This window comes from Musca domestica, unplaced genomic scaffold (genome assembly GCF_030504385.1).
Source record: "Musca domestica strain aabys unplaced genomic scaffold, Musca_domestica.polishedcontigs.V.1.1 43, whole genome shotgun sequence".
Classification (NCBI taxonomy): domain Eukaryota; kingdom Metazoa; phylum Arthropoda; class Insecta; order Diptera; family Muscidae; genus Musca; species Musca domestica.
Genome location: NW_026712332.1, coordinates 6744355 through 6800223, shown reverse-complemented (window position 1 = coordinate 6800223; position 55869 = coordinate 6744355). Strand labels below are relative to the sequence as shown.

Sequence of the window (55869 nt, the reverse complement as noted above, 5' to 3'; positions counted from 1 at the left end):
GTAGCTCGATTAATAAATTAACCATTCGTTTATTCGAATAACAATTTCTCTTTCTTTTTCTTTGCATATCGTTGCAAACGGTTAATTCCAACTCTTTGGATTGGAATGTTCAATACATTCCTGATTTCAGTTGGATAAGTCTCTCGTTGGATTTTTTATTGATTTTGTTCAATTGCTTTGAAGCTTTTGCAATAACTAGAGAGTTTAGATTTAGTTTGGACAATCTATTCCGCTATTTGAGTAAATTATCTTAACATTTCGGTAATTATTAACCTTTTCTTTGACTTAATGCTAGGAACACAATTGGAGCGAACGACGAATTTTTTCGCGGCGTATGTTCGTCGTCAAAAATAAAAACCATATGTGTATATGGAAGTGCACACAATCACGGCGCCGGCGAAAATTTCGTCGGTCGCCGCGAACTCAATTAGCTTTATTTCTATTTCATACGCCGAGCGAACGGCGACAAACAGTACAAGGTGGCCATACTTGTACGAATTTTATGTGTTTTAGTAAATAAAGTTACTTTTTACTTAAAAATTTGTTATGGTCACTCTACTATCTGTTATTCGTATAAAAAAAACATAAATAATTTGTTTATTTATTTGTGCACTTGCGCCTGAGTGAAGATGGATATCAGTGAATTTATAATAGAAAGATGGACAACTGAAATTATAAGAATTATGAGTTCTTGTATAATTTTCATTGTAGTCAACAAATGAGCAAAAAGTAAACACTTCATCAGCTGTTTTATAATTTCGTCGGTATTGTGTTCCATACGACGAATTTTCGCGGCTCATTTTGTCGCCGCGTAGGGCGAAATTCGTCGTTCGCTCCAATTGTGTTCCTAGCATAAGGCAGTTTTATTTTAACGGTTTGCACTTTTTGAAAATATTCATTTGTTTCATATATTTATTTTGATTTGAGTTTTGTTAAAAAACTTTGGATTGATTTTATTTGGCTTTCACTTCTATTGAAAAATTCCTGAGATCTTCCAACTCTATGGTGAGCAATATTTCTAGAAGTCCCACAATTCCTTGCATTTTTTAAATGGGAGAGTCACAACATATCTTGCATTTTTGTTCCGTATTGTTGTGTCAATGAAATCGTTTCGTTTCTTCTGACCATAAAACTTTTTTAGGGCGTTCCTTCCACCTCCCAAAAACGTGTAAGTACTTTCTCAATGGATGAGAATGGGAACAATTCGACACATTTTTAACGAACAAATTCCAAACAATGGAGGCCGTTGGAAATATAAGCCAACGACTTCGAAATTTTGTCAGCAGAAACAACCCATCTACCACAAACCCAGATTTTTCGAATACATTACAAACAATGTCACAAATATACGAATAATTTGGGAGGAAGGCCATAATTCTGAACAGCATCAACAACAGAACCGTACACACAAAAAAACACAAAATGCCCAAACATGCCAATTGTGCAAGGCTAATCACTTTGTAAGAGATTGCACGGAGTTTTAAGAAAAAATTTAAATGATGGAATTCATAACGTGAAAACATCTCATTTATGCTATAACTGCTTGTCAGCGCACCATGGTGTAAAGGATTGTAAAAGTCGATTTGGATGTCGAACTTGCACAATGAGACATCATACTTTGTTACATAAGGGAACGGAAACCCAATCTGCAAATACATACCTTGCTAGAGTGGAGACAAGACCTAGAACATGTGTCGCCTCTCAAACAACAGAAATACAGTCCACACCTAGAATCAACTACAGTTACAACTTTGACTCTTTAAGATAAGCAAATTAGTCAGCAACAGTCTAGAGGTGCAGTACTCTTTACAGCCATGGTGCAGATAGAAACCAGAAGACAACATTGAGATGCCAGAGCGCTCATAGACTCTGGATCACAATCAACATTTATTTCGGAAAAATCTTCTGAAACTGTCAAAAAGGGACAGTTTAATTTATGTTACTGGCTTAAGTCAATTCATTTCAGAAACATCAACGAAATCTTGTCTGTTTACCTAACTTACCATCCCAACTTACCGGCACGCGTGCTGACAATATTGGGGAAGCAGAATCCCAATCTCTGCACGGACGGCTGGCGCTTGCTTGGCTCAAGTACGGAGGGAGGGGGCCTGGTCATAAAGGTTTCTGTTGATACTGCTGGCCAGGAATACCTTCAAGCTCGTGGAGGGAAACTGCACTTCGGCACAGGATGGATTCGGTTCCGTCTAACGCCGCTGTCGCAGTAGGAGGAACGAAGCCACAGCTGCTTAGCATTGTGCAGATTAACCTGCATCACTGCAAGGCAGCTGGGGCTGAGCTTCTCCTATCCCTCTCCAAGCTTGAAGTTGACATAGCCCTGGTCCAGGAACCTTACATTTTTTAAGAATAAGGTAACTGGGCTAGGGAGTGAGCGGTACATCACCTATGCCACCTCCAATGGGGAAAAGGTTAGAACGTGTATCCTCGCTAAGAAAAACTTAAACTTAATCTTCCTCAACAATTTCAGCGGAGGAGACGTCACGGCGGTCAGATTGGAGACTAGGACGGGCAAAACACTATTCCTCGTCTCCCTGTACCTTCCCTTCGAGCACCCCGACCCACCAGGCCAAGTGGTAGAGGAGCTGGCCTCAGTACTGGGTGGAAAAGGCGGCCTCATCATTGGATGTGATGCAAACGCTCACCACTCTCAATGGGGCAGTAGTAACACCAATGCCAGAGGTGAGTACATTTTTGATTTTATTTTATCTCATAATCTCAAAATCTGTAACCGGGGAAAGGAGGCGACTTTTTGCATTAAGAATAGAGAGGAGGTCATAGATCTCACTCTCACTCTCACTAACATGGATGAATCACTTATACTGAACTGGAAAGTTTCGACTGAGTGTTCCTTCTCGGACCACCGGAAAATAACATTCCAAATTTCGGTAGAGGGATTGAATCAAAAACCGCATAGGAACCCGAGAAGGGCTCGATGGAATCAATTTGCGGAGCATACCGCACGGATGCTTAAGTCCACTGGTGATTTTCCAGTGGCCTCGGCATCGGATGTGGACGACTCCGTCAAGTTGCTAACAAAGATCCTGATCGGCAGCTATGAAAGAGCCTGTCCGCTAACCTTCCCGGGTAAAAGGCACCAGCCTGTCTGGTGGTCGAAAGACCTAGCTCAGCTCAGGAAGACTAGCAGACGACTATACAATAAGGCTAACAAGACCAAACTGGGTACGGACTGGGAAGCTTATAAACTAGCCTTCAATAAGTACAACAGTGAGATCAAGAAGGCCAAGAGACGGTCTTGGTGTGTTTTACCGAGTCCATAGATGATGTCAACGCAGCCTCCAGATTCCGTAGAGTACTTTCAAAGGACCCAAAATCCATTGGAAGCATAAAGCGGGCTGATGGTAGCTGGACTGACTCAGGTTTAGAGACTCTCAATCTATTAGCCAGTACTCACTTTCCGAACTGCTCTGATGCGGTATATGACCGATTGGCAACACGGTCTAGTCAGCATAGTGGAACGGAAGATGTGAATCTGACTAATAGTATTGTTAACACCCCCAAGATTTTGTGGGCCATTAACTCATTCAAACCTTTTAAGTCACCGATAATACCAGTCCTGGAGGTGATATTTAAGGCTTGTTTGCGTCTTTCTCACATCCCACTACTGTGGAGGGAAGTTACAGTCACTTACATTCCCAAAGCTGGGAAGCCAAGCCATGTTCTTCCAAAAGACTACAGGCCTATTAGTCTCTCGTCTTTTCTATTGAAATCGCTAGAGAGACTAATAGACATAGAGATCAGATCTCTAATACCCCTGACCTCTGTAAGCACTGCTCAGCACGCCTATATGAAAGGCAAATCTGTTGAGTCAGCGCAGCACGACGTCGTGGGTTATATAGAGAAGAACCTGAACAGCTCATGTTTCACGTTGGCGGCCTTCCTCGATATCGAGGGGCCTTCAATAATGTTACATTAGAGGCAATTCACAGTTCTCTCGAACGACTTAGTGTGCCACCACTTCTCGTCGACTGGATTGATGTTATGCTTAGCAGCAGAATCATCAACTCAAGCATCGGGGAGTGTTCTGTTAGGAAAACGGTCACTAGGGGTACTCCACAAGGAGGCGTTTTGTCACCACTGCTTTGGCTTCTGGTGATAAATAACATTCTACTTGATCTGGAACACAGCGGAACAAAGGTCGTGGCTTACGCCGACGATGTGGTCCTGCTGATTGCTGGGAGATTTGCGCAAACTATAACGGATCTTATGCAGGGAGCTCTGGTTAAACTCTCCAGATGGGCGCGCTGCAATGGTTTAGGCGTGAACCCATCTAAAACTGAACTCGTACTTTTTACAAGGAGGCGGAAAATACCCGTCCTCTCTCTCCCAATGCTGGATGGTGTAACTCTAAGCCTTTCTTCGGAAGCAAAATATCTCGGGACCATTCTAGACCAGAAGTTTAGCTGGAAAAGGAATATCGAGGAGCGAGCGAAAAAGGGCTTAAATGCACTTTATTCCTGCAAGAACTCCATAGGAAAGAGTTGGGGGCTTAAACCCCATATTATCCGATGGATATATGAGTCAGTCGTCCGACCAATCCTAACCTATGGCGGACTTGTGTGGTGGCATTCCTTACGGAAACCACCTTCAGCAAGAATATTGACAAAGTACAAAGAGTCGCATCGCTACTAATTACAGGAGCGGTCAGGAGCACGCCACAATCCGCTCTAGACACCCTACTCAACTTAAAGCCTCTAGGCTTATTTGTAGAGGAACTAGCTGCTAGGTGTGCCCTGCGACTCAACGAATTGGGACAATGGCGGAGTCAACCCTTCGGGCACTCTGTCATTCTTAAGTATGTGGAAAACGTAAGTAATCAGGCTATAGCTAGTGACTATATACCCCCTAGGCACAGCTTTGATCTACTTGACATCCGCATACCAAACAGGGATATCTGGTCCCGTGGCACTCCACCTTTCGACGGTATAGCTGTCTATACTGATGGTTCAAAGATGGAAAGTGAAACGGGTGCTGGAGTCTACTGTGAAAGCCTAAGTATCCGAAGATCCTTCAGGCTAAACAGCGATTGCAGCGTTTTTCAGGCAGAAATATTTGCTGTCAGAATGGCCATAGAACTGCTGAATAATAGAATTAACGAACGGGATGGACCGGTGACTATATATGTCGATAGTCAAGCGGCCCTAAAAGCTCTAAATTCTTTCACAATCAAGTCTATGGCTGTTCTGGAGTGCAAGTATGCCCTGGAAAAGTTTAAGTCAGTTGTCAAGCTCTGTTGGGTCCCTGGACACTGCAACATATCTGGCAATGAATCTGCCGATGAATTGGCCAGATGCGGATCTGAGTCAGTAGATCTAGAGATCGAGAGCTCAGTGAAGCCACCTTTATGCCACTTCTTTCAAGTACTGCATAAACACTACCTTGGAAGATTTCAACAGAACTGGCTATCTGGAAGGGGATGCATCATCTCCAAAAAGATTTGGCCGGTGAACTCCGAACGGAGATCACGGTCACTCTTGTCCATGACGAAGTTGGACTTGAAGCTTGTGGTGGGTCTAATTACAGGTCATTGCAACATAAAGCCCATGACTTCAAAATGGGGGGTGACGACACTGAATACTGCAGGCTATGTCAGGACGAGGAAGAAACAGAAACGGTGGAACACTTACTCTGTCATTGTCCTACCCTTATCGGAGTAAGACATAGGCTTCTGGGTAAGCACTTACTGCCTGACCTGTCATGCCTCTCCGAAACAGAACCAGCAGTCATTCTTCAATTAGCCAGAAGACTAAAATGGCTAAGGACGACACGCTGATTACACCGTGGACGCAAACCCACTAGCTCTTCTAATTCTTCTAAATCTTATATTCTACACTAATTATCTTTCTTACCTCACTTCCACTTTTTTTTTCTAAACTAGGATGATCACAATGGGCCAGTAGGTCTCCGAGTGGAGTGGTTGTTGTTTTTTACACAGCCACACATCCTTTAACCTAACCATCAAATCTACCTCCACAATGAGACATCATACTTTGTTACATAAGGGAACGGAAACCCAATCTGCAAATACATACCTTGCTAGAGTGGAGACAAAACCTAGAACATATGTCGCCTCTCAAACAACAGAAATACAGTCCACACCTAGAATCAACTACAGTTACAACTTTGACTCTTTAAGATAAGCAAATTAGTCAGCAACAGTCTAGAGGTGCAGTACTCTTTACAGCCATGGTGCAGATAGAAACCAGAGGACAACATTGAGATGCCAGAGCGCTCATAGACTCTGGATCACAATCAACATTTATTTCGGAAAAATCTTCTGAAACTGCCAAAAAGGGACAGTTTAATTCATGTTACTGGCTTAAGTCAATTCATTTCAGAAACATCAACGAAATCTTGTCTGTTTACCTAACTTACCATCAAATCTACCTCCACAAAACCTACACAAGTCACAACATAGAGATTTAACATTATTGGAACTTGCTGATCCGAAATTCTACATTAGTCGACCAATTGATTTACTCATCGGTATGGATATAGGACGTTTGATATTAACGCTTGGGATTCCGATGAAAACTTATGGATCAATTTTAACTCAAAGTACAAAATTTTGATTGATTGTTGGAGGACCCATTCCTGAAAATGCTATCCAACGAAAACAAATTGCATTGTTAAACACAACATCCATTGAGAAAGTACTTACACGTTTTTGGGAGGTGGAAGGAACGCCTAAAAAAGTTTTATGGTCAGAAGAAACGAAACGAATTTCATTGACACAACAATACGGAACAAAAATGCAAGATATGTTGTGACTCTCCCATTTAAAAAATGCAAGGAATTGTGGGACTTCTAGAAATATTGCTTTAGCTCAATTCTATTGAATGGAGAGGAAACTTATGAAAACAGCAGATATCAAGGAATAGCAGATTTGAGGAAAATTAACCCAAATGAAATTAACGATATGCCCAATTATTACCTGCCACATCACGCAGTTATAAAACCAGACAGTATTTCAACAAAGTTAAGAGTCGTATTCTACGCTTCATGCCCTTCATCGAATAAAAACAAGTTTAAACGACATACTATTTCCTGGATCCATATTACAAGAGGACTTGGTACTACAAATTTTGAAATGGAGATCTTTCAATACGCATTAAACGCCGCAATTACAGAGATGTATCGGCAAATACTTTTAGACGCAAGTCAAACAAATATCAAAGGATATTATCCAGGAATTCACCATCAACCCTATAGAGGATTACGAATTACTAACAGTGACCTTTGGAGTAAATTGTGCGCCGTTTTTGGTATTGAGAACTCTCATCAAGTTAGCAGAAGATGTTAAAGATTCGCAACCTAAAGCAGCGGATATAATATTGAATAATTTATATGTTTATGATGTACTGGCTGGGGCCATACATTAGAGGAATCAATCATGGCCAGAAAGGAATTAGTAGCTGCTTTGGATTCATCTGCATTTACTCTGATGGAATGGGCCTCAAATGAACACAATGTAATCAAAGATATTCCGGTAGAAAATTTACTGCCACTGAATTGGTTAGATATTTCTGAGGATGCTTCGACAAAAACATTGGGGATTTGATGGAATATTTCCGGAAATTTTTCTCTTTTACGCCATCACAAATGGAAAATCAAGAAAGACATACAAAAAGAGAAATTCTATCAACAATAACCAAATTGTTTGACCCTTGTGGATGGCTGACGCCAGTGGTGGTTGTAGCAAAACTTATAATGCAGCAAATCTGGCTTTACAAAATTGATTGGGACGTTGAAGCCTTTGACCCCAATAAACTGGAATAATTTCGTGATAATAGCCAAAATATAGAAAAACTTAAGTTCCACGATGGATTCAATGCACCTCAGACAGTACGGTGGAAATTCATGGCTTTTGTGATGCTTCGAAAAACGCATATGGAGCAGCAATATACATTCGAGTCGGAAATACTGACAAAAGCGCACATACATTCTTGTTAGCCAAATATATAGAAAAACTTAAAGTACCACGATGGATTCAATACATCTCAGATAGTACGGTGGAAATTTAATAGCTTTTGTGATGCTTCGGGAAACGCATATGGAGCAGCAATATACATTCGAGTCATTACATACATTCTTGTTAGCTGCAAAGACACGTGTAGCTCCGATCAAAAAACTCTCTATTCATAGACTCGAATTATGTGGCGCAGTTCTGTTGTCCAAACTGGCAGTATCTATAACGATTAACCTACATATTTTCTCACTATACCACCCAATTTTGGACAGACTCCACGATTGTGTTGGCTTGGTTAAAAAAGCCACCTTGTCATTGGAGCACATTTGTGGGAAACACAGTTTCGGAGATTTCTGAGGGCGTGGGTCAAGAGAAGTGGAGGCACATTGACTCTGAACACAATCCAGCTGATATAGCCAGCCGAGGATGTTCACCTCTCGAATTCCATAATCAACAACTCTGGTGGGATGCTTTACGACCAAGGCAATACATTTAGAGCCTGCAAGCGACATTTCAACTCATGCATTTCTTGCCGCGTTTTCAAGATTCGTTAGCCGCCCAGGGTTTTCGTCTTGTATTTATTCCGACAATGGAACCAATTTCATTGGTGCTGTCGATTTAATAAATAGAGATAGAATTGCGCTTATCAAAAGACTCCAAACAAACACGATTGACAGCAATTTTTACCAAAATCTTAGTTGGAAATGCATTTCACCTTGTGCGCCGCACATGGTTGGCTTGTGGGAAGCAGGAGTTGAGTCATTTAAACTTCATTTAAATAAAAGTCTACCAAAAATGAACTTCACGCTTGAGGAATTTACACCAATTTTAGCCCGAATAGAAGCTTGCCTCAATTCGCGACCATTAAGTCCATCTAGCTACGACCCTAATGATTTGTCACCCTTGACTTCCGGTCATTTTCTTATAGGGACATCAATGCTTCTTCCAGCCCGATGTTTCATAGTCATACATTTTGTAAATAGGTGGAAACGACTCAGAGTGATTTCAAAATATTTTGTAACAGATGGAAGTTAGAATATTTGCATGAACTTCATCGAAGAACCAAATGGAAATACCAAAAAGAAAACGTTAAAGAGGGAGATTTAGTAGTGATTAAGAATGACAGACTAGCTCCAAACTAGTGGAAGTTGGGTCGCGTTCAAAAATCTTATTAGGGCACGGATCAAAATACCCGGATAGTGGATATACGGACTTCTGGTGGCAATATAAGCAGACCCATTACCAAAATTGTTAAACTAATCTCCGACAGACTAGCCGGATATTTCCTGATAAAAGAACTTAGTACTCGCTTCTTGTTTTTTACAAATATGGCTGCTTATCTACCGAATCAGGACTGGCGCCTGGAAGACCACAGCCGCAGCCCAAGTAACTCTGCCCGGCAGGCACCATACGACCCTGCACTGGGCATCGCAGCTGGATGAGGTGCCTCTGAATATGGAAGCAATAAACGCACCGGCCTTTGCATGGGATTTGGTATTGGTGCCCACTTAATGATCAGGTTAATGGATGGAAGAGTTCGTGATGGTGCGGGTACTGATGAGCCAGTCGGCAACTATGACCACCATTTCATATGCGGCATATAGGCAGTTTGGCCTGCAGAACCGCATATAAAAGGGCCGCATATATTAATAGAAATTAAAAAAAAAGTAAAGTCACGATTAATTTTTATTTTAAATGTCCATTAAAATATGGAAACAAAAAATAAGAACATGTTACTATGAATGCCGGGGGGAACAGCGTTGTTTGGTTTCAAATGGAAACATGCCATAGAGATTTAAAGAGGTCTGTCTGTGCGTTTGTTCTTGGTCTGCATTTTAATATAAGTCCGCTATTTAGAATATTTCGATTCCCAAAAAAATGGTAGCCACTGATGGTAACCACTGATTTCACAATTATATTTTTTTATTGAAATATTTTGTAAAAATATATTAAGGTGAGATTAAATTAATCGCATTTTTTACTGGCTTAAGTCATCGTCTAGTTTCTTCGTAGAGAAACAAAGGAGTTTAAGGTTGACTTAGTTCGATTTTGTACCTAAACTCCTTTGTTCTTTTCCGAAAACGCCAGCCGACGTCTTTAGCCAGCCAAAAAAGCATTTTATGTATTCTCGCCTTTAGATTGCAAAAAAGGTCATAACTACATTTTGACGACTGCCCTGATAAATATTCCCTCCCAGAATTTTATACGAAGAAAACTCTTGAAAAGAGGATATCCATATAAAATATTATAAGTCTGTTATATATTTGGTATGTTCCACGGCATAATTACAGAAGGTAGAACAAGCTACACCCTAAATAATTTTTTTCTTTTTGTGCCCACATTCTGTCGAAACATTTACCTACACATTTTGTGTATGTGTGTTTTGAATAAAAAATACACAAATATTAAATTGTTTCAAAATTGATTACAAAATAAATGCAAATTTTGACGAAATGGGTAACAAATTGTTCAATTTTGGTACGGTATTGTTCCACTATTTTAGATACGATCTTGTGGAATAACCTCGAAATTCCATTCTTGTGTCGCAAGTTTTTCCCAATATAAGAATTTTGTTAAAAAAAAAATCAAAGCCAACGGTTGAATATTAAAAAGTCTATTTGACACTATAAGACTCCAGCACAGAGTTGCAATTTAAAGTTTCTATGAAGTTGAGCAACCTTTCTCTTTGAGCCATAGTCTGTACCGGAACAAGAATGTAAAAGTTTTTGCTATGGTAACTGTTTAAGTTAGAATCGTTGTTATAAATGGTTGAACAGTCAACCTTTAATTTGAAATGAAATAGCCGTTAAAATCTGTCTACTCCTAATTACTACATCCTTGTTGTATTAGGATATACAGATTTATGCTAGGAACACAATTGGAGCGAACGACGAATTTCGCCCTACGCGGCGACAAAATGAGCCGCGAAAATTCGTCGTATGGAACACAATACCGACGAAATTATAAAACAGCTGATGAAGTTGTTTACTTTTTGCTCATTTGTTGACTACAATGAATTATACAAGAACACATAATTCTTTACGTTCTCTATTATAATTTCACTTATGTCCATCTTCTCTATTATAAATTCACTGATATCCATCTTCACTCAGGCGCAAGTACACAAATAAATAAACAAATTAATTATGTTTTTTTTATACGAGTAACAGATAGTAGAGTGACCATAACAAATTTTAAAGTAAAAAGTAACTTTATTTACTAAAACACATAAAATTCGTACAAGTATTGTACTGTTTTGTTCGCCGGTCGCCGGCGTATGAAATAGAAATAAAGCTAATTGAGTTCGCGGCGACCGACGAAATTTTCGCCGGTGCCGTGATTGTGTGCACTTCCATATACACATATGTGTTTTATTTTTGACGACGAACATACGCCGCGAAAAAATTCGTCGTTCGCTCCAATTGTGTTCCTAGCATTAAACGAGCGTTTGTCATAGAATTGACATGCCGCCAACCCTTTAGGCATCGAATGTCAACAAACAAAAACTTCGAGTTTGTATCAAGGCTTGAATCGCAATTAATTACACCCGCGCTTAGATTGTAAGCTACGTGCATATTGTTGTACTTGAATAAGGTAATATCTTTTACCACCAATAAACACACGGCAATTGGCAAAACCTTTTATTAAAACTATTGTGTTTTCCTTATTTTCATTTTATTTAACCCCCATACCTTTGGACGGTCACACGTACGTACTGGCTTTATTGGGAGAGCTTCGGCGGCACTTGTTCCCCGAGTTCCCATAGTGCGGACTTAACAATTGTCCTTCGAGCCGGATACAGATCAGGCCCACATTAACATTGATCCTAACGATGGAGATATTGCAGCACTTCGGCTTATTACTGGAATACCTTTGTAATCTTTAGTACAGTCCACAAAGGCATCACCGCTTAATTTATTTACATAAATTTACATGGGTACGTATAGTTGGCAATACTATAATAACAAGTGTTTCGTCATAACAAAACGTCGCGTATTCCCTTTTTATCGTTAGATCAAAGTCCATTTCAGGACAGACATACGGGAATAAGAACTCAAAATAAAAATAATATTTTTCCCCTGAACTCGTTGCGTCAGTCAATCAGTCAATTGCATGCGACAAGCATACACACGCATCCGCACAAAAATATTTTGTTTGGGCAATGCTCTTTTGTGTTGTGTCCGTTTTTATTGCAAAGTCTCCCGCCATTGTATTATTACACAGTGTCTGGTAGGTAAATTAGTACTGATACAAGCAATTATATATTTTATTGTAAATATATAAAAAAAATTAAAATAATTTTGGACATTTCGGATTATAGTGCACCCTACACCCGGTTAATTGAGCTTTTTAGTTGTGTAGGGCGCTTCTTTGGCATATAGTTGCAAATTATATAAATTGGTCAATTTTAAAAAAGTCTTTTGATTTCAGATAATTTACAGTTCTGCTTTTCCTTTTTGGTACGCTACAATCGGTAGCTCGATTAATAAATTTAACCATTCGTTTATTCGAATAACAATGTTCTTTCTTTTTCTTTGCATATCGTTGCAAACGGTTAATTCCAACTCTTTGGATTGGAATGTTCAATACATTCCTGATTTCAGTTTGATAAGTCTCTCGTTGGATTTTTTATTGATTTTTGTTCAATTGCTTTGAAGCTTTTGCAATAACTAGAGAGTTTAGATTTAGTTTGGACAATCTATTCCGCTATTTGAGTAAATTATCTTAACATTTCGGTAATTATTAACCTTTTCTTTGACTTAAGGCAGTTTTATTTTAACGGTTTGCACTTTTTGAAAATATTTCATTTGTTTCATATATTTATTTTGATTTGAGTTTTGTTAAAAAACTTTGGATTGATTTTTATTTGGCTTTCACTTCTATTGAAAAATTCCTGAGATCTTCCAACTCTATGGTGAGATTTACTGCACAATTCGGTGCCCTGAAGGAAGAGGAACTTGATCTTTATGATCTAGAGGCTAGGAGTGAAGAGATTGGAAAATTGTGGAAATCATCAGTTGTCCCAAATAGAAAGTCCCGCAGATCTTGATTTGCTGTATAGCAAGTACGAGGTTTCCAGGGAATATATGATTTTCGCATCGGCGATTAAACGATTGTTGTCTAAATGTCAGAGTGAATCAAATGTGTCCCTGAAATCATCTCGCAGCTGTTCAGTAGATTCCCTAATGGAGCATCCAGATATTATTCTTGTAGAAAAGCTGTCTTCTGATGCTACCGTTAAAACATTGACTCGTTGTCCCACTCTTCGCGTGAGGTGGGACACAGGCATCTAGCTCCGCAATTTTGAATATTGGGAGTCCTAGAATAGGCACAAGCTTTGTTGTTAATGCCCTACATGTAGATAATAGATGTAGATAATTTTAATATTGAGGTCTTTGATGGAAGTATTTTGACTTGGTCCACTTTTAGAGATTTGTTTACTGCGGTGTTTGCTAATAATTCTCGATAGACAGATATCGAACGTCTTTGTCATTTGGTGAATAAGACTAATTGTGAGCCTCGAGAAATCGTCTCGAAGTTTCCTTTGACTCATCGGAGTTTCGAACCAGCGTGGAATGGCCTGAATTCCACATATAATAATCCACGGTTGCTTGTCCACAGCCATTTAAAAGCATTGTTCGCGCTTCCTGCATTGGAGCAGGAAACTAGTTCGGGGCTAAAGTCCATACAACGCTGGATAAAAAGTTGTCTTTCGGCAATGGCAATTTTCGATGTACCAACGGATAATTGGGATCCGATTGTGGTAACTGAAATAACTAACGCTTTATGGAAGCAAAGTGTGAAAACAAAAACGTCTCTTTCATTCTGGAAAGAGTTAGATGCATTCTTGACAGAGAGAATTCAGACTCTTCTGTGTTTGCATGAAATGAGGGATGTTGACACTTCGCTTAATTTGACCCACAAGAGAGTGTCTTCTAAGACTGTAGTTTCCTCCTTCTCCGCTTCTCCCGGTCTGAAAAATCAGTCTTTAATTTGAAATGAAATAGCCGTTAAAATCTGTCTACTCCTAATTACTACAACCTTGTTGTAATAGAATAGACAGATTTCAACGAGGATTTTTCATTGAATTAACAACAAGCAAAGACTTCGAGTTTGTATCAAGGCTTGAATCGCAAGTAATAAAGTACCATCTTAAAGAAATTTTAAATATTTTTGTTGATTTATTTTGTTTCAGAAACATTCACTTGGCTCACTTCGCGGGGTCCCTAATGGCCCGAAGCAGAATCGATGTTATAAATGGTTGTACAATCAGCCTTTAATTTGAAATGAAATAGCCGTTAAAATCTGTCTACTCCTAATTACTACAACCTTGTTGTAGTAGAATAGGCAGATTTCAACGAGCATTTATCATTGAATTGACAACAAACCAAGACTTCGAGTTTGTATCAAGGCTTGAATCGCAAGTAATTTAGTACCATCGTAAAGAAATTTCAAATATTTTTGTTGATTTATTTTGTTTATTTTTATTTTTTTTTTTTAAGTAAAATTGCGTGCTTTTGATATGTTCTGAAGCTTTATCTTTCTCTGGAACTTGAGTATTGACAATTTTTATTGTAGGGAAAAGTTTACGTCTTAGAGTAAAAGTAACGTGTATGTATTTGCTTGTATTTACCGATATTCTCCATTTTGTCAGTCAATTTTCGACAAATGTACGATTTGACAAATATCTACAAAAAAGTTTATTAGTGTTTTTAGGTAGAATTTGTATAGAATTCCAAAATGCCAAAATCTCTCAAAGGCTTGGGAAATGTCTATAAATAACGAGGAACAGTATTCCTTCATTTAGAATGCCATTTTAATGTTTGTGACTACGCGGTGCACTTGCTCAATAGTAATGTGATTCTTACGGAAGCCGAATTGGTGGTCGGGGATAATATTGGTAGATGTAATATGGGGAGTTAACTTTCTTAATAATGTTGTTTCGAACAATCTTTTTCATGTTTCGGAATCATTACTATTACAGATTCTTTCCATTCAGACGGGAAGTACCCTACTGGAAGACAAGCAGTGTTATCATTCCGTTGCCTATATATTCATTAATCTATGGTAATGGGTCCATGTCATGGCTCAATAAGAAAGGTTGCTCAACTTCAAAGAAACTAGAAAAATGCAACTCTGTGCTGGAGTCTTATAATGTCAAATATACTTTTAAATATGCAACAGTTGGCTTTGGTTCCTTTTACTTTTTTAAGCAAAATTCTTTAAAAGGGAAAGGCCCGGGGTTATTCCACAAAATTGAATCTAAAATAGTCGGACGCCACAATTGTATTACAAAACTTTACAATTTGTTACACATTTCGTCTTAAATTTGTATTTTTTATTCAACAATACACACACATACACAAAATGTGTATAAATCCCATTAATGTGGATGATGTCAGGAGGATTTTAGGAAACACTTAAGGATATCGAACTCAAGAAATTAAAAGAACATTTATTAAACGGTAATATTGTAGATGCTGAGTTTTCAGTACAATATGGAATTTTATTCAAGGGGTTGCGCGTAATTATATCAGCAAATTTACGTGGGACACTCCTACATGAATTGCGCCATTTACATATTTGAATATTGTTTTTGGTGATAGATTGACTCTGATATTGAGAATATTGTTAAGTCTTGTCCAAATCGTGCAATGGTAAGAAGGATGATTCAATCCACAATTTCCAAAAAGTGCATGTGGATTAAACCGGCATAGTTCAAATGGCATGAAATTAGAGTATGTAAACAAGCTTCCAAAACATCGTAAATGGTACCGTGTTTTTCAAATTTGGTCATTTATTTGAATGTAGGTCCTCGTCAAATTTAACTTCATAGAAACCTGGAAATTAATTTGGGAATATACAATGGATTTATGAATATACATTTTGGCAATGAAATGTATCAATGGAATAAAAAGGAAAGGTAATCCTTTCTTCAAAAAATTATTCAAAAATATATAGCACCAGGATACCCAACTAACAATAGCCTCGGAAAAAGACATCTTCAGGCATTGAAGACTGTTATGTCCCGAATTATGTATAAATGTATATTGGCAACTATATGTAATTATAATACAGTGGCAACACTACAATCAAATGTCATTTCTATTCCTTTTCATATTCTATTCTCATTAGTCTGTAAGTCACGTTTAGAGTTATAACATGAATTCCCTAATAAAATAAGTATACATAAAAACGCGTGCAAGATCTATTTCAATTACTCCACAACAGAGTCTACTCGAAGTGACCACTTTCAACACAACAAGATTGGCGACAAGGAAAACAACAGGAATAAAATGGATCAAGCTCAATTTCAACAATTATTAGAAGTCTTCACAAGGAGCCAGCAAGCGTTGTTAAACCAAATTGCAGAACAATCCAGAACACAGCCGCCGCGGCAACAACAACAACAAAATGTGCAACAGTTAGTTATTCCGCCATTTGAGCGCTTCGATTCAAGCAAAGAAAATTTCAAACTGTACATGCAGCGATTCGAAAATTACTTAATAATGCGTGATGCAATAAAGGACAAAACCCTGTGTCATCAAATGCTTATAAATTCAATAGGCTCAACACATTTCAAATTAATGGTGTCTCTAGTTTCCCCAAAGAAATTGGCAGACGTAAGTTACGATGAGTTGGTGCAAAAATTAGAAGCACACTTATGTCCTAAGAAAAACATTTTGGTATTACAACATCGATTCCTGTGCACGTATCAAAGTGAGGATCAATCATTGGCAGAGTATGTTGCAGTGTTACGCCGAGATCTGAACGAGTGCCAATTTGTCTCAACGTGTGAATGTAAGGCAGACATTTCAAACATCTTTCTTCGAGCACAGTTTATAAGAGGGTTAAAGGACACATACATAAGAGAACAGCTCATACAATCTGATGAATCTAGTTTTGAAAAAATTGTGGAAAAGGCATTGTCATTGGAAGCGTCAAAGATCGACAGTCAAGAACTGAATTCAAAGCACCACGTATCTTCGAATGATGTAAATAAAATTCAATCAAAATTTTCAACCTGCCGAAGAGATCGCGGACGTAAAAGGTCATTTTCAAGGAGTAGTCAAAAATCCAGAATTAATTTTGCACATTTAGGCATTGACAATCTATGCATTCGTTGCGGAAGGAACAACCACAAAGTGAAGGACTGCCACACCAACCCCAAGAAGCTAAAATGCAGGTCATGTAACAAGACGGGTCACGTTCAACAGGTGTGTATAAAAACATTAATTGCAGCCAAAAACAACAGCAATGTGGCATCAAACGACGATTACGAGGAATCTATCCACAAATTAAACAACATTAACAAAATTGTTGACATTTATCACAACCACCCCAACAACAAAAACCACGATGATAAATACATGGTTACTGTTCAAATTAATGGTCGGCGTCAGAATTTTGAAGTGGACTCTGGAGTAAAATACACATTAATCAACAAAAGTGCATACGAGCGACTCAACGTCAAAACACAATTACAGCGTTCCTCAATAGCGTTTCGTTCCTACACCAGAAATATTTTAATTCCTTATGGAAAGGTAAGCGTAGAAGTTGAATTCAACAAAAATAAATCAAAACAAGAAATGTATATCGTACCAGATGAATATGAAGCACTACTAGGACGCATTTGGATACGCAATCTTCAAATAAACCTTCAAGATACTGATAATAGACAATTAGCTTCAATTCAATCAGTTCGAATAAATATTAATTATACAATTAATGACATTGTCAATAAATTTCAAGAACTTTTTGTCGAGTAAATAGGGTGCGTTCCAGATTATAAAGTCAAATTACAATTGCGAGAAAATGCTATTCCAAAATTTTTAAAAGAACGGGAAGTTCCATTTGCCCTTCGCCAGCGCGTCGAAAAAGAACTTGATAATTTGGAATCGACAGGTATCATATCTAAGGTTGAAAGGAGTGACTGGGGATCTCCATTGGTAATCATTCCAAAATCAGATGGAGGAGTTCGACTCTGTGTCGATTATAAAATAGGAGTTAATCCGCAGTTAGTCTCAGCCAACTATCCAATTCGCCGGATTGATGAAATTTTAAATAACCTGAAAGGCGCTAACTTCTTTTGCCGTTTGGATTTGTTCAAAGCGTATTTACACCTGCAAGTTGATGAAGAATCCAGTCAAATCCAAACCATATCGACCCATAGAGGAACTTATAAATTTAATCGACTATCTTTTGGAATAAAGACAGCACCTTCGGAGTTCAACCGTATTTTAGAACAAATTTTATCTGGTTTAAAAAACACTATGTCATATTTTGACGATATCGTAGTATTTGGCGCTACAGGAAATGAATGTCTACATAATCTACATGAATGCCTTCAACGTTTAAAACAATACGATTTACATCTAAATTTAAGAAAATGTTCATTTATGAAAACTCAAATAGAATATCTTGGACATGTAATTTAACACAATAAAATTTCGAAATCACCCTCAAAAATTCAAGCAATAGCCAACATTCCGAGACCTTCAAACATAGATGACGTCAGAAGATTCCTAGGCATGGTGACATATTACTCAAGATTTATACCGGAAATGTCTACAATTACTTCGCTTTTACGATCGTTGCTGCAAAAAAATAAAAGGTTTTTCTGGTCAAGAGATTTTGAAAGCTCATTTTTAAAACTTAAAGAAATAATAGCCAGTGACCGAGTACTAATGCCTTTTGATCCAGATTTGCCGGTAATAGTAGCATGCGATGCGAGTCCCACTGGGATAGCAGGAGTACTGTCACATATAGTAAATGGCCAAGAACATCCAGTAGCTTTTGCTTCCAGATCGTTAACAGCAGCCGAGAAAAATTATAGTCAATTGGACCGCGAAGCCTTAGCCATAATATTCACAGTAAATTATTTCTTCATGTATTTGTACGGTCGCAAATTTAAATTAAACACAGACAATCGTCCTTTATGTCGGATATTCCATCAAAATAATAAATTACCAGCAATAACATCAGTCAGATTATTACGTTACGCAGAATTCTTATCAAACTTCGATTACGAAATTGTTTTCAAAAAAGGAACGGAAAATTCAAACGCAGATTGCCTTTCAAGAGCTACTCAAATTTTCAAGCAACCAACTACAGATCAAGCTTTGAACGAAGAAATTGTTTAACATCAATTTTTCAAATTTCTTGCGAAGTCATCAACGCCGAATCAATTGCTAAAGAAACTGCAAAAGATCAATACTTATCCAATATGTTACAAAAATTACGGAATGGCGATGAACACAATGAAATGTATACGATCAATGACAACATTATTTTTAAAGGACAACGAGTTATGATTCCAAAAACCCTCCAGAATCAAATATTGAAAGAACTACACCACACGCATGCCGGAATTACAAAAATGAAGCAACTAGCTCGAAGGTACTGCACATGGAAAGGAATTGACCTCGATATTGAAAGAATGGTACGAGAATGTGAGTCTTGCGTTCAAATTCAGTCAAAGCCAGCGAAAGCCCCATTAAATCACTGGGAGGAACCAGCAGGAAACTGGGAAAGAATACATATTGACTATGCGGGCCCATTCCAGAACCACCATTTTCTTATTGTAGTGGATGCGAAGTCGAGATGGGCTGAAATAAAAATTACACGTGATGCACCTACAACTGAAATTACATTAAACCTATTATCGGACATTTTCGCAAGTCATGGTTTTCCAATCATAATGGTATCGGACAACGCCAGTATTTTCAAGAGTGATCAGTTTAAAGAATATTGTACAATTAATGGAATTTTTCAAAAGCTAATAGCCCCTGGTCATCCGATGGCTTGGCAGAGTGGAATGTTCAAACCCTGAAACGGAAATTAGAAGCAATGTCGACAGAACGAGGTACATTTCACAGCAAGGTTAATGAAATTTTACAAAGATATAGAGCAACACCCCTTTTATGTGGAAAAAGCCCATCTGAATTGTATTTCAACCGCCGAATAAGAATTAAATTGGACACAATATTACCAACAACTAAATTTCAAAAAACCAAACCTATACCAGGAGTGCGTAAATTAAGCGTGGGAGAAAGGGTGTCAGTTCTACACATGCAAAACAACAAGAACATTTGGAAAACAGGATCAATTTTAGAAAAATACGGACAACTACACTACCTAGTTAAACTCGATGACGGATACATTCTTAAAAGGCACATCGATCAATTAAAATCTTCGAGAATTAAAGAAAAACAAGTTCGATTCGATTCAACAGTTCAAAATAAACCATCACTACAGCCTAACAATGCATACCAATATTATGTTCTACCATCAGCATTTCAAAATCAATTCCAGTCAACCATTCCAGAAACATCAAATTCAACAATTCAATCATCTCAAGAGAATCAACATATTATTCAAAATTATCACCCGGCTCAACAATATAATAACCCTGATATGTCAACCTCAACAGTTCCAGATTCAAATATTGTCAATTCAAATCCTGAACAAGACATTACACCGGATATTCAAACCTAAACTACTCAACCAAGTCCAGCACCTCAACAGCAAACTGTAAGAAGATCACAGCGTCAACGAGCAAAGCCAGCTTATCTTCGAGATTACGTTGATGAAATAGATTAGAAAATATATTCAAATATTCTATTAAGCGTGGGAGACTGTTATGTCCCGAATTATGTATAAATGTATATTGGCAACTATATGTAATTATAATACAGTGGCAACACTATAATCAAATGTCATTTCTATTCCTTTTCATATTCTATTCTCATTAGTCTGTAAGTCACGTTTAGAGTTATAACATGAATTCCCTAATAAAATAAGTATACATAAAAACGCGTGCAAGATCTATTTCAATTACTCCACAACAGAGTCTACTCGAAATGACCACTTTCAACACAACAAAGACGAATCTTAAAGCGATGGAAAAACGATATGTTGCAATTTCTTGGTTGACAGCAGTGTTGTAGTTTCACGTTCTGTAAAGAAAAAAATGAAAACAGAGCAATGTTTCACGCCGAAGTCACGATTGATCTGTTATAGCTTTTACACGCCTAACATATTACATTATTGTTTCTGACTTATCATTATCTTTCTTTTAATACATGTAGTCTGTTTTTTAAATTAAAAGTGTTTTAGTTCTACTGCACAACAAGTATATGTTTCCAAAACAGTTAATCCAGTCCACTATTTGGTGCCATCAAATTATTTTTTATGCTAATATGGTAGAAAAAAAATAACAGAAAATTTGGTAGAAAAAAAATAACAGAAAATTTGGCAAACTATTCCAGGTTCGGTAAACTCGAACTAGAAATTAATGTGGAAAAAGCAACCTCTCTTTCAAATTGAAACCGAAACATATTTAAATCATGTATTCAACATTTGCAATTTTAGGAAACATAAAATATACGACTATGTATATTACCTAATATGGTGTCGCTGTTCCTTGACCGCGAAAAAAACTTTCCGCGCCATTGCCGTTTTGTTAAGTATAACAGCGATTATTATACAAAAAATAAGTTCACATTGGCCTGTTGTGAAATTTCTAAAAAAGTATGTACCTATTGTATATCGTCAAATCAAGTCAAATCAGATGGGGTTTCTTGTCACCTGTAATAATTATACCATGTGCATCAACAACGAAAGGGCCAGGCGCATTCTAACGTTCCTTACAGTGCGTTTACATACAAAATCTCTACCCGTATTAATCCTGATATTTATTATCCGGGTTAACCCAGGTAGATATTTTTTATGTAATATGTACTTATAGCGCAAAAGCATCCAAATTATAATGCTGCGATGACTTAAGCCAGTTAACAAATGGCATTCTTGGTCATGATAGCTTAAATGAATTAAATGCAATTATCCATATTAAAGAAAAATATTTGTTAATAAATAATAGAACTAAGATAAAAATTCATCAACACATTTCCCAGTCGGTTAACAAAATGGAATTCAGAACCAATCATATAAAGGAAACTCAAAAATCTCTGTTAAATCAAATTATAAAAGAGCATCCTAATCTTTTCACAGATCCTAATAAAAAACTTACATACACTTCTCGAGTTCAAGGAGAAATCCGATCTATTCACCAATCTATTCTAAGTCGTACCCCTATCCTATGTCATTGAAAAACGAAGTAGAAAGACAGATTAATGAACTCTTAACTGATGGAATTATTAGACCCTCTAGATCTCCGTTTAATGAACCCGTTTGGATCGTTCCAAAGAAAATGGATGCCTCTGGAGAGAAAAAATATAGAATGGTCATTGACTACAGGAAACTGAACGCAGTAACTGTGGCCGATAGGTATCCCATCCAGAAATCAATGAAGTTCTCGCAAATTTGGGTAAAAACAAGTACTTCACAGTTGTTGACTTAAAAAGTGGTTTCCACCAGATACCTTTAAGAGAATGCGACGTAGAAAAACTTTTCCATAAATCACGGCAAATTTGAGTTTGTACGACTCCCATTCGGATTGAAAAATGCTCCTTCAATCTTTCAACGTACTCTCGACGATGCCTTGAGAGACAACATTGGATAAATATGCTACGTCTATAGAGATGATATTGTCATCTTTTCAAAAAATGAGAAAGAACATTTCGAAAACCTCAGAAAAATATTCCAAACACTAGAATTGCCAAATTTCAAAATTCAATTAGATAAATGCGAATTTCTCAAAACAGAGGTTGAATCTCTAGGCTTTATTGTAGGAGCTGAAGGAATCAAAGCAAACCAAAATAAAATAGAAGCAATAGCCAATATAGCACCACCTAAAACCCTGAAAGATCTGAGAAGTTTTCTAGGTATGTCAGGTTATTACCGTCGTTTCATAAAAAATTATGCGAAGCTTGCCAAACCCCTGACATCCCTTTTAAGAGGGGAGAAAGGACGCATTTCGAAAAATGCATCCAAAAAAGATTTCTTCAGATCAAAATGCTTTAGACGCATTCCAGAAATTGAAAAATTCACTTTTCTCTGACGATGTCATTTTAACTCATCCTGATTTTGAAAAAGGCTTCGATCTGACAACACATGCCTCTGATTATGCAATAGGCGCAGTACGTTCGCAAAACAGAAAGCCTATTACATTTCTCTCAAGAACGCTCAATGAAAAAGAAATGGTAGCGATAATTTGAGCCCTCAATTCATTGAGAAATTATGTGTACGGTAGCAGGAAAGTAAACATCTATATAGACCATCAACCTTTAACGTATGCTCTCAGCAGTAAAAACACAAACAGCTAAATGAAAAGACGGAAGTCCATCTTAGAACAATATAACTACGAACTTAAATATCAGCCAGGCCGAACAAGTGTGGTTGCAGACCACCACAGATAAATTCTATGACACAACATAGCGATGAAAGTTCGTCAAATAATATAACGTGTTTCCCAATCATCGGCCGAATTCAACGAGACACATCATCATCGTCGTCTTTCCGACCATCGCAGAACCTGAACCTCACACCCCGTCATTTCCGACCGCTTCCATCTGCAATTATCAACTTGTCGCATTTCATTTGAAGTACAATTTACTTATACTTATATCAATAAATACTCATTTTAGCCCGTAGATGAAAAAATAAATTGTTTTATGTTCGTAAGGGTTTGTGTGTCCTTATGCCGACCCTGGACATGACTTAGCGTATCCAAGCCGACGACAAAACCCCGTTACACAATGAACTCTCAAACCAATTTTGGAATTAAATATTTTGAATAAAAAATGATTGAATTTTGTAAAAATGCATATCATAACAACCTCCGATTGGCATGGTATAAGAAAACATATAAAAATCTACTCATTAAAAAAAAAAAAAAACATTTACAAATTGTTGACATATTAATGTTCCCAAGCTTTGTTGCATCTACCTGTATTCTTCTATTCTTGTTACATTCAATTAAGGTAAGAATACATAAAACGCTTTGTTAACTGGCTTAATAGCATGTTTCCATTGGAAACCGAACACGAATTAACCCGTTCATACGGCACGATTCGCAATTCATAGTAAAATAAATCCTTTTTTCAAAAATTTTGTTTGTTGATTTTAATGGGAATTTATACGAAAATACATGAAATTCTCACTAATATGAATAGAAGAAATTATTGTTTTCCTCCCAAAGATTTATTATATCATTAATTTTACAATTTTCGTTCACGATTTCAACTTTTTGTGTAAATGTTGACATTTTGAACACATTTTAGTGTTTTTCCATTTTTTAATTCTGCTGGAGAGACACTTGTCAAACATTTTTTTTGCCGATAGAAACATTTTGAAAATATTGCTCTTTTGTTTGCAGTTTTCTGTGGAAATTTCAACTCGTGGACAAAATGCGTACCTCGAATGAAAGAGAAAACAAAATGTACTTTCGTTTGAATGTACATACGCCATTCAATATTGTAGTTTTCATTCATAATTTTCAGTCTTCCCAAAAATTTTTAAAATTTCATTAAATTTTTCTAGTTTTAATTTTTAAATGCCATAATTTATTTTTTCGATAAATGCTCTCATTTGTTAGGGATGGGACATATTTTTTCGTTGTTCTGAGAGTGATTTGATTTGAACAACGTACAAATATGAGTGTTCGCTCAGGAAATTTTGTGTGAAGAATTAAGTAGTTTTTTCATAGTTAAGGGTCGAACAAAGAATAGAGAGCGAATCAAGTGTAGTGGAAACGCCACATAAGTCATCGCAGCATTATAATTTAGAAGCTTTTGCGCTAAAAGTACATATTACATAAGAAATATCTACCTGGGTTAACCCGGATAATAAATATCAGGGTTGATCGGGGTAGAGATTTTGTATGTAAACGCACTGTAAGGAACGTTAGAATGCGCCTGTCCCTTTCGTTGTTGATGCACATGGTATAATTATTACAGGTGACAGGAAACCCCATCTGATTTGACTTGATTTGACGATATACAATAGGTACATACTTTTTTAGAAATTTCACAACAGGCCCATGTGAACTTATTTTTTGTATAATAATCGCTGTTATACTTAACAAAACGGCAATGGCGCGGAAAGTTTGTTCGCGGTTAAGGAACAGCGACACCATATTAGGTAATATACATAGTCGTATATTTTATGTTTCTTAAAATTGCAAATGTAGAATACTTTATTTAAATATGTTTTGGTTTCAATTTGAAAGAGAGGTTGTTTTTTCCGCATTAATTTCTAGTTCGAGTTTACCGAACCTGGAATAGTTTGCCAAATTTTCTGTTATTTGTTTCTACCTTTTTACATTAAAAAATAATTTGATGGCATTTCCAAATAGTGGACTGGATTTACTATTTTGGAAACATATACTTGTTGTGCAGTAGAACTAAAACACTTTTAATTTAAAAAACAAACTACATGTATTAAAAGAAAGATAATGATAAGTCAGAAACAATAATGTAATATGTTAGACGTGTAAAGGCTAAAACAGATCAATAGATCAATCGTGACTTCGGCGTGAAATTATAGCTCTGTTTTCATTCTTTGCTTCACAGAACGTGAAACTACAACACTGCTGTCAACCAAGAAATTGCAACATATCGTTTTTCCATCGCTTTAAGATTCGTCTTCAATGCCTGAAGATGTCTTTTTCCGAGGCTATTGTTAGCTGGGTATCCTGGTGCTATTTTTTTTTGTTTATTTTATTTTTTTTTTAATGAAAATCACTTTTTGATTTGTTGTATTTTATTTTTTATTTTTAATATTTTTGCGGAGAGAACTATGTTCTCTATAGTCCTGTTTTTATTATTATTATTATTGCGCAGAGAACTATGTTTTCTATAGTCCTGTTTTTATTATTATTATTATTGATATTGCGGAGAGAACCATGTTCTCTTTAGTCCGTTATCAATCAACTACTGTTGGATACTGCTACTCCTTAACTTAAATATTTTATTATTTATGCTTTTGCGACGCATTAATCAGAACACTTGCAATGCCTAATTTTGCAGACATTGCGTCAGCAAAAAAATAGCTGCGCATGTTAATAGCGGAAACATATCGAGTGTCGAAAGAATAAAGAGCATGTAAGAGTTCATTGGCTATTGGAGTCAAAACTGCAGACATAGCAGATTAATTTGGTGGGAAAGTATTATTTAAACATTATTATTATTAACTCCTCCCTTCTTTATTTGATTGTCCCCAATCATTCAGAAAAATGGGATATTGTGCAATCTAAGAGGTTTGACTGGAGCTTCAAGCTCTCTCAAATTTTGTGGATCGGAAATATTTTGTAAACAAATTGGATTTTGAGTTGATTCAAAGGGATTTGGGATTTCCAAATTACTATATTTCCGGCGCTTTTGAAGTAAAAATTCCGACATGCAATTAATATGAAAACTAGGAAAAGGATAGTGGATATTGAAAAACTTCCAATCTGAAGGTGTTTTTGGATAGTTGAGATTGTTTCGGTATTATTAATTTGAAGTTCATTAAGAGCTTCGAGTGATAATAGATTGATATGGTCAATTTCAAAAGCAGTTACAGTGCTGTTATGAAATTTAATGACAAAAGTTCCCGATAAATATCGATATGTTTCATCTATGTTAAAGGATCCATTAAAACCATTTAACAAAATCACGCCACATTCAATCTCTTCAATTGGTGAAATGTGTTGATTATTGCTCGTTACACAGGAAGATTTTTTATTATTAATAATATTGAAGATACAAGTATTTTTTGTTATATCAATTATTTGATTTTCTTTGCAAATTGTAATATCGTTATATGTTTCACATTTTTCTTTAATAGCATAAATTGTTTTTTCATTTTTTAAAATTTCATAGGAATTCAAGTTTAATTACATATTTTTCCTTTTTTACTGGTCTTAAGATTACATTTTCATACATTTTGTTTGCTAATGGTACTTTAACCATATAAAATATTTTATTATTATTATTGTTATGCAAAATTGATACTTTGGCAAATTGAAGTGCCTCTTCTGGATTTACAAAGGGAATATTTTCTTCTTCAATTTTTTTCAAAGCTACTTCGGTTTCTTTCTTATTCAGTATTAATGGGTTTATGATGCCAATTTTCGCCCATTCTATTCCACTGACGATATTTATTAATTCTTCTTTGACTAATCTTATTGTATTTTGAAAATCAATAGCTATTTCATTTTCTAAACAAACACTTTTTCTTACAAAATTTGACATTTTTTTAATAATTTCGGTTAAGTTATTTATTCTTTTATTAAAAGCTTCATTTACATAAAACTGTTTATTGCTGTTTTTATTCAATTCTGTTGGAGATGGTAACCCTGCAATTACCAAAGCTAAAAAAGTGTAGCCAAATTTGAAATACCACTGTTATAAATGGCCGAAATATCCCAAGCGAAGAGGGAGACGAAACTAAATTTAAGCCAACATCTTCATTTTGTTTATTTTTGTTGTTTTGCTTAATGTCACTTTTTATATAAATAGGCCTTTATGGCCATTGTTTATTCCCTTTTTTGTTAGAACCCAAAAATAAGTAAGTCGTGTTAATTTTTATTGTTTTTAAATTAAATATTTTTATTTTTTTTTGTAAACTTAATTTTTGTTAAATTTTTAAAATTCTTACAGAGAATAAACAACGACAACTAAACTCACTATTTGTAAACAAACAAACCAAATAAACGCAGCTTTTTATTTTGCCGAAATCCTGCCAGTCTTGTCATTTGGGAGCCAGCCGAGTTTAGGTTTATTCCTGGAAAATAACAAAAAAGGACAACTTTATTCTTTATTCTTTATTCTTTATTCTTTGTTTATTTGTTTTATGTCAATTTAATTTCTGTCGTCAATTGTCTTGTTGAATTTGTGTTTATTGTTGCTGTTCATTAAAACGGACGGACATTTTTTAAAAACAGCTGTCACCACTTTAAGTCACAAAAAAAAAAAATAATTCTTACCTGTATTCAAGAAATTCTGCCGGTTTTATGCCACAAAACCAAGATCTAACCAGAAGAACCAGTGGACGCAGCACTCAAGGAATTCCGCCAGCCCGATATAACCCTGACACTTACGATATGTCTGTCGTTCGCTCACCAACAGGAGATACGCCTACCAGCAGCCACCAAAAACAGCAACAAATGCCAGCTGCAGCCGCAGCCGTCAATACACCGCCCGCCAATACTTCTAAATCTTCTTCTTCTTCTTCTCAGTTACAGCTCCAAAAACCGCCTTCAAATACACCAGCCAAAACACCAAATCCTGCAAATGAATTAGCCGAGATGAGAAAACTTATGAAATTTGAAATGGAACAGATGCAACGTCAGATGAAAGCAATGCAAGACGAATTTTTAGCAGCACAAGCAAAAATGCAAGCACAACTATTAAATACGTCACAGCAGTTTGCTTCTTTGCAAAACACAATGTCGCAGCAAGCATTGCCTACACTGACGTCACAACCATCAATTTTCTCAAATCAAACGACACAACAACCGCCATTGAATACGCCGCAACAGCCACAAAGGAATCTGCCACCACAGCCGCCATTGAATCTGCCACCACAGCCGCCATTGAGTCTGCCACCACAGCCGCCATTGAATCTGCCATTACATTCAGTAGTTTTGCCACCACAAACAGTACCGCCAACAACAAGTCAACAGTTGCAGACTCAAGTGCATCAACTGCCGCCATTGTCTATCAACACAGATGAGTCTTTTCCAAATTCACTTTCAAATAACTCCAACGGAAATGCACATAAAAAAATTTATCCCTTGCCTATTTTTTCAGGTCTTCCAGAGGAGTGGCAGGCATTTTTCGAAGCCTACGAGAGCACCACAACCGAATTTGGTTACTCCAATCTCCATAACATCATGCGTTTGAGAGACGCATTGAAGGGCCGAGCAAGGGAAACAGTGGAATCCATGTTGGGGAGTTCTGCCAACGTCAGCGCCATTTTGGAAATTCTGCAGGAAACATTTGGTCGACCAGAGCAACTTATCCGAAGCCAAGTAGAAAAAGTCCGAGCCATTCCACCGCTGGCAGATGATAATTTGGATGCACTTGTCAACTTTGCCAACAAACTCTCCAATATGGCCACTTTCCTAAAAAACGCCAAGGGTGAACACCATCTATCCAATCCATCGTTGCTGAGTGAGCTAGTGTCCAAACTGCCGATAAACCGCCAAATGCAATGGGCCGAAAAATGTCTGCAACTCCAGCACCCCGCCACTATAGTTGATTTCAGCGATTGGTTGGGAATATTACGCCGTCTCGCACATATGGTCCACGACACACAGCCAATTTCAGCAACCTCGTCCAATCGCCGACACACACAAACACAACAAAAAAAATACGCATATGTCGCTGTCAGTTCGAGCTGTCCAATTTGTCAGGGAGAGTGCAACAATATAAAAATCTGTCCACACTTTTTAAAAATGACCATCGATGACCGATGGAATAAAATTAAACAAATTAAAACTTGTTTTTGTTGCTTAAAGAGAGGCCACCAACTTAAAAATTGCCACTATAAGCGTCGTTGTGGCATAAATGATTGCCAAAAATCACACCACCAATTGTTGCACAAAACACTCGCGACGCCATCCCAGGAACCGAACCGAACATTACCCACACACGATTTGGAGCCACGAACGAACACCCCATCTCTTCCCGACGCACCGCCGTCTCAAACACAACGAAGAAATTGTCATGCCGCCCACTACACCGAAAACGTACTGTTCCAGATTTTGCCCGTGACGCTATACGGAACACACAAACAAATAACGACGTACGCGTTCATTGACGACGGCGCCAATGTGTCCATGCTGGACGAGGACGTTGCTCGCGAACTCGGAGTACACGGGAAACCGGAGATTTTAAAAATTCAGTGGCTTAATAACCAAAACATAAACGAAAAAACAGAAAAAATTAATTTGACAATTAGTGGTGTCGGTGAGTACAACAACAAGTACCCGATAACCAATGTTTACATTTCGTCCAATCTGTCATTGCCAATACAGAGTTGCCATCTGGCTCATTTAATTAAATCCCGTGAAATCGACCAAATCGCCGAAATCCCATTCCGGGATTATTCGAATGTTCAACCTAAACTAATATTAAGCTTGCAACATTCATTTTTAACAGTTCCCTTGGAAGCTCCTCGTATGATGACCGATGTTGGACCAATCATTACCCTAACGAGATTAGGCGCCGTAATTTATGGACCGATCCCAGGCGAGAAGAGTTCCAATCTTAAGCGGGCTTTACACGTTAGGAAACGTTTCGAGGAAGAAAATTGTGACTTGCTTAAGGAAATGCATACCATGATGCGGCAATATTTCGACGTGGAGACATTGGGTACCAAGGTAAATGTGACACCAATTCTGTCCATAGATGATGAACGAGCGTTAAAAATATTGAGAGAAAACACGAAAAGAATCGATGGGCGATATCAGTGTCCGCTTTTGTGGAAAGAACATTTTTCTCCAATTCCAGAATCGTACAATTTGTCGTACAACCGATTGCAGTGTGTGGAACGAAAAATGGCAAAGGACAGTGTATATGCAGCTCAATATTGCAAAAAGATAAGAGACTACGAGGAAAAAGGATATTGCCGTAAACTTTCAGTAGCAGAACGAGAAAGAAGGAGCGACCGAACGTTTTATTTGCCACAATTTGGCGTTAAAAATCCCAACAAAGACGGAATTCGTATCGTCTTCGATGCTGCTGCTGAAGTTCAACAATTTTCATTAAATAAAGCCTTATTACCTGGACCTGACATAAATAACTCTTTAATCTCTATTCTTTTTAAATTCAGGGAATTTCCTGTAGCCGTGTGCGGAGATATACAAGAGATGTTCCACCAAATTGTAATCGCCAAAGAAGATCAGGACAGTCAGCGATTTCTATGGAGAAATGGGGATCCCAGTCAACCCTTAGAAACTTATGTAATGGAACGGATGATTTTTGGAGCCACTTGTTCGCCCACCATAGCCCAATATGTAAAAAACCTTAATGCCCGAAGGTTTATAAATGAGTCGCCAAGAGCAGTACAAGGAATCATCGATCGTCATTACGTAGACGATTACGTCGACTGTTTCCAGACTGAAGGTGAGGCAGTTGAAGTGGTACGTGATGTCATAAAAATTCACAAAGAGGGTGGATTTAATCTCCGCAACATCAAGTCTAATTCCCTTGTTTTACAACGTATGTTTGGCAACCCTATTTCTGATGAAAGTGATGGCAACTCAATTTTTGATGATGGAATGGAACGGGTACTCGGAATTCATTGGCTGCCAAAATCAGATGTTTTTTGTTTTGAATTAAAATTACACAAAGTGGATGAAAAGATATTGAAATTGCAAAAAGTGCCAACGAAACGCGAAATGTTGTCTTTAAATATGTCCGTATTCGATCCATTCGGGTTTCTTGGTGATTTTATGGTGACGTCGAAGATAATTATGCAAAATGTGTGGAAAAGTGGTATAAAGTGGGACGAGGAGTTGCCGTCCGCGATTTATAGCCGCTGGAAGACCTGGCTGGAGGAATTGCCTAAATTAAAGGATTTCAAAGTTCCGAGGTGTTACAGTAATGGATTTTTTAATGGTATAGTAGATTTGCATGTGTTTGTGGATGCCAGTGAAGATGCAATGGCTGCTGTGGCATACTGGCGTATAGTAACAAATTGTGGTGTAAGTGTTGTGTTCGTTATGGGCAAGACGAGCTGTGCCCCAACAAGATACCATACTATACCTAAGCTTGAGTTGCAAGCAGCAGTAATTGGAGTGCGAATGAAGGAAAAATTTTTGGAAAATCATTTGAAGAATATTAATAACATTTATTTTTGGTCAGATTCCTCAACAGTGATAAGTTGGATCCGTTCAGAACACCGTACATACAAACAATATGTGGCAAATAGAGTGTCGGAGATTCTGGAAAGCAGCCGTATGGAGCAGTGGCGGTGGTGTCCAGGAGCGGAAAACCCAGCTGACGAAGGGACCCGTGCTAAAGGACCCAAGAAGTACCAGCCAGAAGGACGTTGGAAAAATGGGCCAGAATTCCTGAGAAAAGAAGAGAAGTATTGGCCGGACGAGGAACAAATTGGAACATGTGTGGATCACAGCAAAACAGAGCTAAGAAACAAATACAAAGTTTTGGTGGCTTGCCAGGTATGTTTTTGTATTCCAGATATTAATAGATTTTCAAAATATCGTAGGCTGAAACGGGCAATGGAGACGTGGACGAGTCATCGAAGTATTCAGGGGCAAAGACGGAGTGGCACGATCAGCCAAGGTGAGAACGAGTGCCGGTGTATACCACAGACCTGTGTCCAAACTTGCCATTTTGGACGTGGAAGCGGCTGGAGACGGAGTTGGTGAAGCCTCCCCCTCTGGGTCAGTTCACGGGGGTGGGGATGTTGGAGATGGTAACCCTGCAATTACCAAAGCTAAAAAAGTGTAGCCAAATTTGAAATACCACTGTTATAAATGGCCGAAATATCCCAAGCGAAGAGGGAGACGAAACTAAATTTAAGCCAACATCTTCATTTTGTTTATTTTTGTTGTTTTGCTTAATGTCACTTTTTATATAAATAGGCCTTTATGGCCATTGTTTATTCCCTTTTTTGTTAGAACCCAAAAATAAGTAAGTCGTGTTAATTTTTATTGTTTTTAAATTAAATATTTTTATTTTTTTTTGTAAACTTAATTTTTGTTAAATTTTTAAAATTCTTACAGAGAATAAACAACGACAACTAAACTCACTATTTGTAAACAAACAAACCAAATAAACGCAGCTTTTTATTTTGCCGAAATCCTGCCAGTCTTGTCATTTGGGAGCCAGCCGAGTTTAGGTTTATTCCTGGAAAATAACAAAAAAGGACAAATTCGTAAACATTATTAGTTATTATTTCAAAGTCGTCATGATCCGGTGATCCTGCGACATACTTCCAAATTGTTCCCAAAGTATTTATTGCTCTTTTGTTTCTTATGACGGGCGTTAGATTTTCTAGGATGTTGTTAATTTGGGTGAGTTCGTGATTGAGGATGGGGTATAGGTTATGGCTATTTGGAACGTTTTGTTGGATGAAGGTGTGGGTTTGGGACATGGATTTTGCGTATTGTACCAAATCTATTGAGTGAATAAAAGTAAAGGTTCCTTGCTGAATTTTTGCTGTCACCTTTGTTGGTGACAACGTAGGATGACGTGTAATCCATGATTTGGATTTCCATCGATGCATAGGATAAAAATAATCTGAAAAGGTAAGTTATCATCTTTTAATGTTGCTTTTGTAAACAATTCTTTCTGATGTTGTTAATACAGTTGTATTTCGGTCTTCTTTGACTGTTTGCTTTTTATATTTCAGGGTTAATTTTGAACCTAATCTCTTATTAACTTTAACGAAAATGATTTCTCCTGTTAAATAAGTTTTGGATACTTGCCTATTTTTATTATGGTAGTCAAGGTCTTGTTTCTGTTTTTCTGTCTAGCGATTTATTATTTCCTGTTTTTCCAAAATTGCTTTCTCCGGGTCATTATTAAAGTTTTTATTAAAAAATATGTCTATCGGTTTTTTACCAGTGGAAGAGTGAATTGATCTATTATATTCGTATAGTGTTTTGGTGAGTAAGTCATGAAATGAATTGTGAACTTCGTCTGGTTTAAGACATCTCATCATCTCTGAAAGAGTAGAGTGAAGTCTCTCTACTTGACCGTTGACGGTACTAGCGTAAGGGGGTGTTGTGTAGGTTTGTATGCCCAATTGATCTTTAAGTAGGAAGTTTATCGTTACGGAATTTAGTGGTCTCTCATTATCTAAGACTATGGACTTGGGGATGCCAAATGCTAAAATTATTTCTTTCAATGGTCCTCTAATACCTTCAACTCCCTTTGATTTTAAAATTTTTGCTAAAGCGTATTTGGAGAATTTGTATAATGCTGTAAGTACTAGGTTTCCTTCAGTCGAATAGATATCGATATGAACAATCTCTCCTTGATTTTTCGGAATTGGTGTAGGTTGGAATTGCGGTTTGTGAGGTCTACGATCATACTTTTGTTCTTTACAGGTCTGACAATTTTTCACTATCCTTTTGTCTTTTTCCATCATTTTGTGGGAAGTAGTACTTCTGTATTACTTGATTTTTGTTTTCGTTGGCATTTCTATGAGCTCTTCGATGTTCTTTAATCAAAACTTCTTCTTGCTCTGTTTCATTTACGATTTCTTCTACTTGGGACTGAGTGAATCTTATTTTGAAGTTTTAGAAATGTTCGGGATAGAATTCTTGATTTACCCACATTATTGTTACGGTTGTAAATAAACCGTTAGTGACGCTGGGGTTAAGAATTTTTTTTTAAATTAATATTAAGTTGTCTTTTGTGTAAAAGGGTTTTTTTGATAATGTGCCTATGGTAGGTTGGGAATGGAGTTTCGAATTTGTAACTGTTTTCGTTACTTACTAAAATATGAAGTTGATTCTTAAAGACATTAATAGGACATTCTATTGCGGGGGTCATATTATCTGACGAACTTTCATCGCTATGTTGTGTTGATGTCATATAATTTATCTGTGGTGGTCTGGATAGCAAATCTGCAACCACATTTGTTAGTCCTGGCTGATATTTAAGTTCGTAGTTATATTCTTCTAAGATGGACTTCCATCTTTTCATTTTGCTGTTTGTGTTTTTACTGCTGAGAGCATACGTTAGAGGTTGATGGTCTGTATAAATGTTTACTTTCCTGCTACCGTACAGATAATTTCTCAATGAATTGAGGGCCCAAATTATCGCTAACATTTCTTTTTCATTGGTAGCGTAATTTTCCTCGGTTTTGCTGAGCGTTCTTGAGAGAAATGTAATAGGCTTTCTGTTTTGCGAAAGTACTGCGCCTATATAATAACCTAACATCCCTAGAAAACTTCTCAGATCTTTCAGGGTTTTAGGTGGTGCTATATTGGCTATTGCTTCTATTTTATTTTGGTTTGCTTTGATTCCTTCAGCTCCTACAATAAAGCCTAGAGATTCAACCTCTGTTTTGAGAAATTCGCATTTATCTAATTGAAGTTTGAATTTTGCCAATTCTAGTGTTTGGAATATTTTTCTGAGGTTTTCGAAATGATCTTTCTCATTTTTTGAAAAGATGACAATATCGTCTATATAGACGTAGCATATTTTTCCAATGTGCTCTCTCAAGACATCGTCGAGAGTAGGTTGAATGATTGAAGGAGCATTTTTCAATCCGAATGGGAGTGGTACAAACTCAAATTTGCCGTGATTTATGAAAAAGTTTTTCTACGTCGCATTCTCTTAAAGGTGTCTGGTGGAAACCACTCTTTAAGTCAACAATTGTGAAGTACTTGTTTTTACCCAAATTTGCGAGAACTTCATTGATTTCTGGATGGGATACCTATCGGTAACAGTTAGGATCTGTGAAAAGGTTAGGATGCTCTTTTATAATTTGATCTAACAGAGATTTTTGAGTTTCATTCATATGATTGGTTCTGAATTCCATTTTGTTAACCGACTGGGAAATGTGTTGATGAATTTTTATCTTAGTTCTATTATTTATTAACAAATATTTTTCTTTAATATGGATAATTGCATTTAATTCTTTTAAGCTATCATGGCAAGAATGCCATGAAAGGATTTCAAGGAAGGTAGGATATAAAATTTTATAGGGTGGTTGTGTAAATTGAATAAGTTTGTGAATGTGTGGTGTGTGATTTTGATATCTCCAGAGACTGAATTTGCATAAAAGATGTTTTCGTTTTTGATAGGATTATTAACAAAACGTGGTTGGATAAAATTTTTATTGGATCCAGTATCTATACGAATTTTTAAAATTTTGCCATTCTTCGCTTTGCATTTAAAATATGGGAGCGAAGAATGTGTTAGCCTAAAAAATGGATATCAGTGAAATTTAGAGTGGACATTTCGTCTTGTTGATCTTTATCATAGGATTCATCGTACTCGTCAATTCCTTGATTTTGAATTAATTGCTCATAATCATTTTAGTTATAATTTACAGCCTGTTCGTCCTGAAAATTCGGTATAGTAGAAGTATCTAGTGTACTTTATATGTGAAAATTACGTTGTTGTTTAGCTTAACGACGGAGGTCTTTTGTTATTAAATTGTTGTTGATTAAAAAGACGAGGTCTGTTTTGGTAGTTTACATTTCTTGTATGAATTGATTAAAGGAGTATTGTAAGATTCTAAAGCGATGTCAGCGTTGACTCTTATTTTGTTAGGGATAACGCTTAGAATTCCGTAATACTTAGGAGTGCCTTTGCACGAATCGTAAATTTGTAAAACACGGTCCACACTTTTCTTCCAGGAATTAAATTCCATGGTATTACCGGAGAAATCTCTAAGACTTCTGACGATATCTGGCATTTTGTCTAGATCACTTAGGTCATTCCTATATCTGTCGTCAATGTTTTGGTCTGTCCCGTAGTTAAGGTCATTATTAGGATTTATAATTGCCTGAACTAAATTCCTACATTGTTGTAATTTGTACCGCTGTATTTGGATTGGGGATAGAAGCGTTAAGGACAAGAGGTCTTATGATATTAGGGTTAGCCATAATTTTTTTTTTTTTTTTTTTGAAAAAAAAACGCGAAATTTTGGGAATTTTACAGAGTACGAAATGAGATTTCGCTTTTTTGATATGATAATGATAAGTATAATAGAAATAATAATTATAATTAGAATATGACCTACAAAAGTAAAATGTTAATTGAACTCATCATCTTGTTATTTGGAAATATAACTTCGTTGTTGTTGCAGCTTCTTGTTTTTTGGAAATGTAACTTCGTTGTTGTTGCAGCTTCTTGTTATTTGGAAAAGTAACTTCGTTGTGGTTCCGGCTATGAATGTCTTCTTGTTATTTTTAAGTCATTTTCCTTCTTCAGTAATTGTTCTTGAATTAGGACTGTTTTTTTTATTAAGTCACCTAAGTATTATTAATTCTTTTTACTTTTTAATAATAATAATCTTTAAAACGCTTGGTAACGTAGAAATCAGTCGACCAATAGGAGTCCGATAATAATCTGACACCTCTTTCAGTCTTTTCAAGTATTCCATAGTCTCTGCATCGGTATGAATGCCACTCAGACCTGCCTGATAGGCTTCATGATCTAGAGGTTCTCTCTTGTAGCATTGGACCTCCCTCTTTAGATCGTGTGTGTCTTCCCTGACACGCCTGGGTGGTGGAGATTTATGCACCGTATGATGGTTGGGATGACTCTCATGGTAACACCCAAGTAGGTACTGCAACGAAAGCATATGATTATGCTGACTTAAAGGAAGGACTTTCGCCTCCTCATGTAGATGGTCTACTGGTGTCATGAGAAGACATCCTGTCGCAGTTCTCAGGGCAGCGTTCTGGCAGATCTGAATATGCTTCCACTGCGTAGCACTTGTATTCGCAGACCACACTGGTCTGCACACCCGCGTTATAAGAGGTCAACAAGGTTTCCTCCAAGTGATTCCGGCTAGCGCCTTAAGGACCTTGTTCCTACTTTTCATCTTGTCGCAGATAGCTGTGGCTTGGGCGGACGACTTGAATATGCTGTCGAATGTGGCCCCTATAATCATGGGCTAGTTCGAGGTCGGTATTAAGTTTCCCTCGACCTGCACATTCAGCTGTGTTATCATCTCCGCAGACCATGTAGTAAAGAGTGTGGCCGTTGATTTCGTGCAGATATTTTCATATTCCTCGCGTGGAAGTATGCGGCAAGTTCCGCGAAATCGGGTTCAGCCTTTCACATGTCATCGACCACTGGGCCCGACGCCATGATCGTACAATCATCCACTTACGTTACGATCTCTATGCCATCTGACGGGCGAGGAGTTCCGGAAAGGTAGAGTTACCACTTCCGGAGATATCACCCCACCTTGGGGAACTCCATGTTTCACTCTACGGTCTTTGGACTTCTTGTTCCGGAATTCAACTTACGAATGGCCGGAGGTTGGTTCTCTGCACGTCCTCAAACAGTGAGGCATGATTGACCGTATCAAATGTCTTTGATAGGTCAAGGGCTACCAACACTGTTCTGTCACACGGCTTGTTCTGGTTCAGTCCTCTACTAATATGTGAGGAAATGATGTGTAATGCTGTTGTGGTACTATGTTGTGGACGTAATCCGTGCTGATGGTTGGCAACTGGATAGCTTCCTCAAGAGTCTTAGCTACTGGCAACAAAAGCGAAATCAGCCTGTACGATTCGCCTTTCAGTAGCGGTACCACTCCAGGTTTCGGGCACTATGTGGGGGCTAACGACATATTGAGAACTTTCGTTAGGTACTTGACTCCCGGCGTATCCAGCTGTTTCAACATTACCATTGAGATTCCGTCCGGGCCCAAGGCTTTGGATGACTTAGCGTTCCGGATGACATTTGCAACATCAGCCATTATAAACTGTGGTGGTTCTTCCTCGGCGGGAAGAGATCTGATACGACGTAATAGTCTTCGCTTCGTCCTGTCGTTCTCGGTGTGCTCGACAAATTGTCGGTTGAAATACTCCGCGCACCTCTTCGGATCAGCCACCGTTACGTCGTTAAATGTGACTGAGATCCTATCATCCTTTTTTCCAGGGTTCGAGAGCGATTTAACCGTTACCCACAGCTTACTCATATCGGTTTCAATGTTACAGCACTTCAGGTGGTCTAGCCACTTTTTCCTCTTACACTCCTATACCAATCGGTTGACTCCCATTGTCAAATCACTGATTCTAGGATCCGTAGGGTTGGTACGACGGAGATCATCACGCTCGTTTACCGCTGCCTCTGCTGGGAAGTTTGGTCTTATATCGGGTATTCGACCAGCAGGTATGTAGCGAGCGGCTGCAACTTTGAGGATGTTTCGGAAAATCCCTTCTGCTACCCCAACATCAGAAGGGTTGGGCAGTTCTCTGAAGCGGCGGTTGGTGAATTCTCTGAACTCTGGCCAGTGAGCTTTCCCATAGTTAAGGAAAGTACGGCGTTCAGAGGTTATGAAATCGGGCGACCTGTTTATGCAGACGATTATCGGGAGATGGTCTGAGCCAAGAGAAATGAAGGGTTTGCCAAGTCACGTCATCGATCAGACCGGGTGACACTATAGTTAAGTCTGGCGAACTGTGACACTCTCCTCTTATTCGGGTGGGGACATCCTCGTTAACCGTGCAGAAAGTGGAGCAGTCAATCTGCTCTGCCAACGCTGATCCCCTCTGGTCATTTCCTAGGACGGAATGCCACAACTCATGGTGGGCATTAAAATCCCCTAGTACCAGGCGGTTATTGCCTACCAACAATGGGCTAATATCAGGCAACTAACGCGGTTCACAGCTATTAATCGGCGGGATATACACATTAAGCACCTCTACCTCGGCAGTTCTACACTTGACTGCTACCCCAATACATTCTATGTATAGGTCACTAGAGACTAGCTCAAGCGAGATATGTCTATACTGAACTGAATGGTAACATGAATGGTGTAACAGGAACGCTAATCCCCCACCTCCACTTCTGGTGCGATCCTTCCTTAATACGTTGTAACGTTGTAGGCTGCAATTTTCATTCAGCTTGGTTTCTTGCACCGCTGCGGTCTTAATATTCCTCCGGTTCATAAATTCCACTATCTCATCAATTTTTCCCTCGGAGTCCGACGTCTCTGATGAGGACGACGAAGAAGTCGGGACTACGTTACTGCAGCATGTCTCAACATAATGACTTTCGCTGTAGTCTCGCAAACGCCTTAGTTCGGAACAGTTCTTGAAGTGCACCCATTCTCTACATCCATTACGTCGCACCGAGACAGATCTGTGGTGGATGACGTTCTGACAAACCGAGCAGAACCAAGGTCCGGGGTTTTCCTTAATCCCGGCACGGACCAATAAAGTCCGGAGCAAGCATTCCGGGATATGCTGCTCCCAATGCAGAAAATAAACAAACATGTACATACTGGGTTGGCTGCCGTTGGCCGAAACTGGGATCGATGATGATGATCGGGGAACAAATAATACGATGAGTTTCGAAAATTCGGCTGATGATCGGGAAGCGACGATATTCGGGAATTCGGTTGATGATCGGGAACTACGATGTGATAAAGTTCTGAAATTTCGTTTAATTCGGTAGGGAATTCGGTTGATGGTCGGGAACGACGATGCGATGGGTTATTAACATTATTTCTACGGGTTACGATCACAAACTACTTCATAATTGTACGGACGGGGAATTAAAGCCTGTGGGGTACAGTAAACCGAAGTCTCTGTGGGAACGTAAACCTCCGTGGGATACAGAAAACCGAGGTCTCTGAGTGGGACGGAAAACCGAAGCTTCCGGAATGGTACAGTAAACCGAAGTCTCTGTGGGAACGGAAACCTCCAAGAATATGGTAACAGGCTCCCTGCAGTATCGTGCCGCAAGTAGCAAATACCAAAGTATTAAAGGCTCAGGTGACTCGAGGTGAATGAGAATTTTATTAGTTGACCACAATAAATAAAGTAGCGAAATGCAAAAATAAAATGATGATGTAACTGTACGCAATGGGTAGTACCTATTAAGGTATATTAACGGCACTTATCAATGATATGCATGTGACACCCGTCACCACACACTTGTCCCAGCATCTGTGTCGATACGATTACTTCTATTCTTCTACCATGGTAACAACTCTGCGTTAGTGTACATTGTATACCCGAACTAACCCTTATAATTGACTAATCACAATAAATTAAATATTGGTTTTATATGGTAAGATTTTTTGTGATTGGTCTATTAGGGTTAGCCCGGGTAGATATTTTGTATCATATGTTCACATTTTTTTTCTCAAAATTATTCGTTTGACAATTTTTTTTATAAATCTATAGTGAATCAAAATCAAGTTGGTAGGTAATCAAAATGAAATAAACTTGATATTACAAATTCTGCTCCAATTGTGTTTCTTTAAAAAGGTGAATTTTTTAACCGATCATTTGTGAAATATTTTACAACAATACTATTTTGTTCCGGGGGTGTGTTCTTGTGAGCCATTTAAAAATTGTTGTTGTGCCCCAATTTAATTGCCATAACAAAGTCAACAAATGGAATTGTTTCAAATTTGGCTCAAGTGTAGACAAACATTGTGGTTTATTACAAATAAGGCAAATCAAAGTGTGTTGTCCCGAATTTAAGGATTTGATTTAATCTTATAGTGGGAATACATAAAGCGCTTACCTGGCTGGCTTCTTCGGAAATGAACAAAGGAGCCTAGGGCCAAAATCGAACTAAGTCAACCTAAAACTCCTTTGTTCATCTTCGAAGATGCCAGCCGATGACTTAAGCCAGCCAAATATGCGCCTTATGTATGTCCACCCTTACATTTTTCTGCTCAATAATTGTATTACAAAAGAATTTAAAGAAATTGTTGTTGTTGTAAAATCAAGGCACTGTTACGCAATAACACTAGTTTACACTGACATGTTTAATTGTACATATATTTGTGTGTTATTTTTCTCCATTAAAAAAAAAAAACATGAGCATGAAAGAATTAAAACAACAACGCACCATAACGAAGAAAAATATTTCTCGCATAAAAACTTTGATTGTGGCAAGTGCCAAAAACAAATATCTATCTGTTGTGGATTTGAAGCAAATTCTTTCAACCCAAACAAAAATTGAAGGTCTTGAACATGATGACAATGGTTGTGGGACATTGAAGATTTGTATTGCTATAATAGTTCTAACATACAACGTGAACTTACTGATGAAGGCCATAACACAACATTGTCCGAATCCTCATTTTCTATATCTGTACCAACAAATAAACTCCCTCATCTTAAATAACCTGACTTTAATGGGAAATAGAGTGAGTACAAACATTTCATTAGTTCTTTTAAACAAATCATCGGTAGTGAACATGGGCTCTCCATTATCGAAAACTCAACCATTTAGTAAACTACCTCCAAAGGCACAGCGTAGAACGTCTTAAATCTCGCTACGACAATAATACATTGATTTTTATGGAAAATATTTCAATTTTTTTTAACTTACTGATATCTCTAAGCCTAATTATGGACAATTAAGAAGCCGGTTGGATAGTGTTTCAGCGCTTCACAGTTCATTATAGTCTCTTGGTTGTGATAAAGATATTGTCAACGCAATGCTGATTCACATTGTTATGCAAAAGGTTGATGGCGATACCAACAGCAAATGGAAATACTCTCTCGACTTTAGCCAATTGTCTACCAAGGTTCGTGAAAGAAGATGCCAATATTTAGAGTTACTTGACATAAACACAACTTCTCGTCGTTCGGAACACCATTCTGGAAAATCTTCACAGAAACCGTCCAAACAGTGATATTATTTATCGTGTATTAAATGTGTTTGTGTCTTTTGCTCTAAATCAGATCATTATGTAGCTCAATGCCAAAGCTTTAAGGATATGGGTGTGTCCCTTCGGTTGAAAATGTCAAAAAACTTGGTATTTGCATTAATTTTCTCGCTATAGGTCATCAAGTCAATACAAGTCTCTACAAGAGGTTGCAACTGGCGCAATGTACCTTCCAGTTTGAATCCTTCTTCCAAGAACTAAAGTCATCAATTTGGATTTCTAGTTCAGATTTTCTTATACAGGATTCTGAGAAATGGCCTCCAAATAGGTGTGATGAAATTGACCATGAAATCGTAAACAAAGAGAAATGGAAAATAACTCTTAATCTTCAGTTACAACCCAATAGAATTTCAGAATTTGTTGAGAATTGCAGCACATATATAAAAATGATTCAAGTCGTCGCCTGGATATGTCGTAATCCATATATTGACGCTTCAGGTGGCATAGATATGCTAAACGTTGGAGGACGATTGGAATTGGCTGATATTCCTGAAGCACAAAAACATCCAATTATTTTGACAAAGGGCGTCAATTTTTTTAATTTGTTACGTGCGCCATCTTCATATCAAAAATTATCACGCTGGTCCAATAGTCTTGGTTTCGCTGACCAAAACTTCTTCAACAAATGATGACGAATTTGCCTGCTGATCGCCTTAACCCTATAAATATTTACTTACTCATCCGAGGTAAAATACCTTATAAGACTTACATCGATGTTTTTGTCTGTCTCGCAACAAAAACAGTCCACATTGAAGCTGTCTCCGATTTGTCAACAGACGCTTTCATCGCAGGTTTACCGACGGACATCTACTACGACAATAGCACTAATTTTGTCAGAGCAAATTCTAAATTGAAGGAGTTGAAAACTTTTCTCCTTAATCAAAAGTATCGAAATAAAATAGTTAACTATTGTGCAAATGAATTCGTAAATTTTCATTTGATTCCTCCACGCGCTACCCATTTTGGGGGTCTATGGGAGGCGGCCGTTAAATCGGGCAAAGGCCATTTAAATCGAACTCTTTCGAATATACGACTTACCAGTGGAGAAATTGTCACAGCACTAGTCGAAATTGAATTCATTTCCCTTGTGTCATCTGACCCCTGCGATTTTGAAGCCCTCACACCTGGCCACTTCATCACTGGCAGTCCCATACGCTCTCTACCTGAACATGAAGTCTCATCAAACAATATGAGCAATCTAGAACACTGGGCCCTGATTACAGCAATTAGACAACGATTTTGGAAGAAATGGTCTCATGAGTATATTAACAGCAAGTTAGAAATAAATGGACTGCCTCTGACTCAAATATCTCTATTGGTTTTGGTTCACGAAGATAACATTCCTCCTCAAAAATGGCTCATGGGAAGAATCATCAACGATATTCCTGGTCGAGACGGACGTATTCGAGTAACCGATGTCAGCACCGAAAAGGGAGGTATATGCCGGCAGTAGGCCGGCATTTTAGTCATCGTATCAATTTTGTTTTTTGCATTTTCATTACAAGCATTTAAATTTTCATATTACTTACATTGCTTGTTTTTTAATATTTTAATTGATATTTTATATGTTGATTTCATTTATTTTAAATTGTTTATTAGTAGTTTGCATAATTTTTGTTTTTTGTCATTTATTTTCAATTTGTTTGAGTTATTTATCTGTGCATACTGTTGTTTGTTGTTTTGTACCTCTGCCTCTATCGATGCTTTCTCTGCTTTATCTTAAAAAAAGCAAAAGCGTCGATCGATGTAAGCATTCATATTTTTATACCCTCCACCTTGGAAAGGAGGGTATATTAACTTTGTCATTCCGTTTGTAACATCCTTAGTTGTAGATCATAATGGGTCCCAGTTCGTGTGGCGAGTCATTGTAATTATAGGTCCACGTTTTGGTATAGCCGCCGTATAACGGTACCTCCCGATATTCGGTATTTTGATGATTTTTGACACATTTATTCACGGATATGTCTAAAAATTGGTAGTTGTAGATCATAATGGGTCCCAGTTCGTGTGGCGAGTCATTGTAATTGTAGGTCCACGTTTTGGTATAGCCCCCATATAACGGTACCTCCCGATATTCGGTAATTTGATGATTTTTGCCACATTTTTTCACGGATTTGTCTGAAAATTGGTATTTGTAGGTCATAATGGGTTCTAGCTCCTTTGGCGAAACATAGCATGCATAGGTCCACGATTTGGTATAGCCCCCATATAACGGTACCTCCCGATATTCGGCATTTTAATGGTTTTTGCACATTTCTTCTAATGTTTCCTTTAACCAAAGGTGGAGGGTATTAAAATTTTAGCTCGGACGAACTTAATGTTTTTTTACTTGTTATTGTTGTTGTTGTCTTATAACTGTCGCTTAGAAAACAAAGGAATGAATCAACCAATGAAGGGCACAAACATATATATATATATATATATATATATATATATATATATATATATATATATATATATATATATATATATATATATATATATATATATATATATATATATATATATATATATATATATATATATATATATATATATATATATAATATATATATATATATATATACATTTTTTTTTTGTTTTTGATTCCTTTTTCGTCATAGAATTTTAAGGAATAAAGTCTGTTATATCCCCATTTTATATTAATAAGTATTGGCAACTCTATTGATATTTATGATCTGTCATTCATCATTCCTTTTTGTTAGTCTTAAGTTATCCGTTGTGAAATAAACTACTGAAATGAAAACGCGTGTATTATTTCAACCCCCTTCAAGTTACAACAGATTGGCGACGAGATAAAAAGTAAAATTCATTTCGATTAAAATGAATTCAAACAACTTAAGATGAACGCAGATCAATTTCAACAATTACTGGATATTTTCAACAAAACTCAAAGCGAATTGCTGAAACAACTTGCAGAAAGGCAAACAGCTTTCCATCCGCACCCAGTACAACAACAAAATGCGCCGCCATTACAAATAATAATTCCACCATTTGAGCAATACGATGCTACCAAGGAAAACTTCAAATTCTACATGCAAAGGTTCGAGAATTATCTGTCAATGAGAGGAGTATTAACCGATAAAGCGGTATGTCACCAGATACTGATAAATTCGATTGGCCCTAAACATTTTATGCTGATGGTATCCTTAGTGGCCCCACAAAAGATAAGTGATGTTGAGTATGATGTATTGGTACGCAAACTGGAGACACATTTATGCCCAAAGAAAAACGTTTTTGTACTTCAACACCGATTTTTATCAACGTACCAAGGGGAAGGTCAAACACTTTCCGAATATGTAGCTATGCTCCGCCGAGATTTGAACGAGTGCGAGTTTGTGTCAACTTGTGACTGCAAAGCTGACATATCCAACATTTTCCTTCGAGCTCAGTTCATTCGGGGATTAAAAGATGGACACATCAGAGAACAACTCCTACAGTCGGAAGAACCAGACTTCAACAAAATATTAGAAAAAGCCGTGTCATTGGAAGCTTCAAGAATAGACAGCCGGGAGTTGGAATCCAAAAACAGCGCAACAAGTGACGTCAACAAAGTACGATCCAGATCATCAAATCGAAATGGCCGACAGAAATTTCAAAGGTCTTCTTCAAGGAGTTCAACATCTTCAAAAACAAAGGTAAATTTTTCCCAGTTGGGTATCGACAATTTATGCATTCGCTGCGGTAGAAATAACCATAAGGTAAAGGATTGTCGTACCAACCCTAAACGTCTAAAGTGCAAAGCTTGTGGAAAACCAGGGCACGTCAAACAAGTTTGCATAAAAACTTTATTGTCAACATCAAATAATAATTCAATCGCAACGAACGACGAATACGACGAAACAGTTTTCAACATGCATGGCATAAATAAAATAATTGATATTCATCACAGTCAATCATATGATCGCAGAGATGATGACAAGTACATGGTCAACGTTCAAATAAATGGTCGCCGTCAACAATTCGAAGTAGACTCAGGAGTTAAGTATACACTTATAAGAAAGAGTGAGTATAATCAGCTGCAAATTCAAACACAATTACAACCGTCGACGATAGCGTTTCGATCATATACAAAAAACATATTAATTCCATACGGAAAAGTAAAAGTAAATGTTCAATACAAAAACAAACGTTCAACTGAGGAGATGTACGTCGTGCCGAATGATTATGAGTCATTACTAGGTCGAATTTGGATTCGTAAATTAGACATTAATCTCCAAGATATCGATGAAAAGGGATTTTATTCAATAAATAATACAGCATCAGGATTCACACACTCTATAGAAGATTTAATAAATAAATTTCAAGATGTATTCGTGGAAAGAGTGGGATGTGTACCCAATTATGAAGTTAAGTTGCAATTAAGGGAAAATTCAAGACCACAATTTTTCAAAGAACGTGAGGTACCCTTTGCACTCCGTGATCAAGTAGAAAAAGAGCTAAATGATTTGGAATATGCTGGAATTATATCAAAAGTTGAACGAAGTGATTGGGGATCACCCTTAGTAATTATTCCGAAGTCAGACGGAGGTGTTCGACTGTGTGTCGACTATAAGGTGGGGGTGAATTCGAAACTGGTATCAGCAAATTACCCGATTCGACGAGTTGATGAGATTTTAAACAAACTCAAGGGTGCAAGATATTTTTGTAGACTCGATTTATTCAAAGCGTATTTACACATAAAGGTAGACAAAGAGTCAAGTCAAATCCAGACTATTTCAACACATCGAGGCACTTATTTGGTAAATCGCCTGTCCTTTGGCATAAAGACAGCACCTTCAGAATTCAACCGAATTATGGAACAGATTTTATCCGGGCTAAGAAATACCATGTCTTACTTCGATGACATAATCGTATACGGAGCTACAGACTCGGAATGTAAATATAATTTGCACGAATGTCTACAACGCCTGAAAGACCATGATTTACATCTAAATTTAAATAAATGCTCATTCATGAAGACAAAAATAGAATACTTAGGTCACGTTATTGAACATAACAAAGTTTCAAAATCTCCATCAAAAGTTCAAGGAATAATAAACATATCTCGACCAACAACGGTAGATGATGTTCTAGTTCTAATGCCATTTGATCCACAATTGCCCGTAGTAGTTGCATGTGATGCCAGCCCAACGGGAATAGCCGGTGTGATGTCGCATATAGTTAATGGACGCGAACATCCTGTGGCATTTGCTTCTCGATCATTAACGCAAGCCGAGAAAAACTACAGCCAGTTAGATCGCGAGGTTTTGGCAATTATCTTCACCATAAATCACTTTTTCAATTATTTATACGGTCGGAAATTCCAATTACTTACTGACAATCGCCCATTGACCAGAATTTTTCATCAGCACAATAAATTACCCGCAATGACATCAGCGAGGTTATTGCGATATGCAGAGTTTTTATCGAATTTTGATTATGAGATTGTTTTCAAAAAGGGTTCAGAAAATACAAATGTCGACTGCCTTTCCCGAGCAACAAAAGATTTAGTAAAACCTTCAACAGATCAAGTAATAAATGAAGAAGTAAATCAACTATGCCTATTATCAATATTCGAAATTTCGAGTGAATTTATCAATGCTGAGATTCTAGCGAAAGAAACTGCAAATGATCCAGAACTATCCAGTATTTTAAAACAATTAGTCAGTGACCATGACAGTAATGAAATGTATACGCTAAACAATGGTATAATATTCAAGGGTCAAAGAGTATTGATTCCAAAAAAGCTTCAAACTCAAATTCTCCAAGAGCTTCACTACACACACCTAGGCATTACTAAAATGAAACAACTCGCCAGGAGATACTGCTTCTGGAAAGGTATCGATGCTGATATAGAGAGAATGGTAAGGTCCTGCGAAGCCTGCGTACAGGTTCAATCTAAACCAGCAAAAGCCCCGCTACATAAATGGGAGGAACCAGATGGAAACTGGGACAGAATTCACATCGACTACGCTGGTCCTTTTCAAGGTTATAATTTTCTAATTGTTGTAGATGCAAAATCAAGATGGGCAGAGATAAAAATTACTCGGGATGCTCCCACAACAGCTATCACAATAAAACTTCTAGATGATATATTTTCTATTCACGGTTTCCCGATTATAATGGTCTCAGACAATGCAACAATTTTTACTAGTGATGTTTTTCAAGTCATATTGTTCCAAAAACGGAATTTTCCAAAAATTAATAGCACCGGGACACCCTAGTACTAATGGGTTAGCCGAGCGCAACGTCCAGACTCTTAAGCGAAAATTAAAGGCAATGTCGTCCGAACAAGGAGCACTGCAAAATAAAGTCAATGAGATTCTACAAAGATATCGAGCTACACCTTTGTCAAGCGGGAAGAGTCCAGCCGAATTATACTTTAACCGACGTATTCGAATAAGACTATATGCTATAAAGCCAAAAATGCAATTTCAAACAACCAAACCGATTCCAGGCGTTCGACAATTAAGCGTTGGAGGAAGAGTCCAAGTTTTACACATGAGAAATAATAAAACTGTATGGAAAACTGGTACCATAGTTGAGAAGTATGGACAGTTACATTACCTCGTGAAGTTAGATGATGGCTATGTTTTGAAACGCCATATCGATCAGCTAAAAGCAACCAATGTTCAAAAACGTAAAGTCCACTTCGATCCAGACATAGATAATTCGTCAACAGAACAACCAGAGAATAGATATCAACATTACTCATTTCCAGCATACCAACAATATCAATATAATCCAGGAAATAACCCAACACTTCAACAACCTCCACAACAAATCTTCAACCATCTCAAGAAAATATACCATCTACGCAAGAACCACCGCAACACACATCAATTCAAGCAGATACTCAAGAATCTTCTCAACATAACGACAATAGACCAATTACTCATACACCGTCTCAACCAGCTTTTCAAGATAATAATTTAAATGTCCGACAACCTCAAGTAGACCAATCATCGATGGAACCACAACATCAACCTCTAAGAAGATCTCAGCGTTCCCGAACAAAACCAAGTTATCTTAGAGATTATGTGAACGAAATTGATTAATGCAATTGAATTCAATACCTTATTATTTATAATTATGGATTGCATTTTAATGATCTCTATTAAGCGTGGGAGACTGTTATATCCCCATTTTATATTAATAAGTATTGGCAACTCTATTGATATTTATGATCTGTCATTCATCATTCCTTTTTGTTAGTCTTAAGTTATCCGTTGTGAAATAAACTACTGAAATGAAAACGCGTGTATTATTTCAACCCCCTTCAAGTTACAACAAAGTCATTGTAATCTTGTAAACGAGCAAAGAACATCTCCGGTCTTTTCATTCTTTTTCGTTTTTCACAATGGCCTATACTTAATTTTGGAAATTTTGAAAATTATTAAATAAAAGACTTTGCCGGTTAAGAAAAGGCTGTTCACAAACATTTCAGTCAATAATTTATTTATTTTTAATATGATAAATATTCAATGTTGATTTTTTTGCAAATAACTATAGCAATTCAGCTGATTTCCTCTGGAGTCAATGCTGCCTCTTATTAACATTGTATTTACTACAAGTGAATTCTCTAAATAAATAATCATAGCAATAGTTTAAGAAAATTTGAACAGGAAATATTTTAACGTCGGGACCCCTACGTCACACAGGTGTTCGAAGGAGAGAAAGAAACACGAACTTATAATTCGACTGTTGATTCGATACTGTTATTGCTTTTTTTTAATATTTCCCTTAGTACTACTAAAAGTAATATAACTTAACCGAAGCGATTATCACACAATTATTCATATCTATTGTTAGATTTAAAACAAAATATTACATGGCTTCTTGTTAATTCATTCAAGTGGCATTGACTATCTACTGAACGCAGGAATATTATGTGTGGGTTATAACCTCTATTATTTTAAACATTATCGTATGGGACAGCGCTGAAAAAATTATAATTTTGGAATATTAATTTTGTCATTCCATTTGTAACTCCTCGAAATATATATATATATATATATATATATATATATATATATATATATATATATATATATATATATATATATATTTACACTTTAATACACATTTTTTAGCAAATCATCGAAATAGGTTACATTAGGCGGTTCCTTTATATAGCGGCTACTCGAAAACATTGGCCTACATTGCGAAGAGGTTTTCTATCCCCTTTAAAAATATGACAACACCTTTAGGGGATACCTTTATATGAGGATATATCAAAATGTGGGGCCATACTTACAATCTTTGAAAAGACATTTTCTTCTTTCTAAATTTTGAGTTACCAAATTTTGTCGAAATAAGTTCAAAAAATACTTGAAAGCGAGATTTACCCTTATTTGTGGGCAATATGAAAACGTAGACCAACATTTATGTAACCCATTGGATTGCATCAAATCTATCGTAAATTCGTAATCGTATCTATCGTACATTTTGCAGATTATAGAGCAAAATATTTGAGGCCTTTTGAGCATGGTTAAGGCTATATAATGGACCATAAACAAGTTTAGCCTGGTTACCCAAAACCATTTTTGGAATTTTGTTCTATTAACCGAATACTATACACTAAAAATTTTCCAGCCCGAGATTGGCTATTGTCCAATGTTGTTAATCGTTATTGCATAAAGCGGTACCTATGATTTAAGTATATTAAAGATTTCGGAAGAATTTTCGGAGAATATGTATTCTTTTCTTACTTAATTTTAACTTTGCTCTCACATTTTACATAGTCCGCATATTGTAATACCTCTTTATATTCGGTATTTCATAACCCATGAGTTTTGTATTATGAGTTCTCATTGTGTTCGCATCTTCCAGCTGAAGTACGATGTATGTCCTGTGATTGGAAAGCTAGATGCCAATCAGTTATTTGTGCACTTATTTCATATTCTTCACTTTACATACAGAATTCAGACCAAAAACAAGTGAAAAAGCTGTAAGTTCGGCCGGGACGAACTTTGAACACCCTCCATCATCTGGAACGAGTTTGGAAATTCTCAAAAAAATAAAATCCGTTAAAAATTCTGTTAAAATCTTAAAATACCGAATGTAGCTGTTATATTAGGGTCTATACGACGGCATTTTAGCATATTTTTACGCATTTTTTTATTTTGGGACTTATCGTTTTCAAGAGATTATTCCGAAACGGTGTGAATTGTCAAAATCAGGCAACCGTTCTAGATATATAGACTTATTAACTAACAAAACTTTCTTTTATATGGTGAAAATGGTCCTTTTTGCTGTACAGAAAAAAAAAAACGATTGAATTCAATATAATAAGCCAAAGTGAAAAAAACGTACATTGTGTAAAATTTACAGAAAAAAAGCTTCAACTGGTTTGTTGGTTTTTTGCAGCAAATGTTTAAATGTCCTTACGAAGATTGTCAATAGAATGTACTATTATTTTGAAATTCGATTCCATTGAAAAATTGAAAAAAAAAAGAAAACTGAGATAGTCTTTTTTATTTTGTAGCGCCTGCGATTTCAGTTTTCAATAAATCGGGTCAATTAAATAAAGTTAATCGAATCGAAATACCGTTCGTACACGATAAAATATTGTTTTTTTTTTTTCGTTCGTAGCCCAATAAATACATAAAAATTATAAATAACAGTTTTGTCGCTTTATACTCATCAAAAAGGCTAGACATCATATAAAATTAAAAAAAAACACTGCAAATGTATATTCCAAATAGTAAGTCAAAATGGAAAAAAATCATGCAAAATAAGACATTATATTGTACATTTCAAAAGCCAATTTAAAAATTCACATTTCACGCAAAATCGTTGTAAGTTAGCCTGAAAGTTATGACAACCTAAAACTGCCTTGGAAAATATGAAAGAGGATGACATTATCATTTGTAAAAACACGTTTACTAGCTGAGGAGAGAAGAAAGGTTGATCGGATTGGGGAGCATGATGTTTATAAATCAGAGGTATTGTAGCTCGCAAGAGTAATAAATTCAAAGGAAAATGTAACAATTGCGGAAAAATAGGACATATACGAAAAGATTGTCGTTTAAAAAAAAGTTACTTTATCAATGAACTGTGAAAATCCCAAGGAATGAAACTAGAAGAGAAGCCCCGGACATATACTTTACTTTGGACTCTGCATCAAGTGATCACATTGCAAATAATCTAAAAGTGTTTTTTTATGAACCCAAACCTGAGAGAGCATTTTTTATCAGTTAGCGAAAAAAAGTGGGTTAGAGGTAGTTTTCAAGAAGATTACTGCACCAATTTGAAACAAATGATTAGAAATAGCCATAACTGAACCCAGAGGAAATATTTTGAACTTATTTTTATTAAATGCTTAATTGTTCTTATTTCGTGTTTACTTTATGAGGGAATGCTTTGCCATTGCAGTTTAGAGCACATAACTCAAAAAGGTCATTAGCCGATGAGTCAGTATGAGATGGTGAAGGCTATGGGAAATATCAAATCGTTCGGTTTGTGTGTGCGTAAACAGTGTCGAGAACCCTCCAATGGTGTTCACATCCACAGTTCTCGATCCTTGGAGGTATTCCCAACGAGTATGTGGTTGCCATTTAACCAAAAATACAAGACGGTTTAAATATTTTGTTTCATTCATTGAAGATTCTATTTTATATTTAAAAACAAGTTTGAAGTATTCCACAAGTGTAAGGAATATGAAGCTTTGTAAGGGCAAAAATATCAACAAAAATATCGATTTAAGTTGCGATGAGGGTTCAGAATATCGCTTAAAAAACAGTTGTAGTATACAAATTGAAAGGTATACAACATGAGGAAACTATTGCGTAAACAATGCAACATAATGGCGTAGCTGAACGTTCTAACATAACTTAATTGAAAACGTTCAAGCAATGTTGATTGGTTCAAACGCACCAAAAGAAATGTATAGATGAGCAGCGTTTCCTGCAGTTTATTTGTGAATCGTAGCTCTACCAGGAGTGTTAACCCTCATCTTACCTTGTGGGACAAAACTACACACACAATCTTTTCGGTTTTAATTTTTCAATAAATTTTGTAACTGATTGCCATGAAACTATGTGATAATTATATTATAAGCTGGTGTTCCTGCTGTACGATAGACAGTTGTTTGCATTATTTCACAAACAATAGTAACGCATAATACAAAGAAGGTGTTAGTTTATACTTGATTTGGTAGAAACAGTTTCCGACGGAGAATTAGAACATTTTGTCAATGAGTCCGGAGAAAATTATTCCCTTTGTTATTTGTGAAAGTTATAATGATTTCGAATTTCAAGAAATCGATTAAGTCGAATTGACTGCGATGTTTTCGTAATTTTTGAATATGAATAAAGGTATCAGATTTGAGTGATGCTATGGGCCATCGTCAACAAAGTTCTACAGATAAATTTGCCCCAATACGTGAAGTATTTGAAAGTGGTCTAACCTGGTCTAACCTGAAAAGTGGTGGTTTACCTGATTATTTTAATCTCTTCGAATGTATTGCGGAAGAATCCTGAGAGATATGGAATATAATTTTGGGTGCTTATGTTTTCCGAAACTTGCTACATTGCTACAGAAAATTGGAGCTGGAGGCCGAAAGATTAAAGCCGATCAATTAGTTTGTCAAACAGATTTATTTTGTTAGAGGATTGAAGGACCATAATGTAGCAATAGACAATTTTTTTATCTAATAGCCGCGCTCGAGGGCTAACGAGCCCTACCTATAGATCCCTATGCTGAGTAGAAGTATTTTTTTTTTGTCGCAGCTGATCTTTTTGTTTATTTGCCTAACTACGTATATAACAAACGTTGGATATAATATAGCTGAAATACAATTGCATTGAATGGATGTCCTGTGTTGAATTATAAAATTTTTGGAAATTTTACAATTTTTGTGTGTTGCATAATCCTGCTGTGTTGCTGTTGTTGCTGCCATTTGTGGTTCTTTCGGACATATAGTTCTTTTTGGTTGCTGTTTGCTATTAACCTCAGTTTATGCCAGCTGCCAGATGTAAAATTTGTAATTGCAATGTTACGAAGACACAGCCTAGTGTTCTTTGTAAAGCTTGCAACTGCTGGATCCATACTGTTCGTGCAAACATTTATAAGAGTACTTGAATGTTTTGAAGTCGGTAAAATCGTTTGTTTACATTTGTCCTTCATGTAAGCCAAATTTATGCAGCAACCCTACTTCTGATGGTGTCGTTGACAAAATTAATAGTCTGACTGCTAAATTAGATAACTTTATTGCTAGTTACCAGACGCAGCAAAATAGTCTTAAAGTTGTTTTGGATGACATAAAGGAGGAAGTGAGGTTCATGCATTGCTGAAATGAGGACTGACATCAGGCAATGTAATGACAATGTGCAGCGGCTTGAATCTTCTACTGCTACGAAGTTTGTTGCGCTTGAGCGGGAAGACAATGTAATGCATAAACGGATGAATCGGTCTGACATCCTCATAGGAGGGTTGCTGAAGGTTTGGATGATTTGGAGTTGCTGTTATTGCATTGGGATCATTCTATAACATACCTATAACCAGCCAGGACATCAATCATGTATTATTAATCGTAAGAAACAGATTCTTGTTAAATTTAACAAAGTTGCGTTGCGTGATAGCCCATGAGAGAATATTTTAAACTCGCAATCTTCGAATCTGTGATCTACTTGTGTCCAAGGTGTTGCTTTAAATAACAGAGTGTTTCTTAATGATCATTTTTCCCCTGCTGCATCGCATTTAAACTTTGTTTGCAAAAAACTGCGTCGCCTTAAAGTAGGCAAAAAATTAAAGATTTTGAATTCTGATATTGTAAAGGCATGGCTGATTTTTTCTGATGGTAGAGAGGATATTTACAACGTTAGTCAATGTGAGACATTGCTTGCGGATGCGGAAGGTGGTGGAAATTAAATTGCATATCAATATTTATTTTTTTCTAATTATATTTCTATTTTTTTTTTTCTTAATTGCTTTAATTTTGATTAATTTAATTGCTTTCGATTCCATCTTTATCTTTGTGCTGGATCATTTTGATTTATGTTTTTAATTCATTTTATAGTATTCAGCTGCGTTAACATGTATTTATTTTTCTTATGAATTTATTGAATTATATTTTATTAGTGAAATTTTGTTGAATTCTTATAATGGATCCCCGCCACAACTACTAATATATTTCATGTCTTTAAGTACTAATTTGGGGCCGGTGATCAGCAACAATGATTATATAAAATGTTTTGGTTTCTTGCGGTAATAAGTTCAATGTGGCTCATATTAACTCACGCAGTATTAGGCCATCTATGAATACAACGAGGTTTTGTGAACTCAAAAATATTTTATCGGGTCAGACTTGTATTTTCTTGGTATCTGAAACTTGGCTGAAATCTGATATTCCAACTAGTGCATAAATGTACCTGGTTATAAATTTTGTGAGGAATGACCGTCGATACTCTAGAGGTGGTGTGGTTGGTATATATATTTCTAGTGATATTTCTCATAAAGTTGTTTTCAGATCATCTGTGGTAGGTAAATGCGAATCGCTTTTATTGAGGTTATGTCTGTGATGAAAAGGTTCTGTTTGGTGTTGTGTATCTTCCTCCTGCCAGGTGATATTAATGTTTACGAAGATATTCATAGTGATTTATTTTTAGAGTATTCAAAAATTGCTATAG

At 36.8% G+C, this 55869-nt stretch overlaps 1 protein-coding gene and 1 long non-coding RNA gene across 6 annotated transcripts; one reads left to right on the top strand and one right to left on the bottom strand.

Annotated features, from left to right (window-relative positions):
* Positions 1 to 27567: 27567 nt before the first annotated feature.
* LOC131804428 (uncharacterized) lies at positions 27568 to 28543 on the bottom strand. Its single transcript, XR_009343128.1, has 3 exons — positions 28408 to 28543; positions 27876 to 28176; positions 27568 to 27673 (listed from the first exon to the last, which is right to left on the bottom strand). It is a non-coding gene; the product is annotated as an uncharacterized LOC131804428 (long non-coding RNA).
* LOC131804427 (uncharacterized) lies at positions 27903 to 32722 on the top strand. Of its 5 annotated transcripts, none has more exons than XM_059127284.1 (3): positions 27903 to 29862; positions 30055 to 32553; positions 32646 to 32722. In XM_059127284.1, exons 1-2 carry the CDS (start codon positions 27903 to 27905, stop codon positions 32286 to 32288), a joined length of 4194 nt encoding a protein of 1397 aa, XP_058983267.1. In that variant the 3' UTR covers positions 32289 to 32553; positions 32646 to 32722. The 5 variants fall into 5 exon arrangements, with proteins under 5 accessions (XP_058983267.1, XP_058983266.1, XP_058983265.1 ...); XM_059127283.1 differs by having other exon boundaries at positions 27903 to 32066; positions 32126 to 32553; XM_059127282.1 differs by having other exon boundaries at positions 27903 to 32553.
* Positions 32723 to 55869: the final 23147 nt, after the last annotated feature.

What these genes read in the sequence shown, in the direction of transcription:
- LOC131804427 (XM_059127282.1), top strand. Translation starts at nt 27,903, where the DNA reads ATGCCACAAAACCAAGATCTAACCAGAAGAACCAGTGGACGCAGCACT.